The 64,099-nt window shown below is 32.8% G+C and overlaps 1 protein-coding gene across 1 annotated transcript; it reads right to left on the bottom strand.

Moving 5' to 3' along the window:
- Positions 1 to 4,977: 4,977 nt before the first annotated feature.
- Positions 4,978 to 46,740, bottom strand: LOC108367861 (uncharacterized). The gene is made up of 3 exons (XM_017622559.1): positions 46,697 to 46,740; positions 6,986 to 7,453; positions 4,978 to 5,325 (listed from the first exon to the last, which is right to left on the bottom strand). Exons 2-3 carry the CDS (start codon positions 7,178 to 7,180, stop codon positions 5,095 to 5,097), a joined length of 426 nt encoding a protein of 141 aa, XP_017478048.1. The 5' UTR covers positions 7,181 to 7,453; positions 46,697 to 46,740; the 3' UTR covers positions 4,978 to 5,094.
- Positions 46,741 to 64,099: the final 17,359 nt, after the last annotated feature.

The raw sequence follows: 64,099 nt of genomic DNA, 5'->3' as shown, positions 1-64,099 counted from the left end.
CCCTAAAAATAACAAATACAGTTGGAAAATTGTTTCTATCTAAATTGGGCTACGTGGCACTTTAGTTATTCTTAGCTTTACCATTTATGTATTTCAACGGTTGGAAATAAAAATGTATGCAACCGTAAATTCTAACTCCAAATATAAATTTCATCCTAATGTAATCAATTTCTTTGTTTGTTGCTATCTTAATGTGCATCGAATGTCTACTAGCAACTTGTAACGCCATGAAAATGCTAAATCTAATGCTAAGCAGCAACATGTTGCTCGCACACCAAATTATTTATGCAAATGCGAATTCGTGGCAACGGCAAACTAGCTTCGCTAAACCTTATCTACTCCAAACATAGTTTTAGGTATAAAGCAACAAAAAATTACAGCGTACTAAAATAGCACACCGCCCCCACTGGCCCGCAGCAATAACTGCATATGCAGCAGGCTCAGTCAGTGTCGAATTCAGAATGTTTATTTTTTTTTTTTTGCCTTTTTTATCGAAGTAACGATGGTTGGGGGGAGGTAAAGATGCGCTGTCTGTCGCATTGAATTGCGGATTAAGGTTAAGCGTGTTTTATTGCACACTTTGTTTTATTAAATATATATACATATATATTTTTTGTTAAATTTATAAATTTTTTATTGAATTTAGTAACACGACAACTGCCTGCTGCACCTTAAAACAAATCAACGCCAAAACGATTACATCATTTACTCATTTATGGCAATACAAACACATACACACATACATATGTACATGTGTATGTATGTATGTATGTTTGTTTATAAAGAATATATAAAGGTATGTTCTTTTGTGTGGTCCTACCAGTCAGTTGGCTTGTTTTGTTGTCATACCTAGTCGTAGTCGTCGTTGACTTGGCCTGATCTGGTTTGGTTTTATTTGATTTTCTGCTGTCTTCATGTCTGTCTGCTTGTTGGCGTTCGAGTTGACATTTTCAAGATGCCAAATGTGCTGGCGAACTGGTAAGACGCCAACGTAAGCGACATGGATTGAATTTCAAATCGTGAAATATTTTCCTTTAGCATTAAAGAATTTTTGTGCCGAATCAGTGAATTATTTGTGGGTAGTTTTTGCAATAATTTTTACATAAATCTATTTTTCACATAAATTGTAAATATTTAGGAGGTGTGGGAAGAATTTATAGCAATTTTTTTTTTTTAATATACAAACATACATACATATGTATGCATTTACCACCTTTTGAGTGCATAAAAATACATTTTACATATTTTTAATTTTTACTTCTTTTTTTTAGCTGTTTTACAGGGTCTTAAAATAGTACGTGTTTTGTTGGGAAACGATTGTTCTTATGTAAGAAGATGGATAAAGCTAAATGTCTAATAAACCTATATAGCGCATGCTTTCTGATAACTACTACTCGAGGGATTATATCTATGAGTTCGAAGTTAACCCTTCCAATCCCAATTTAAGTTGGTTGGGGCTAAAACTTTTTTGACGGCATAGTATTGTTGGCTAATCCTTAAATATAAGCTGGTATTTTAGTATAAAAAAATTGCGGAGTGTCGAAAATAGATTGCCGAATTCCGTTACGGAAAATTTTATGCCAAAGATGCACATCGCACTGGTAAGCCACTCTCTGGAAAAGTCGATGAAATAATACAAATGGCTGAGCAAGACCGGAGCGGAGGCTACTCAAAGAGATGGTGCTAAGCATTTTCTTCCATACGTATAAAGCATGCAGGAAATGTCAGCAAAAATATAGCAAATCAACCACATGAAACTTGCACTTTATTACACTAAAATTTTGGTGATTTTTTTTATAAATTTTACTTTTGCATTTTTTCATTTTAGTGAAACCCTTTAATTGTTTTCAACTAGTTTTTATTATGTAACATTTATAACCAGCAACAGCGGAATCGATTTTCTTTAAAACGATCATTCACTGCAATTTGCACCAAAAAAATTTGATATAAACAAATACAAATTCAAAGATCGGGCTCAACCACTCTCTTATAACTTTTATAAGCTTTCATTAAAAAAAAAATATTATTCGATTGAAAAATGAAGGCTCTAGACTATAAAAAAAAATGTAAAAACTTTTACAAATCCTTTGGTAATCATTCATATTTTGACTCCCTAAATGAATGCAATTGGTCTCATATTTTATATGGGGCAAACACTTTTTCGCAGTATTCAATGGTATAGAATTCTTGAATATCAATATTTTTCGATCAGGAAACTCTTTTTATTTTCAGGAGACTTCCAGTAATAATAATCAATTGTTTATTTCACCATTGTTTAATACTAAAGATTTTTATGGGGGAACCCATTGCATTTTTTTGTGGATTTTGGAGGACCTATAAATGACAGTTAGTAATAAGAAATTGTTAAATAAACCATCGAGTATTGTTCTTGGAAGTCTTTTATTGATTTTTAAGAATTCGATACCATTTCTACGAAAACGTGTTTCCCCTATATAAAAATACATGGAAAACTTCATGGGCTTTGAGGCAGTTTTAAATATCTTTTTTATACACAAAAAAATACGGGTATTCTTTTTTTCCTTTTGGAAAAATCCTATGAGATGAGAGCTTAACATTTTAAACTTTCCTTTCCGCATGCATTTTTTGAACCAAACCAATGTACGTACATGATTAAAATTGATTTTCCATAAATTTTCTTTTTTTAACAAAATTTACCCAACGATCCGAATGACCTTTCAATAAACGTTTCATTACGTTATCGCTGCATATACGAGTATGTATAAGTTTTTCCAATTTAAGCTTTTAACTTTTTAAAATAATGTAAAATTATACGGAAACCAGAGATGTATTTCCTGAAAACATACTCATCAAAAGTCACTAATTTTTAAACATCTTCCACCAGGTGACGGCCGGCAATTTTAATATTTTCCCCTATCTTAGTGAATTAGTATTGTACATGCATATATGTACATATATATTTCTTGGCAGTCCAAATTCTCTACACATTACCGATTGTTAGCGCATTAATAAGGAATTTCGCACATTTCAAAATCTGCGCTATAGGCTTATATGAAACTTCAAAAGCAAAAAAAGGTTCAATTCCGACGTCGCTAGTGTCAGCTGTTAGTGTGTCAACGGGCGCCAAATTATGTTTGAGTAATTTTATTTTCACCAAAGACAGCATTTGCGCCCACTTAGCAATTGATAGCAGGTAGAAATCAAAGGAGAAAGCGCCGCGCTTCCACATACATTCATAGGCACATAAAGCCAAACTAAAGACTTGAAGACTTGACAGCTGCTAAAGGAAAAATAAGAATACATTTTAGACATGCTTCAACGCGAAATGGGAATTTGACCAGCAGAATAAAAACTATTTATATTCATGTGTATACATGTAAGAAACCACATGCATATATGTATACAGTGGCGGCAGAAATAATAGACTCGCCTTACTTTGAAGAGTTTTGGCTATTATTCCATGGTTTATTTTATGTTTAATATTTTTTTTTATAAAAGCCTGGCGAGCCATACAACAAACACCATATAAATTTCCTTTTCAAATTTTTACAAAATAAAATTACATATAAAAATTCGACAAATCTTTACCAATATTTTAAACTTTTTATTCAGATTTTTTAGACAAATTTGCAGTTTTTTCAGAATTTTTAGAAAAATGTATGCAGCTTTGTAGCCCATTCAATTTTAGCATAATAAAGTGTAAGTTTTAAGTGGCCAGAAAATACCGTTGATTTTTGATTTTTTTTTTTTTTGTATTTTTCTTTAAATTCTGGATAAAAAGTTTGAAAACTTGGTGAAAATTTGTCCAATTTTTATAATTTTTGTAGCTTTTATAAAAAAAATATTAAACATAAAATAAACTAAATAAACATAGCCAAAATTCTGAAAAGTACGACGAGTCCATTATTTCTGCCGCCAGTGTACGTACTACCCAAAAATATTGTGCACAACGTAAAAAAGGCTAGAAAATATTGCACTTGAGTTTGCCATTTTCACCCTGATTAACCATTCAGAGAAAGTCGACAGCTGACAACTGACTTTCGTGCTTCCTATTTCCATTTTGATGGGCTCTGAAATTCCCAAGAAATTTCTGGCAACGGTGCTGGCGGCTACATTTTCATTTTTACAATTATTGCCACAATTAATTAATGACTGTCATATAAGCCCATTATAAACTAATGGAGTAACTGTGCATATTTGCAGCGAAACAAAAATAATAAAAACAAAGCAAAACAAAAAAAACGCACATTGCGCGCGAGACGTGTCACAAAAATCTTTGCCGTTGCCGTTGCCACTGCCAACCTCGCAGCCGCATGTCACATGCAACCAGGCGACAATTGAGGAAGAATCGTAAAAGGAGTTATGTGGTTGCATCACGAGTAGCGGATTTGCCTACTTTGCTGCCGTATAGGCTGGCAAGGCAAGCTGCCAACGTTGTGTTGTGGCACTTAAGTGCAATCAATGCGCATCATTTTAAATTTCATTTTATTTTTTTGAAATAAATTTTTACATACGTAGATATGTCTTGTGTTTTATTTTCCACGTTTCCAAGTTTTTATTATAGCTGCAACTATTTCCGTGTAATGATTATTGCAGCCAGCAAGAAAATCTTCACTTGAAAATTTCTATGCATATCATTAAATGCACGTGTGTGTGTTTTACCGCACCAAAAGTAAAGAAAACAAAACTATTTGTTATTGCGTTTATTGCAATATACATAGTGTGAACTTGCGCGTTTTCTAATAAAAGTAAAAACAAAAAAATGATTTCTTGCTATTGACTTCCTTGCATGCTTCTGTGATGCTGCCGTTCAACAAATTATTTCCTCAATTTTGGAAAACTAATAGCAGACGAAACAATCGCATAAAATGGTGTATGCTAGTCATTTAAATTTTACACCTTTTGATATTCGCCAATCGACGAAAATTTCTGCAAAGATTTCTATTACTTTCACTTGCAACTTATATTTTGATATTACATTTTGCAGACATTTAAAAACGGAAGATTTAAGACACAAACTTGTATATACTTACTTATGTACATACATATGTACTTATATGAATGAAAGTTGAGAGAAACTTACAACGAATAAATTATAAATAAAAATTTGCCTACTCACCGTGTTTCCAATTCCTCAAAGCGTTTTTGATTTTCTGGGCGATTGATTAATATTTGCAGCTGTTGATGCAACGCTTCAGCTGTGGACTCGGAATCGCAACGGTAGGCGTGTACGTGCAATGGACATTTTGTTGCCGGATTATAAAGCAACAAAACGCATGCAACGATGTCATCTGTTTGCACGGAGCTGGTTATGGCACTGTGTGGTATAAAATGTTTCGAAGAGCCCTATGTGGCAGTGGAATCAAATTGAAAATATTGCAAAGATATTAGAAATAAATTAGTGAGGAATTAACTAAAATTAAATTGAAAAACTAATGCCCGGTTGTTTCACCCAATTTTAAATTTATCAGCAACAATATTACCGAACAAAATTGTGTTATTTTAAATTTTAACAGTTGAATAAATTTAAAACTGATTGGTGAAACTGGGGATAGATGAAATAAAAAAATAAAATGCAAGAAATAGAAACGAATAAAATGAAATAAATTGAAATGAGATTAATTGAGGGATTAAGAGACGGTATATAAGAAACGAATAAGCGAAGAAAAAAATTAAACGAAATTAAAAAATAAAATAAAATGAAACAAGTCGAAACGAAATGGATCAAAATGAAATGAAACGCAATGGAATGAAGCAAACAGTAATAAAGCGAAATGTGAAGAAATGAAATTAATTGTGGGTGTCATAACTAGTCATATTATCACAATGTAATAAATTTTATAAAAATTAAAAATATTTTTAAGTGGTTCACAACAACCAAAAACTATTTTAAGCGTTTTGAATTTATGAAAATACGACGCTTATGGCACCTTGTGAATTCGAAATGAGATAATTCATATGTAAATATATTAAAAACTATTGCATAATTTAAAATTCTGTGACCATTTTCTTTTTAAGTAACTACATCTCTAGAAAATATTCAAAAAAGGAGCACTGGTATGCTCGAAGAACGTCACAACTTAACAAATGGAAAATGAGAGAAAAACGAGTTTAGCTAGATTTTTTTTTTGCATTGAGAAAATGAAAATAATTAAACAAATATTGGGTGATTTACAATGGAGTCTCACATTTATGGCATGGCAATTTTTTATGCATGAATGTATATTACAGAGGTACTGTTTTTCCATCGGAATTATGTTATTTTAAAACTTTCGCCAAAATATTACAGACAAATTTTAAGATTTACGTGGGCTAGGCTGATTTGAAAATACCTAAAGAATTTTTTTTTATAAATAAAATTGGGTTTAAAAAATATTTTTCCAAAAAATTATCTCAGATGATAGAACAGTTAAAGCTTAAAGGATATTAACATTTAAATATTGCGCAATACTCAGAGCTACCATTGTGATTTCTTTCAATTTTGTTTTGGCATATTTTCAAAAACTATTTTTTTTTATCAAAAAGTTTGTATGTGAAAAAATTACAAAAAATTTGTATGTGAAAAATTTTTCAAGAACAAAAATGTTTTAAATATCTCGTTTTATAGAGAATTTTGATGTATGTATGTATGACTTTTTTTCAAATTTTTACCTCGTCCCGTTGTAGAGATATTTGGAAAACTATTAAATCGATTTGTTTTTGTTTTTGTGTTGGAAAGTTTTGAAAAATGTATTAATCAAGCTCAAATTTCATGAAGTGTGAACCCCGTCCACATTGGTATGGAATGCCCCATATACATATGTTTGTTCCAACTAAATGCTAACCTTATATACATACATAAACACATACTATATTCAAATTTTTTTAATTTTTCTATTTCAAAAAAAAAAACAAAGTAATAATGATTACCCTCTCTTTTTATTTTCCATCACCAACTCAAACTCATTTATTAATTTCTATAAAAAAAAATCTTCCTTTCATATTATTGTATGCTCCATCGACTCACCTGTAATATCTTAATACCCTTGTGAGAGACCTGCAGCGTCACCTTGAGTGGCTCTTGTCCGCGTGACCGATCAATCAGATACGGCAGCACTGAATTGATGACACGAGTACCGCGCAAACCTTTCGCCTCCTCGGCGCCCAAAAACCAAACATAATACGATGCCTTCTGTACGTCACGTCGCAGGCGTAGTGCCATTTTTTGCGCTTTTTACTGTAATCTTGGGACTTCGCCAAATCTCAACAAGCAACAAATATTAAACTTTACTAACTCCAGGCTGACTTGACTGGCTGGCAGGCTGGTGTGGTTTGTTTTAGAGCGTAGGTTGTTTTAGTTGGCTTGTAGATTACCCGTTACTTTTTTTAAATAAAATTTAAATTTTTTTTTTTATTTTAGTGAGCTTCTGTGTTTATGTGGCAGTAAGTTTTTAGGTTAAATGTAAAAATTTCAATTTACATCAGTTTTAAGTCGCTGAAAATAGAAGAAGGAAATACAAATTAGACTGATTAAATATATCGTAAAAAAAATGTTTAGTTTGTATATATAATTTGTCTGTAATAAGTACTTCATACAATTTCGCCGAAAAGTCAAATTTTATTGCGATGGGTTTCTTTTTATATTTGCAAGTTCATGATTATTTTGTGGTTTTTATTATCAAAAAAATTTAATCCCGAAAATAACGACTTTGTTTTATATTATATTTTTAACTATCCGATATATAATGGTATAAGTAGATACAAAAAGCTGTTATATAATACGAATAAATATAAGACATTGCAACCCAATGAATAAATAAGTAGTTTTTTTTTTTAACCATCCACAAAACAGCGCGTGCAGAAAACAACATTCACACTACCTGGCATCCATTGTACTGTTTTCATGTACTTTGAATCTGTTTTTAATCTGCACGATTTACGAACAAAGCTAAGCAGATTGTTGGGTGTCAAATTAACACCCTCATTGCGAGAGTCGTGTCGAATGCAAGTCGTTTTTCGAGAGTCGAATCGTATGGAAAATTTCACGTCATTGCCTAAAATTTCCACTCGACTAGTGTATTAAAACGGAACAAACTTGGCAGCACTGTATAGTTTTCGACAAATTTCGTCGTTTACTTTTTTCAGCACGACAGTAAACAATGCCAATGTTGTCGAGTCTTACAATTTAGCCTAATTTACGACTTACGCAATGAGGCTGTAAGTCTAATTCTTAGTTCTAATTTTTTTGCCATATCCAGTAAAAATAGAAAGTTTGAAGTGAAACATGCAGCATTCGTAATTTTGAAAGTAATACATATGCACATTAGAGTGGTCTAAAAAAATGTAAAGTCGAAATTTTAAAACAAAAAAACAAAAAAACATTTAGAAGTCGCTCAAAGCACTCAAAGTTTTCCATGTATTTTATATGAAAAAAAACAACTTTTCATAGAAATGGTATAAGTAGACCTCTTGAAAATCAAATGATTATTGCAAACTTAAAATTACTAAAACTACATAACCCAAAGTATAAAGTCATATGTAATTTTTTCTCATAAACATTTAGGTCGTCGTACTTAATTTCATCTATTTATTATCCACTTTATGTTTTGCAATAAGAACTTTGATTTTTATTTAGCCACTTCTAGGGCATTTAAAAATTTATTTGTTCATTTATCTGTGTTTTTATTCACGTTTTCACTGCGCTTTAAGCGTTGCGAAAAAATTATTCACACACACATCGAAAGACTTAAGACACAAACTTCATAGAAGGAAGCCACACAGGAAAATTAAGAGGCACAAATCCAAACGCCTAAACATACATACATACACATGTATGCTTTACACAAATTTTACAACACTGAGAAATCAACATTTCAATCATGTAGATTCGACATTTATTTGTATGCAATTCTTTTCCTGTCATCAACACTTAAATAGTTAAATATTTTATTGGCACACATGCATACATACATACATACTATGTATCTAATAAGCATAAAACAGCACACAACTGCTTCAACGTAAATGTGTATCACTGGAAAAAGCTTCTATGTAAACTTCAATATGTATACAGTTGTGGTGAGCTGATTAAGTCAAGTGACATTTTGACTAGTTTTGGCTATTTTTTTTTTTTTGTTTAAGTAATGTTTATATTTCTTTTTATAAAAGTTTAGCACTTTACCTAACCAGCGCCACATAAATCCACATTTCAAACTTCTTGCAAAACATATGAAAATTCAACAAAACTTTGACATTTGCACACAAAATCTTTAAACCTTTTATTTAGAATTTAAAAAAAAATTTGGGCATGTAGTTCTATAGCTCATTAAATTTTAGTAATTTAAAGTGCAAATTTCAAGACGCTTGAAAATCGCGTTGATTTTTAGTAATTTTTTTTTTGCTGATGGTGCTTGTCCATTTTTTATATTGAGCTATTAGTACAAAATAAAAAAATTGGGATGCCAATTTTACGCAAATGCCCAATCATCTGACACTGCCTTTAGCACGCCTTGTAAATCCCCAATTCGAATCAGCTTCAAGCTATCCACGTAATAATAACCAACAAATTATACGAGTATGATGATTATTCTTTTGGGTTTATCGGCTGCGTACGTACGTACATACAATCGTTTGAATAGGTCACATAATTAAAAAACGCGGACGTAGTACAAATAAATATTAAAAGAACTTAAAACACTGAAAGACTAAAACGTGAATTGGTGTAATTTTTTGTAAACATATTGGCTTTTAACAGTTGGCGCTGCAACGTACCACTGCTACTGGCGCATAAAATTTAAAGAAATTACACCCGAAAGGTAGAACAAATTGATTTATTAGTGGTTTTATAACAAGAACACTAAGACAGAATACAAACACTAGCACAAAGGGTTATAATCGTGCAGTCGAGCTTTGAAAATACATAGTAATCATTTTCGACAGTCACATTATAACTTTTTCTAAAAGTTTATACGCGACTCGAATAAAAGAGTTAAAGAAATTCCATTGGCTATTTAATTATGCGATACATTAAATTTACGATTTCTTTTTCTTTGTTTCAATGCCAAACGCTGACAGTCACACGCGCGCACTTTTACTAGTATTTATTTAGTATGCAACAAACAACACGAAACTTTGTATCGATTTACTAATGTACACGCCGCTGCCGCGCTTGTGTGCATTTCGTTTGACCAGCAAGCAGCTAACAGACGTTGTACAAAGCGAGCACTCGCCAAGCATGTCTCGATCGTAGCACGCCAAGTGATTAACTGTGGTGATTTCGATAGATTTTTGGGTGGTTTACCGCTTTGATGATGGCAGTGGTGCTCAGTAAAAAACAACAAAAACAAATCGTAAGACAGCCAAACAACCAGTATTACCTGCCAATACTGCCCACAAGTGGCAAAGAGTGCGACTATTGCGTATGCGTGAGCGCGTCAGTCGATCTCGACACTCAATTCAATCGTTGGCTGAAGAGGAAAAAATAGTTTTGTTAAATTTGTTTAAGCATCGATCTCACCGCGCCAAAGCGCTAGCGTAGTTGGAAAAAAAAAATAACAAGCAACCAATACTAAACATACAGACACATATGCATATGGCATGCATGTTCATCCATTGGCTCCCGAGTTGCGCTTGGTGGTGAAGAAAGCTGAAAGTGGATTGCTTGTAGATTTTTGTCTTTTTTTGTTGTTGTTTTTGATTGAATTTTGTTGCGGCTCCTCGCCTTTTTCGGTGGAATTTTTGTTGAAACTAAAAGTTGTCGTCGCTTGGTCAGTGGCCACTCAGCACTCAACACTCAACACACTACACAACAACTACAACTTTTTTGGTTGATGCTGTTTTATGATAATTTCTGAACAGCACAACATTTTGCATGCAGTTAGTGGTGCACGAGGGCTGCAGGCAGTGTGTGAAGTTTTGTTCGCCAGCATGTGGTAAATTGCAAATAAAGAGTGCCTTGTACGCCCACCTGCGTGATTATTTGCTGTTTACTTGTGGTCATGACAAATTTTCCACAACAGTTTTTTTTTTGTGGAATTTTTTGTTGTAAATTTTGCAAGTAGTTAAATATTTAACGATCGGAGTAATGAGCTTGCTTGTGTGAAAGTGGCGATTTTTGTAAAATTTCCGGTCCCTTGTTTTAAAGAAGAAATTTATAATTAATTTGAAAACAGAAAGCAATCAAGAGGTTAAAAAAAGGATTTGTGTACCTTTTTAGGTGGAACTATACTAAAATATAGATTTGATAATATAAATAATAAGTACGGCTAACTATTTCTTCTCTCGGAAAATGAGCTAAATATTATCGGAGACAATTATGTAGTCATGCATCAATTTTGATAGTTAAATTATTATTGAAGTGAAACATTGGCAAATTCAACGGAAATTGCACACGGAAATGGTGCAACGGAAATGGTTAGGGCCGAGTGTATGCACATGGTATGGGTAAAGATAAAGGCAGAAAATGAAGATCAAAGTAAATTTAAACACTTTACTTTTAAAAGAGATGAGGATGAGGATACCGATATAAGTAAAGATGAAGATAGAGGAAGAAAGATTAAAATAAAGGTAATTTATAGAGAAAAGGATATAGATGGAGACACAGAGACTCAATCTGTGAAATATTTTGGGATTTTATAGATTTTCGGGATTCTTGGGACTTATCGATATAATAATCTATATTTTTATTACTTTTGTTATCGATATTTTTATCGATTTTGTAATAATTATTTTTAACGATTATGTTATCGATATTGTTATTGGTTTTGTTGTGGATATTGTTATAGATTTTGTTGTCGATATTTTTTTTGTTATTGGTTTTGTTGGGGATATTGTTATAGGTTTTGTTATCGATATTTTTATCGAATTTGTTATCGACATTTTTATCGATACTGTTTCGATTTTTCATCGATTATTTATCGATTTTTTAATCGATATTTTTATCGAATTTGTGATCGATATTATTATCGATATTTTGATCGATTTTCTATTATATTTTGCTACCAATATTCCTATCGATTTTGCTATCGAAATTTTGTTGGATGTTACTATCGATTTTGTTATCGGTAGAGTATAAAGCTAAAAATGAAGATAAAGGAAAACACAATAAGAGAGGTGTAATTAGAACAAACAGGAGTAGATGTGGGGATCTAGATAGAAGAGACAAAAAATATAAACTTAAGCAAGAGCAGATGTATGTATGTACATATGTACATATTTTTTTGTTATGATACAAAATAGATATGTAACGTAAGTTTCACTTCTCCAGTGTGGCCCAGGCGCACTTACTTTTTTTTTAATAAATCTTCAAAGTTTATCTAGGTATGTACATCATTCTAATACAAAAAAATCACTCCACAGTTTGCTTACATTTTTTTCTCACGTTGTTGTGACAATTTTAGTTTTCTTTTGAACGTACAATTTTTGGCTATTTTTATTCTGATTAATTAATGTTTGAGGAAATTATAGCTCACAATCCAGCAAAACGCCTGGAAGTCATAATTTCAAAATTCGACAAAGTGTTATCAAAATTTCAAACTTTTTAATCAGAATTTTTAGAAAAGTTGTTGGTGTGCAGTTTTGTAGCTAGTAAGAGATAAACCGTTGATTTTTGGATTTTTTTTCTTGCTGAAGGTGTCGTTCATTTTGTTGAAATTCGTCGGAGATTTGAAAAAACAAGATTGTCAATTTTTTTTTTTCATCCAGTCTAGGATAAATATTACTTTAAATTGTTTCAAGCTCCGCCGCCTATTCGAAAGATAAATTTATTTGTTTTGTGTCTTCTTCTTAACTGATTTTCATGCAATTAAAAGCTCAAGTCTTATCAAATCATTTCACACTCTCAAAATTTTCTATGCCACTTTGATGATTGCTTTAATTAACGGTTTGGTGTTTAAGTTCGCCTGCCATGCATGAAAATCATTGAAAAATCTTACAAATAAAGTATTGTAAAGAATAGTAAATATATGCGACTTAAAAATTTCACCTGTCGGCATTAATTAGCACAAAAGCAAGCAACTGTCAAACCAAAAACTTAAAAAAAATAATCATGAAACCGATTATTAAACCAAATAAATAGCGAAAAAATGCCACGCAGCGCAGTTTGGAGTGTCTGGCTTTGTGAGCTTAGCGCTAAATTTAACGTCGCTCTATGTATAATCATCTGCCTTAATTTTAACAAAATTTGTTTTTTTTTTTAGCGATTCAACTAAGCCGGATAGCAACTGTGTATTGCTTGCGACAACGAAGATTTCTTTTATGGAAATCAGTGAATGAATGCATTCTGCATTGAAGTGATTGAATGAGTGCATTATTCATCGCCAATATACATATACATACACATATATTTTGCTTTTGTTTCACTACCCACTTTTACTGTGGCGCAGAAAATCAAAATCGGTTAAACGCGTTCGCAAGCAGCTTTCTGCTTTCCGCTGGGTGTTGACTTCTTTAAGTCTTTTTTTCTGTAATCTCTCGCATTTAGCAAACCACGCTTCTGCTAGCCAACCTGTCGTGGTGCCTGAGCGCTGCTATCTCAAATGACGACGAGTTAAGCTTGTAGCCGCTCAACAAACAAGCTGCTGGCGGAGCGTACAAAGCTGCCGCACCCAAAAATCAAATTGTATGCGAAAGAAATTAGGCGCCGAAATGCTGATTAATGTATTTATAGTCGTATGTATGTTTGCGCAGTATGTGTGCTAAAGGAAAGCGGATAAGTGATGGGAAAATGCATTCCTCTTTCATATGCATACATACGTATGTACATATGTATATATGGTTGTAAATTTTGCAAATGCATGCACGCTTTTAGGTCGCAAAAAAGATGCTAAGCCACCTCTGCTGACAGGTTTAAGTTGGTTGCAGCAGCAGCAGCTTAATCTTGCCACCACTGCCAGCCGGTGTCACATCACTTTTTTTGTACTAACAACGCTTGATAACGTTCATTCGAAAGCGCCCGAAGCTTACTTATTTTTTTTTTTAAATTAAAATAACTACAAATAAGTCAGTCAGTAGGAGCTTTGTGCGAAAGTGAACGAACGACTTACAATTTGCTGTTAATCATGTTTCCAAGACGTTTTTTTTTCTTGTTGATTTAGATTTTTTATCGGACACAACTAGTGCATGACTTTCATAAATTAGTAATATTAATAAAAATTAATAATAGTGCGGTGCGTATAAGCAGGACGGGTTTTGTGCGGGGTATGTCTCGATTTCTTCATTATGCTATTTAATGCAGCTAACAGTGGCCGATGAATTGCATGCATAGCAAATGATTGAAACACATAAGCTCACTTCAAAAAGTTCTGTGCTATCATCTGATCTGAAGGAAACGTAGTGACCCTCCGGGGTTGGGGATATTTTGCCCAAGCTCGCCTCAAATCTTCTCAACTAATTAAAAAAAAAAAAAAAAATAAGTGCGCCTGGGCCACACTCGAGACGTGAAAATTACGTTACATATCTAGTTTGTGTCATAACCAATATTTATACATAAATGGACAACAAATTCGATAAAACATCGATATCCAAATCGTTAAAAAATATCGATAACCAAATCGATAAAAAAATATCGATAAGTAAATCGATAAAAATATCGATAACAAAATCAATAAAAATATCGATAACAAAATCGATAAAAAGTATCGATAAATAATATCGGTAAATAATCCGAATAAAAATATAGATAAAAATATCGGTAGCAAAATCGACAACAAAATCGATAAAAAGTAACGATAACAAAATCGATAAAAATATCGATATTCAAATCGATAAAAAATATAGAAAAAAATCTATCAATAATCTGATTAAAAATATCGATACCAAAATCGATAACAAAATCGATAACAAAATCGATAAAAATATCGATTATTATATCGATAAGTCCCGAGAATACTGAAAATCCCGAAACACCTCCCACGTTGCGTATCTGTCTCTATCTGTATCCTTTTCTTTATACATAATTACCTTTATTTTAATCTTACTTCCTCTATCTTTATCTTTACTTTTATCGGTATCCTCATCCTCATCTTTTTCTTAATATTTATCTCTGTTTTTACCTTTATGTTTATATTTTCTTCATCTACATATTCCCTTCGCCTTTGCCCTTTTATGAGTAAACTGTTTAAATTTACCTTCATCTTCATTTTTGCATTTATCTTTACACATCTTTGTTTTTGTTTTTATTTTTACCTTTGCATTTATCCTTTTCTTTATCTATGTACGTAGTCAGCTGTATTTTCATTCTTCTATTGGTCTTTTGCTAAGTCTTATTCTCTAACCGTTTATTAGCACGTTTTTGTTAAACTAATACCATTTGCATACATTTCAGAAGCACTTGATTCCGTCCCAACCGTGGCATTTTCAGAAGAGGCAAATAAGGCCTTTTACATTGAGAACTACGAAACTAAAAACAAACTAAAGAAGTAACTGATTTTACGGACTAAAATCCCCCATACATGGTTTTTGTATAATGAATTAGCCCCAAGGGTTAATTTTAGTAAGACTTATTCAAAAAAAAAATTACGCCCTTACTTGCTTCAGTATTATTTTAAGCAGCATGTACTTATGTATGTAGTATATTTATTGACTCTCAAGGCTTTAAACTCGATGAAGTATTTTTGTATGTACATATATAATAATACAACTAGCAACGGCGGCAGAGACAACAGCAATGGTGAACAAGTGAAGTTAGCCGCTATTGGCCTCTGGCAAACAAGCTTCATTGCTTCTGCCAGGCGTGTAATTCACTTGCGGAGGCTAGCCAAGGAGATGAGTAAGTGCCTGGCAGCACTGGTTTGTGGTTTTTGTCGCTTTGTATATGGAAATCGCTGAATTAGGTGCTGACTTTTCTTTTTTGCTTTTGCCAATGCTATCTACTCATGTTATTTGTTATTGTATTTTGGGTGGACTTTTTTCGTTTATTTTACCGCTGGCGTTTTGCTTATCTCTACTTGCGATCCATGTCAGGTATGTATGTACACACTGTTTGTAATGAAAACTTGCAACATTTTACTGTAAAATTGTTGTGGTCCTACTTACTTTTTTATATATATTTTTTTTGTTGTGCAAGTCTCTGTTGAATGCAAAAATGACAAACACGAAAATTTTTTTTCAACTTATACAAGTTTCTCTCCAGAAGCAAAATATTTGCTATTTATCTTGTACTTTTATTGCGAAAATATCTATGTATTCAAGACGGCTGTATGTATGATATTAAGCTGATGCTGCTTTTAAATGTTTCTTTTTTATATCAGCTAGTAGTTATCGGTAATTAAATTGAAAAATAGCTCTGTCGGTTGGGTAGTGAAATTTTAATACCATGCCATTAGGTCAGCGGGTAAATGGTTTGTGCCTTCAATGAAGGGTTAAATGTGACAAGGTTGGGATGTGCAGTTTCATTGGCAATTATGTTTTGATTGCCAGCTAATCGGTGGGAAAATTTTGAAAATATGAATTTGAATAAAGCAAAGGAAAATATGTCGTTCAAGGGCAAGAGATCATCAGATTGTGGGAAAAACGGTATACAACTTTTTTTTTTGTGAACTTAGCGCATGAATTGATCTTTACCAGATTATGACCTATATACTTCATCGAATATTAGCAAAATTTTTATTTATTTTTAATTCAGATTATGTGACAATGCCGAAATTAACACCATCTGAGTTAAGTGTTGACCAGCAAATTTAACAATCGCGGGAAATTTTCCCATAGTTAAGGTCGCCTTAACCGACTTTAAACTAATTGCAGCAAAAAAGGCGCTATCAAATTTTATATGATTCGTAAAAACAAAAATATTCGAGATATGTTTTTTTTTGGGAATCTAAAAAAAATGTTTTCACGAAAAGTGATTCTGGTAAGAAATGCAATTGAATCTAATTAATTATCGAATATCCAACCCGGACGCAAATTTTTTTCTCGGTGAATAGATGTATTCAAAAAATTTAAACTGAAATAATTTTTCTTATTTTCGATTCCAAGCCATTTTCCCCGCTGCTATTGGTAATTTGACCATTTTTTTTTTTGCAAAAATTAATTATGACCAAACAAGTAGATTAGTTAAAGAAAGATTTTTTTTATAATTTTTTTTTTTAAGATTTTTTTATTGATTGGCATAATTTCCCACATTTCGGCAAAAAAAAAATCTTAACCTTTGAGGATCCATGGGTCTAAAAAAGTCACTTTTTAATTTTTGTTTTTATTGAACGCGTTTGTTTTCTTTAATACAATTATTTGGACAAAAAATGCCACATAGCTATAAAAACTGTATAAACAGTTTCCATTTTCGAAAAATATTGCCAAATTGCACCAATTTCAATTGAAACCCGCAAAGTTTTGAATATCCTAATTTATCTGCTGAAAAGTTAAAAGGGGCAGCCTTTACAGCATAAAAATGTTAAACAGCCTTTTGGTTCCTCTCTTATTGTGTTCTGCCCTCCAAATGGTAAATAGTTCATTAGTGATAGTATCAAGAATGCTTACAAAAAAAGAAATTTTCTCAGCAATTGAAAAAAGCTACATGAAATTTAATAATTTAACTCAAAACTCTTTATTTTTTTATACGTTTTTTAAAAACTAAACACGGCTGAAAAGGGCCAACCTTTTTCTTGAAAGCTTTTTCAATTATCATTTAAATAATAATATTAAAGGTATGTATTTTTCTACCCAAAAAAAAAAAAAAAAAAATACCAGTTATAGTATCTACTTACTTTTTATGCTTTATATTTTCGTTAATTTTTTAGACAATTTTTAACTTGTTATGGTTGTTTGGAAATGGCTAAAAAACACAAAACAAAATCGATTCCAATATTTCACTTACAGATACGGACTTTGACCCCCTGCTAACCAGTTGCCGTTCACTTTTAGCAAAAACAAAAGACACCATTATTTGGTTTGAATTTTTTTTTATCAAACACCAAGGACACAAAAAATGATAAAATTACACTTAGTGCGCTGTGTAATTGTGTAATGGCCTCTAGGAAAACGACTTATACACTGAGAAAAGAGTTTAGTTACGTCAACTAAATATGTTTTTATCAACACATGATTTGGTTATAGTTACATTATTTGTTTATAGTTACCAAATCATGTGTTGAGAGGAATATATTTGGCTGACTTTTTTCTGAGTGTATCACAATTTTGACAAGATATTTTATCTGAATCCTAAATGCCGATATTATAGCAATAGTATTATAACAAGAGAATTTCTTAGGAAGCTCTTAAATTTATTTGAGGAATGGGAAATATTTGTATAGTTATATTTTTTGTGTTTCTTGATGTGAACAACTTCACACACACACACTTAAAGTTCGCTTCTCAAGTCTTTCATTTGTTTAGATCAAATCATACACAACACACTTGCCCAGTATTGGTTTAGATTCCGTTACCAATTTCAACTTTTATATCTACATACATACTTTATATTCCCTCTATACATATATGCAGATGCACATCTGGATACTCTCACAAAAATACATACACAGGAAGCACATCAATAAAAAAATGATTAATTTTCAATTTTCATTGCCTCATAGCAAAATAAATCTACTACAGGTTTCGTGCTGCCAATCAAACCACAAATCGAATATCGAATATGGACTGAAACTGGTGAGCTTACAAAAAAAAAAAGCCGACAGAATGGCACAATAACTAGTAGACTAATCACTGAGAAAACTTCTGATTGTTGCACATACCCCAGACCAACTTGAATGATTAATAATAATACGAATGACTGACAGCTGGTTGGTGAACTGCCAGTCAACCTGACTGCGTATGCTGCAGTAAACCACATTTGGTGTTGATGCTTACGTACTTATGACTGTAAATGCATTGAAAAAGACGAGAGAATACTAAAAATTCAATACACCTGAGAATAGCGAAAGAGAAATGCGAAAGTTGTTGCTGCTGCAGCTGCAAACCGGCAAAAGGTTTGGCGGAATTTCATTGATAAATACACATTGAACAACTAGGCTAAAGACTCGAGTAGTAAGTAGGTATGTATGTATGTATAACTGGCAGCAAAACTTACACATTCATTCATTCGATTCATAATTCATGGCTGCGCAGCAAAATAGATAATAATAATTGAAAATACGTACATATAGAAAAATCACCAGAGAAGTAAGCAACAAGTTCAGTGCATCAAAGGAAAGTCGGCAATTGTGACAGCTCTGTGTTGGTGTTGTCTGGCTGCTTGCCTGGTTGCTTGCCGGTACTCTGCTTGTGGTCTGGAGCAGCTAAGGCATTGTGCAACATTGAACAACACAGCACAGCACCTGCAGAATGGAACAAGTACATGCAAGTAAAGCTGCTGCCATGGGGAAAAGTGAACCAATTGAATTGACTGCAATTCAGTGCAAACTCAGCCAGCCGATATTGTGTCGCCGCAATTTCATGCAATTCTAGGTTGCTCGCATGCCACACTCAACTCTGAGTAGCACTGCTGTTGACGCATTTCACACAATACAAGAAATTTCAATTAGCCAACACAAGATGCAAGACGGTTTTTTTTTTGCTTTTAAGTTTTAATATTTTCTTAGTCTGCTTGTCAACTTTCATTGCAAGCCTAGGTGTGTGTGTGTGTATAAGTACTTGCCATGCGGCTTTGTGGTTTAGAAATTCCACTTTGTGACATCTAAATTTATTAATTTTTTCTTCTGCATGTGCAACCTGTTATTTTTGGAATATTTATAATATCCACTACTGGTGAAAAGATACAATTTGGCAGCGACAAAAAAATATGGAAATGCCACTGTATTAATGCAAATCAAAAAATAATGATAATGTTACGTGCCAGATGCCGACTTTAAGAACAAATATTTATGAGAGTTATGACAACTTTTGAAAGCGGTATTATTAAATAAAATAAATCAATTTATTGAGATGAGCTGTTTTCCTTCACATATGTATCACTTTTTCAACACTGTCAAAGATTTTTGTACTTTAATGTAACTTAACCTTCGCCTAACTTATCGAACCCGAACATGCGAATTTATCATGTCGGCCTTGAATTCTAGGGCGCGCTGTGGGTAAAAAGATAGCACTGCTGCCTCTTTACGCTAAATACTAGTGTCACTCGGCACATTGAGACGATTGGAGACGATCAATATATAAGGACAGCTCTAAAGAAAAGCGAAAAATTCATATAAATTGACGCACATGAAATGGAAAATAAATTTTCTTCAATCAAAATTTCTCAAATCAGCTCTCTAGAAAAAAAAAATGCAAGAATATTTATTTCTTTAAGAAAATTCACAGCAAAAGCAAAGTACTTTTTTAACCAACAGTAATAAGGAAAAGTTTTTCTTGTGATTTTTCTTGAGAGCTGCAAACAGCTCTATAACTCCAGGTCAATGCTATTTGTTTTCGAGCGATATTTTTATAAGGAGGATTTGCAAGGGGATATTTTATATGGACTACATATCATTGCCAGCTAAAACCATAGTCGTAGAAATTTTGAGGTCGTTTTTGAGGGTATTTTTCCCAGGAAAGTGCAGAAATATACCATCGGAACTTAATGGTGTATTGAATTTTAACAGCATCAAAGCTCACGCCCTTAACTCGCGCCTGCTGGTACGGCGCTCTGTGAAAATATGAACGCGGAGCACAAGCAAACTCCTTCTCTTCTACACAGAAAAAAAAAGTTTTCTGAGGGAGATCGCTGGCCAGAGTGTCTGAATTATGAGAGCCCCTGCGCATATTTCCCTCAGAAAACGGTCACCGATGCAGCACATTTCAGTGATACGGAATGGATCGCGGAAGTCGCTGACTTGTATGTCACATTCAATCCGCTCAAAGAATTCAATTGCTCACTTCAAGGGCAAATAACAATTCAATACAAGTTGATCGATAAAGTAGCTGCACTTAGAGCCAAATTGGGTTTGTGGAAACGGCACGTGAAACGGCGTATATTTGACAAGTTTCAAATATTCGCGGAGATTTTGAAAGATTTAGTAGTAGTAGTAAAAGTTTAATCGCTACTTCACAACCATAAAGCCATGTAATGGATATGCGACCCATTTGTTACGGAAAAAGCAATAAGAATTAAGGCGAACTTAGCACAGTGCATAGGCAACGGGCTGAGTCAGATGGGGTCGTTGGATCGAATCCCACTGAAAGAAGTCTGATCAGGAAATGTGGTGATTTCCGAAATAGCTATGACTTCTACCTTTTTTCCAAATTATTGTTGCTTTTCCACAATAGTTTTTCATTAAAAAACGACCTCAAGCTCAATAAAAATTGTTGAATATAATTGTTGTAAGGTCATAAATAAAAAAAAAAAACAAAACAAAAAAAAATTAAAAATATTTAAAAATTTAAGCTTCTTCTGTTTTCGTTTTATGCATTAGCATTAAATTTCTTCGAAGCCATTATAAGTATACATATTAATTTATTTTTATTTTCATTGAAAAAACTAAACAAGGGAAGCCCCTACCAACTTACGGCGCCTCCTATTGGCAAATAGTTTTTTTTATGTAAACCTTTTTAATGGTACAATTACACACGAGTGTTCATCATTGCCTGCCGAGCAGCGACCGCTTTAAAAATATGCTTTTATGTTTTCGGTGCAGATGTGATCAGATATCGAACCTGAATGCTAGTAAAAACTTATCTCTAACTATTTTTGGTATTGATTACTTTCGTTTAATTTGCCACAATTCATTTGCCATAAATGTAGTTTTATTTAAGCGCTAAACATCAAGCAAAACCAAAAAAAAAAAAACTTAAACAACAAACTTGTCAACCAACTAATTAAAATGCCTTAAGCCACAAATTGCATAAAAATCATAATGGAAACTTGCTCGCCCAAAGCATACTCGGCTTTATCAAAATATCTAGCAGCAGCTGCAGCTGTTGCATTATTATTTATTAATTTCTCATAAAAATTTCGATGACCGCATTTTTCAGCAGCATTAAAATTGTTGTGGTTACAGGCATGTTGGTCTTTGTTTTTGTATTTTGCTATAGTTTTATAATATTGATTGAACACCAGCAGTATGTTTTGTGCAATAGAGCAAGCGAGCAAGCAAGTAAGTAAGCTAAGGCTAAAAAGCAATTCATATTTAATAGCGAAGAAATTCATAAGCGGCAATCAAGTGAAAGTGTTTAAACGTGTTTGATATTTTGTCAATTCCATGTGTGTTCGGTTTTGTTTTCATATTTGCTTTTTTTTTGTGTGTTTTGCTTTTCGTTCCTTTGTTCAGTTATTTGTGATTTTTATTTTAGTATTAAAGTACTCAAGTGCACACACACACACACACACAGCAAATTTTGCGGCACCTCTTAGCCAAGTAAAAAGACACTTGACTCTTTGTTTGCTTACGCAAAGCTTTAATGATGATGAGTTTGAGTGGAACAATTATAGGCGTAAATGGTAATTGCTTATTGGAAATTACTTGAGCTGCGTTGTGTTGTTGGCACATACGACAGTGATGTATGGATGTACCTATGAATAACGCACTTGAGTTATTGAGTAATTGTATATGGGCATGATGTTCATTATGGAAAATTTGCAAATAATTATAGCGCTTAACATAACTATACGACACCCACATATTTACGTAGTTTATTCTATAATAAAAATCTTATAAATGAGCGCCGAGGTTTTTACGATTTTATTTATTTATATTTTCCATACTTTTTTTTATAGAAATATAAATAGTCCATTCAACAGCAAAAACCACAAGAATCAATTTTTTTTTTAATTTCATAGAAAACTCGGGAATATGTAAGAAATTTTCATGAAAATTAAAAGTTTTAAGTAAAAGATTGTGTTCATACGTTATTTACATATTTATATGGCAGAATTGAAAAGTTGAAAATTTCTTGCATTTCCCAGAGTTCGGTATGAAATTAAAAAAACTTCGACTTTCGCTCGAAGAACCATTTGGCAACTAAAGTCTGAGAAACTTTCTGACAGAGACCGAAACGGGAACCAATCTTTTCTGAACTATTCGCGAAGAAATTTTTTCTCAGAGCGTTCCAATAGTTTGCAACGTTTGAATACTAAATTAATAAAAAAAAAAATAACTGAAAGATAATTTTGCAAATTAAGTCAACAAAAGACTTAAGACACGAACTTTTCTTGCGCAAAAATCGAAAAATTGTTCCATAAATGGACGATTCGCCGTAATGATAAACGAAGTTGAAATGATCCAGCTTTCTTAATGAAACGATTTTTCATTATCAAAACGTCAGCGTATACTTATTTTTGACCCTCACAGTAAATTAAGTTTCCAAACTCTGTACAAAAATTAAAAAGGATCAACAATGTTTTATTTAGAATTAAATAAAATGTGGTTATGCAGTTACATACATATATGTGAGTGTCGTATAGTTATGATAAGCACTATATGTATGAGTATGAGCATATGGGTTGCGACAGCGTAGCCAACGTGTGGGCGTAGTGATTTTTTTTTAAATTTGATTTCTACTAAATTCATGAAAAAGTCGGCATAATTAAATACAAATCTTCGCACAAAAAAAAAGACATTATAAGTAAGTTTGCGGTAATACGAGTATTTGCAAATGCACTTACCAATTATTTTATTGCGCTAAAATTGCTTCGAGTCAAATACTAATTTTTGGTGCTGCTAATTTGTATTGCATAGCAATAGTGTTCGTAACCTTGTTTGGTAATAAAGCGCTTAAAACGTGCGGTGATTTTGATTTTTTGAACTATCAACCCGTTTGCAATTATTAAATAGTATTGCGAATAAATAAAATATCAAAAAAACATAAACAGTAAATACGGCTGCCTACAGCTAGTGCGAATGGGCCTTTATTATCATAATTATTTCCTGAGCCACTTATAATAACCGTAAACAAATTTTGGTCCACTTTAAATTACTGTCTAATCACGCTCAAGGTTGTTTGCCACACATAAGCTGATTTAATTTGTTTTGTCAACAACCCTGCACTACAGCAAGTTCGTTGCTTAAGTCTTTTGTATATGCCGCCAAGTTCTTCGAAGTGTGTAGATATTAAATTTGATTTTTTTTTCTAAATTTACCAATTAAAATCAGCACCTGAAATAAACTAAAAGTTTTCACACATTTAACAATGGCAAAATGAACAATACGCTTCGCCGCCGTTTTTACAGCTGAACGAGTGCTTGGCTTACTTATTTTCACTGTTACTAGTTACTAGTACTACTGCTGAATTAATTAACTGAAAGAGAATAGAATCTGAATGCCAACGGAAGTCGAATTGTGGCAAGCTCGCATGAGCACTGAAAAGAACCACCTAAACTGCTTGTAATTAATGGGTGGCAGCAGCAACAAAACTAACACTTAGTTAATTGCGTATTAGTGCGCAAACAGACGGAAACGCTGACTTAGCAAAATGCGAATGGAGTAAGAGGCTATTCTAAAATTTTATATATTTTCCTTGTGCGCACGCGTTGTTTGATTTGAAATTTAGGCAGCTGCGCTGATTTTTAAAAAGCGTTTGTGTTAAGTATTTATTGCTGAGGTAAGCATACGTATTTTTTATATGTTAGCATACATATGCACCTATGCATGTACTTAAGTATGCACATAAAAATGTATCTTATTTGTTTCTTTGCTTAAGAATTAAATTAAAATGGTTGAATGTGTTTAGTGGCACACCTGTTCAGCGCATACTGAGCATTATTATATGTTCCATTTGTTATTCTTTGCTTCATTCTTTACGATCGTACACACAGTACATACTCGTAAGTACATATGTACATTGTTTCATTGCTAGTTGTACTCACATAAAATTCTTAAACAAGATTTTGGCATTCGCCGCTCTACTTTAGACATTAATCATCCTGTGGCTGGCATATGTGCACCGTAAGACACTAGGGGTATTCTCGAAATCTTGCAAAGTCGTTGCACGCAGTGTTGCCGTTGAGAATTTTCAGAAAGTCGCAAAAAAGGGGTAATTGACGAAGAAAAGGGTCACCATATTATTATTGCTCTTCTTTACTAGTAAAATAATAAATCTGTTGAATTTAAAAAGAAAATAGCGGGACAAGCTATGCACAAAACAGGGTTGCAAGCATACACATAAATCTAGTTGCCGCAAGGAGAAGAGTTGCATTTCCTTTGAAAGTTTTAAATGACGCATTTTTTCGTACAAATAGGAGGAAATATTTTTAATAGCATTGTTCTCATAACAATTCGTAAAAAAAAATCTCACAAAAGGGGCTAAAGTCGCACATAATTTTGGAAAAGGGTCAAAAAATCAAAATTTTCAAAAAGTCGGGTCAAAGAGAATTGGTGCTTAAAAAGGGTCAAATTACCACTTTAGTCGCACAACGGCAACACTAGTTGCACGTAGCATGGATTGCATAACTTGGAAACATCTAACAACAAAATACATGGGCAGCAGCATTTCCTGGACCGATGCACATATTTTGCAAAAAAGCATAGCAAGATAAATGCGACTCTGTGCTAGCCAGGGCTGCCAACTTGGCTCAAACCGTGCTATTTTTGGCCCTATTTTACTTCAAAACGCACTTAATTTTTCAATTTGACACAAAGTGCCAAAATGGCACTTTTGAAAAATAGTAGTATTCAAAACATTTTTGTGAAATCCTTTCCATGTATGTACTTCATTTTGTCAACTAAAATTTTATAATTTCTATAATGTATAGAACTGGTTTATCTTATTTTGGTATTGGACTTTTTTGTTTTAGGAATGTGTTTCTAATTTGAATGCTAAATGGGGGGAATTAAAAATAATGGCACCTTTTTTGGCATTTTTATTTTTCTATTTGGCACATTTTAGCACTTTTTTATCCTCAATATGGCACTTCATAGCTATGTAAGGTTGACAGCCCTGGTGCTAGCTGTTTTGTTCTTGGAATTGCTACATTGCTTTTTCGCATTCCAGTCATCTCGCTCACCTCACTTTTTTGTTGTATCTTGTTATTGTATTTGAAACAGAATTTCGCTGCTTGCTACCTATGCATGCAGCATGCTGCCACTTTGCAATGGGGTGCTCTCGTACTCTTCCAAAATTGGAATAGTATTTTTTGCATTTCGTGCAAGACTTCGAGAATACCCTTACTGTTTTTGTTGCATGCCAGTATGTTTATATGTAAATAGTACGTTTATGTTTTTGTGCAGCTGGTTATGCACAAATGTAAGTTTGTAAATGATCTTAACTTCTCGACTCGTTGTCTGACCGACAACAATTACTTCAGTTCATTACAAATTTTACAGTTCGTCGGTCGCGTGTTTGTTGAAAGAAATTTAATTTGCATGCTTTGGTAAAGTTTAGCCTAGTCAAGTAATTAAATTTTGTTTGAAATTCTCTAAAAAGCTTTGAAATTAAAATTTAATCGTTTAAGAAAAAAAAACAAATTTCGCATGAATCCGTGCACTTATCAATTTTTAATTCGGTTGTTTGATAAGCGGCGCAGTAACCGGAGGCAATACCAAAATTCTATACGTCCATTTTTTTTTTGAGATTTACATTATTTTGGACAAATCCTTGTTATGAATTTCAAAATAGTTTAGCCTGTGTCGGTCTTATTTGAATACTTATGTCGAGAAAAATTTTTGGATGTAAACATTTTTTTATTCACTTTCTAAAAACCGCTATAAAAACATAACATAAAAATTAAAAAAATCTAATATAAAATAAGAAAGTTATAGCAAAAAATGCGATTTAGCGGGTGCCTAAAAAAATTTTTTACACCCAACATTTTCTCTCGACATAAGTGTTTAAATAAAACTGACAAACGCTAAACTTTTGTTATTTCATACATATGTCGTGATACGGCTTAATGTATACATATATCCACCTTATGTTTTTTCACATCGACGTTTTATCGCTTGTTATAGTTGAACTGCATTGGCCGACCTAAATTGTGCTCATGCACGCCACAAGTTATGTGACTTAAATTCATTAGCTTGAAGTTATTTAGTTTGCTTTGTTTGTGATTGTAATTACATATTTGCTTTATTGCTACTAGTAAGCTATACATACAGTATCGGTCATATCTATAGCACGCCATTTCAAAGTGATATTGTGTGCAACTTATGTTTATTTATTTATTTTTGAGAATTTTCAATTAAAATATAGTTCTTTCTGTAACAAACCCCATATAAAAACAAGTTTAACAATTTGTAGAAAACTTCAAAAAAGTGTTTGAATTTTTCTGAATACACAGTTTTATAGCCCAACCAATTTTAGTCTGATAATGTGCAAGTTTCAAGTTGCTAAAAGTTACCGTTGATTTTTTAGAATTTTTTTCGCCAAAGGTGTTGCGGATTTCTTCCNAGTAGCCACTTGACATTTGCACATTATTAGACTAAAATTACAGTGGCTAAAAAACTGTGTACTCGAAAAAATTCTAACACTTCCGAGAAAAAAGTTTGAAACTTAGGTGAAAATTTGTTCCACTTTTTTCAAGTTTTCTACAAATTGTTAAACTTGAGTTTATATGGGGTTTGTTAGAGAAAGAACTGTATTTTAATTGAAAAATCTTAAAAATAAATAAATAAACATAAGTGGCACACAATATCACTTTGAAATGGCGTGCTATAGATATGACCGATACTGTACATATTTACAAAATTGTTGTTGACAGCTATTACAGCAACACTTTTGACGCTTGTTGTCTCATTTATGTATTCAGCTGGCACAGCTGATTATTGACGCTTTTGAGGGTAGAGAATAAAGTGCAAGAATAATAAGTGAGAATGTGAAAAAAAGATAAACAAAAAAAGGAACAGTCCAGCGCCTTCGTCTTGGTCTGCAGGCTGTATCGGAGATACAGCCGCTATATTTAAACGTAGAATACGTGGTATGGTTAAGAGCATATCCAAGTCAAAAACGAAATCACACACTAAGAAAAAAAGGGTTTTTCCAAAATTTTACAAATTTACATACTTCTAAGTGAAAAGAACTCAATGAGAATATAAGCGAAAGCCCTATTTTTATTTTTATTTTATACCATTGTTTTTTTCTACAGCTTCTGAGATTTAAAGATTTGAAATTTTGAACAGAAAAGATATTTATTGAAAAAAAATATCGATATCAAAATCGATAAAAATATCGATAACAAAATCGATAAATAATCTATAATAAAATCGATAACAAAATCGATTAAAGTGTCGATAACAAAATCGATAAAAATATCGATCATTATATCGATAAGTTCCGAAAATATCGATAGAAAAATAAATAACAAAATCGATCATTATATCGATAAGTTCCGAAAGTATCGATAACAAAATCGATAAAAATATCGATAACAAAACCGATGACAAAATCGATTAAAATGTCGATAACAAAATCGATAAAAATATCGATCATTATATCGATAAGTGAAAATATCGATAGCGAAATAAATAACAAAATCGATCATTATATCGATAAGTTCTGAAAATATCGATAACAAAATCTATAAAAATATCGATAACAAAATCGTTAGCAAAATCGATAACAAAATCGATAAAAATATCGATAACAAAACCAATAAAAATATCGATAACAAAATCGATAAAAATATCGATAACAAAATCGATAATAAAATCGATAACAAAATCGATAATAAAGAGATAACAAAATCGATAAAATTATCGATCATTATATCGATAAGTTCCAAAAATATTGATAGCAAAATCAATAACAATATCGATAAAAATTTCGATAACAAAATCGATAAAAAAACCAACAAAATATCGATTATATCGATAAGTCCCGAGAATCCCTAAAATCCCGATATAGTTCCGAGATTGAGTCTCTGTGCCTTTATCTATATCCTTTTCTCTACAACTACCTTTATTTTAATCTTTCTTCCTCTATCTTCATCTATACTTTTATCGGTATCCTCATCCGCATCTTTTTCTTTATACTTATCTTTGTTTTTATTTTTATGTTTATCATATTCTTCATATACATATTCCCCTTCACCTTTGCACTTATACATATAAGTAAAGTGTTTAAATTTACGTTGGTCTTCATGTTTGCCTTTATCTTTACTCAACTTTGTTTTTGTGTTTATTTTTACCTTGGCCTTTATCCTTTTCTTTATCTATGTACGTCCTCACCTTTACTTTTATTCTTGGATTGGACTTTTTCTAAATGTTGTTTCACTTCGAAAAGTCTTCGCGTATTATGCATACATGTGTTCATATATGTATGTACATATATAATATGTATGTACATATGTATGTATAGACATACATAGATTACTAAAAATAGAAACAGATCCACATTAACTGCAATCAACATATATACGTATGTATGTAACTATTTACATATGTACACACACGCGATTAGGTTATATGTAAATATTGCTCCATCTGTTTATCAAAAGCCGAAATACTTATGTACTCACGTACACATACATACTTTTTGCCTCCTTTCCTCACTTCCAACGCATGCACGTGTTTGCAAAACGATGACGAAGTGTTTTTGTACGGGAAATCATTTATGCCCATATATTTGAAACAAATAAACATACTTAGAAGATATCAACCAATACTTCCCATATACCAAACGAAAGGAAAACTCTTGAGTTGTTGATTAAAGAAAACAAAAACAAAATCATTCGAGCGGTTTTCGAGCATTTTGGTAATGAAAAAAATTTGCAAATTTTTTCAACAATTTTTTGCCTTAAAATGCTCAATATTTGTTAAATGTATATAAAATTTGTACCCGATAATATTTCTACTGCTCCAAAGAACCTACATCCCGAAAATGAAAGTTATATATGCCAATAATAAGTTGCTAGAGCACTTTAAAGGCTCAAAATTGACCCCAAAATAAGGCAATGTTTACCGTTGTTTTAACGACAGAAACCGAATTGGTTATTTACAAAAATGAATCTGTCGACAGGTTTGGAATTTTATCTTTGAAACGCCACACTTTTCTTTGAAATCGCTTTATTAGTTCTCGTGCAATAAGCGTTTTTGTGAAGCTCTAAAAATTACAACTACAACATTTGAACATAGCCCCCATACCTTAAGGTAAGACGTATTCTACGTCAAAACAACAAGCCGACTGTTAGTTAACTAAGTGTCAATGTTCTAAATTTTTAAAGTCATATGGTATGCGGTGTAGGCGTATAGGTAAATAAACTCTTGAAAAGGTCTGATGAGCTATAGAAGCCTTTACCTAGTAGGAAAAATGTGAGCATCGATGTTATTGTCGATTTGTAGTTATGCAACTATGTACTAGTTGCAAAATGATACCCAGAGGAAGCTTTAAAATTCAAGATATTTTTGTGAAAATATTACAACATTATGCCTATATTGAGTTGGAATGTTTTGGGTAAGAATAAATACGTATGTAATTTAAAAACACAAACAATATTTTTAGCCGCCTTCAGTTTTATAATAAGGATTTTTGTGGATCCCTTAAAAATAATTTTTTATTTTTAAAAAATATATGAAAATACGACATTTATGACCCGGGTCCTAAAATAAACTTTAAATATTCAAATTTTTATTTGTTCATCATTGTAAAATTCCTATTTTTCGATTTTTATTTTGTCGATCGAGAATAATCGTTAAATTTGGATTTTTATTTTTTCGATAATTTTTAATCGCTGTATTGGAGATTGCGGTTTTGTGATCTAAAAAATAAAATTTGAGAGTAACGGTTGTAATAAGAATCGAAAATAACGATGATAAAAAATAAAACTCATAAAATAACCATTAACTAAATTTGATCCGCAAAATAGAAATCCAATTTTAGCGGTCGTACAGTATTATAATAACTTGGAAAATCTCTAAAAAAAGCGGAAGCAGACCAAAAAACGACGAAGAAACGATATGTGTGCCATCGGCATTGTTATAAATACTGAAAACCCCGATAATAACTACTAATTACTAACTATGTCGATGCACATAACAATTAATCTGTCGATAAACACATCGATTGTGGATTGAAATACAAAACGTGTCGATAAAAAAAATATTTCCGTCGATATTTATGTTGATAAATATGCATATCGATATAAGTCGAAAGGCTGCTATCGCTATAAAGGCGATTAAACCCTGTTTGCATATTTGTATACTTCGTACATATGAATTACAAAACACACATTTAAAGGAAAAAATACCTTTTTTTATAAAAAAAATATTTCAGACAAAATAATACTAGTCGATTTTTAAAAAAATGGTACCGCTGTAAAGGGAGACCCTTTCTTCTGAAATGCATATTTGTATACTTCGTATATAAAAATTTGAGAAAAACACTTAAAAGGAAAAAATGCCATTTTTTTCTTATAAAAAATATTTAAAACAAAAAAAATTACTAATTGGTATTACTTTTTTTACTTATGACTCAGTCTCTTAAAAAAAGTTGGTTTGGTACAATATCCAGCCGAGTGCTGTACAGTGTTATTATAAGTTTTGTTAAAAGATTGCAAATTGGATTCATATGTTTTTGAATATGCTATAATTTACCCATTAATGAATATTAAATAATGGGAGGGCAAACCGTCGATACTGACGATCAAAAGCGGGCGCTATTCAAGTGGCCGGCACTGTAGACCAGTTCGTACCAAATCGAATTCCCTGCAGGGAATTTGTTCATACATATGCTATTTAGATATGCACGTCTGTGCCTGCTGTGATCAAACATTTGTAATTTTATCAATTCGCGCGCCTGATTACTAACGATGACGCCGCAATTCAATTAAACGGCACATCAATAGTTAACACAATTTTCCAAACGTTAGAGTGGGCGAACGCCAAATAGGCCAGGGAGCAAAAATAAAAAGAGCAGCAGCTGAGGCTTTTTGTAATGAATTAAAGTGTGTTACCTAACCGTTGTTACGGTCATTGACTCTGGGGGAAAAAAATCCAATTACTATTTAGTTTTGCTCAGCTGCGGTAGTTTTTAATTTAAGATACACAGAGGGGCATAGCAACAATTTAGGTGGTTATTTCATAACTTAATTTATGAATTTAAAAAATACAACAAAGTGATATAAAAGAAAATTAATATGCATGCTTTTTAAGTTGCAGCGCAATTTTATGTTTCAAAAATTTAACGAAAAGATAAAAAAATGCTGCAAGTAATAAATAATTTTCGCTGTTTGCCGTGGCCATCAGCTACCAGCGGTCATCAACAAAAGAAGCGAGATTTGTTAAACCGCGATGCTTACAAGCGACGCCTATTTCGAATTAAATACCTTTTTTTTTTGTAAAAAAGTATCTATGCTTTCGGTGTTTTTCAAGCTACCGCGCGCTGTCGCTTCTTTTGGCACCTATTTTCGCTAGTCATTGAACTTGATTGGATGCGCAGTTTTTAGTAGCGTTGTGCTTAGTTTTTGTTTTTTTTTTGTAGTTTCTTAACATTATATAGATACATGCAGTGTATGTATGTATATTTTATAATGTTTTTGCGCTTTCATCGAAAATATTTTATCAGTTTGCTATTTAGTTTTCGCATCCAAATTAATTAACACCGTTGGGCATACGCAGGTTTGTGCCTTAAGTCTTTTGTTATTACAACATAAACAAGCTTACCATTTAGTTTTTAATTCAATATATATTTTGTCTAGCGTTTAAAAAAAAAAAAAAATAAAAAATAAAAATTGCAAAATTACTTTTCTTCATGAACAGAAATTTGCATAACGAAATAGTTCAACATCAACACAATATTTCCAGCAATACATTGCCGCTATCAAGCGTGAAGTGATGGCCAACATTAGCCGCGATGATGTTGCACGTCAACATACATGCAACACTGCAGCGGCAACAGGGCGATTTGTGTTGTGCAGGAAGCGGCAACGTAATCGCTGGCTAAAGTATGCGCCACATTTGCATCATAAATAACTGGCCGCATGACGAAATCAGCAATTTGAGAAATTGTAATTCATACGTGTATACTACATATTTATATGCATACGTATGTACGTAAAAACGCTAACAGAAGTGCAACAATTAGCTATACAAAGTGTGTGCGCAATTTTTCTATTTTGTTTTCCTTTTGTACTAAAAATTACAGAGCAAATTTCAGAAGCGCTTGAAAGCTTAATAAATTTTGCAATTCAAATACTTGATTGACAGCGCACATTTCACAAATTGTCCACTCAGCGCAAATCGCTAGCCACTTCAATGGTGCTGCACGTAGTGGTGTGCCCATCGCTTCTGTGGAGAGTATCTCTTACTTAAGTAAAAAAAAACCGCTAGAGCGCACTAAGGCAGTTGCCTGCGAAAAGTAGCATAGCTGATCTGAGACTGCCATGTTTGCACGCAATTAAAGACACCTGAGCAGCTAAAGTATTTCGTTCTAGACATGCACATTCACTTGAACATACATACATACATACACACATATGTATGTATATATGTAAATATGTGTATACCTTGTTGCGAGCTCATTTATTTACCTCTATGCCTAGTTGTTCGTGACAAGATGCAGTGCACCGTTAACTGCATTTTTTGAATCTAATTACCCCTGTGCGGTGTCGCCGCCGTGTGATGGCAGCCACAGCCGTCGTAGTTGCTGGAAAATTAGTTTGAAAAATGTCTGCCTCATTCCTGTTACTAAGTATTTACAGCGGCGCATTCCCGTCTGTCAAGAATGGAACTGATGATGATGTAATGGAGCGCAAGCATGCAAAATGAGTTTTTTTTTGTGCAAAAGTGCAAATTAATTTGATGTAGGTTTATTTGTTTCAAGAAATGGCAGTGACAAGAATTTAGACACAATGTAAATTTGTTTAAAGGGAATAACGCTAGTAAAGATGGAAAATCTCTTACAAACCGTTTACGATACATTATTTCGATATACTGATCTCGAGGTGAAAGAAAAACTATACATACACTGGCGGTTTTTAGAGTGGACTCGCCTTACTTTGAATAGTTTTGGCTATATTTCCATGGTTTATTTTATGTTTAATATTATTTTATAAAAGCCTGGTTAGCTATACAACAAACACTATATAAATTCCCCTTTTCAAACTTAATACAAAAATTATAAAAATTCGACAATTTGCTTTGCTAACGGTGTCACGAATTTTCCCCATAAAAAGTGTGCTCGACAATTTTTTTATATGGAAAGAATGCCTTGCATCGTCAACCAAAAAAATTGTCAAAAATCTACGGTATTTTCTAGCCACTTGAAACTTGCTTTTTAAAATTTAATGCGTACCATATTTTTTTTAAATTCTGAATAAAAAAAAATAAAAAATTTGGTGAAAATTTGTCGAATTTTTATAATTTTTGTACAAAGTTTGAAAAGGGCAATTATATGGTGTTTGTTGTATAGCTAGCCAGGCTTTTAAAAAAAAATATTAAACCTAAAATAAACCAAGGAAATATAGCCAAAACTTTTCAAAGTAAGGCGAGTCTATTCTAATGACCGCCAGTGTACATCCATATTTAAGTTTTGCGGGTATGAATATGGGTTTCGTTAGAGAATGAATTGTATTTTAATTGAAAACTCCAAAAAATAAATAACTAAACATGAGTGGCCAATACTGTATATCGATGGCTGAGTGGAAGATCGACCTATCTCGAAAGCCAGTTCAAAAACTCCCTATCTCAGAAAATTTTTCAAGAACGCCCTACTTCAAAGTTTGATTGAAAAGCGCCCTATTTCAGAATTTGGTTGAATAACGTCCTATATCAGAACTCGTTTCGTGAAAAGTTTTCTAATAAAGAGCGTTGTTAAAAAATTTTCTGAGATAGGGCGTTTTCGAACTGGTTGCCGAGATAGGTCGATCACTCAGCCATCGATATGTGGGGAATCCTTAAATCGGATTTTGTGAACGTGTTGAAGCTCAAACCTATGTGGAATTCCCGTATGTTCCGACTGTTCCAATGAATGTTGATTTACCAATATTACTATGCGTAGAAGCTTCATTCGGAGACTCCAGGATTGAGTTGTCCAGAGGTCAATCTTAAATGTCCTCCGATAAATCAACCACCAGAACGATTGCGCTACTTAATAAGACATTTAAGGTATTTCGTATGAAATAAGTCTATATATATTGCAGGGCTTCAGGGCGGTGCTGAGCAAAGAGCTAAAAAAAAAAATCCGCTCCTTAGCTCCTTAAAGAATATTAAATTTACTTTTTTTTTGTGCCATTGCAAACAATCGCGTTAAATAAACTGTCATTCAATTTTTACTTGGCAATGCGCAGCCGTCAGGAATAATTCCCACGTCAATGTGAACGGCGATAAAAAAAAGAATAGGGATGCTCGGGATATTGTGGAAATGGTCTTGGATTTGCATTTTATTGTTGTGAATTTACAAATGCACCAAAATATGCAAATGCAAGCTGTAATGCACAAGATCCTGAACAGCCTCAATGACTTCCCAGCCAGCAGAGAAACGTAATTTTTTTTTTTAAATAAACATCGATATATAATAAGATTAAGGTAAAAACACTATGCAAATCTTTGATTGCATATCAAAAAAGTCGAACATAGGAAATTGCGAAAACGCAAATAATTTGGTATGCAGTTTAGAAACTCTCATAAATTTATTGATGTAACATCAAATGCATTTTCAATCAAAATTTACCAACAAACAACGCACGTATGTATGTATGTATGTATGTATGTATCCCACACTATTTGGTTGCGCTTTTCGTTTTCAGACAACGTAGCAGCAAAGCAAGGCCAAATGCTATGCCGAATGAATTTTCTAATTTCCTGGCATGTTTTCAATTTAACCAAAAGCAATAAATGATTTATGAAATGTTTTGTGGATTTTACAAGTACTACAACAAATTGATTAAGTAAATAGTTGATATGAGTGAACGAATGTGCATTTGAAGTACAACAAACACTGCAAAAGTTGAGGTTTGGCAGCTACTGCGGTGTGGCTGAAATAATATCAAGGCCAAGGGTGGTCAATGGTTGCAACAAAAAGTAATCAAAATGGAAAAAATAAGTAATTGAGGTGTTAGGAAAAATATAGTTAAGTTAATAAAATTTACATGAAATAGCCTGTGAAATTAATTATATGCACTCTTATCACAATTTTATACACATTTTTAAAGTCATCATTTTACAATATTATAAAAAGTCATTAAAGTTACTTTATAGCTAATTTCTATTATTCTTATCAATTTTTTCACATAATAGTGCACATAAATTTCATAGCTCTTTACAATATAATATGGCGACAATTATTTTTGATTTTACGCACTTTTCAAACCATTCGCTTTCAAACTATTAAAACGCTTATCAGATCGCATTTATTTTGCCGCTTTTGTTTATATTTATATTGAATTATTAATATTTATTTATGTACGCAATTTTTGTACATCTAAATAGCATTTTACCTTCAAACCCTGCGTGTGATTGCATATTTGATTCGGCTTAGTTGAGTATACTCTCATAAAAGAGCTCAAGGGCCGAATAACAAACATTGATCGAATTGAATTAATTGTAGGTAAATAAACACAAATGATAATAATTAAGTATGCTGAATTCAAACTCGCATAAAGTTTTGAAGGTTAAAATCAAAAAAATGGTTTAATAGTTTTTTGTATGTGATTGAATGTTTGACTAAACGCAAGTTGATATGTATTCCTATTTTTTTGCATAAATGCGCTTTATTAAGTTTTAATTTGTGAAGCATTATTGTATTTAAATGAGATTATTGATAATAATGATACATATCGCACAGGTTCTTCAAAAGCGTAATAAAATCAAAAGGGGTGAATAATTTCAGAACTTTTTTTTTTAAACCGGAGAGCACTTGGGCACATGGGTATATTAACTTTGTTAACATAACGGTGGTTTGTAGCAGCTAAAATGGATGATGTAGATACAAATATTATTTAAAAAAACGTAAATAGGCACCGAAAACAAAAAACAGAAAAAATAAAAATTTAAAAATGTTTTTTCTTTTTAAAATAATAAAATTTTAAAGTGGAATAAAAAAGTAAATTGAAAAAAGTTACATTGAAAATAAGTTATTTAAAAGAAGAAATATTCTTAAAACAAGCTTTCTATGCACAATGATATGCTAACTTTGTTAACATAACGGTCGTTTGTAGCAGCCTAAATGGATGATGTGGATATAGATATGATTTGAAAAAACGTAAATAAGTACCGAAAACAAAAAAAAAAATCAGTAAAAATTTAAAATTTTCTTTTTTAAGATAATAAAATTTAAAAATTAGAATAAAGTAAATTAAAAAAAAAAACAATACATTGAAAATAAGTCAAAGGAAAAAAATATTTTTAAAACAAGATTTCTTTATAAACACGTATAAACCAAATCGAGCCATAAATATGAGCTTTCCAAATATCTCGACTCCTGTGCCACCTACTGGCAGATTTTTTTGTGGAGTTATTCCTTTGCATGTAGGTAGGTATATATTTCAAATATGAACTATAAATACGGCTTTTTCAAATACTTTGACAACTGCGCCACCTAGCGGATTAATTCATCATATTGAAATTTCAAGCTTCTAGCTCATAAAGAAGTTGGTTAAAAATTTATTGCAAGATTTCACCCATACAAACACACATACACGCATACGAAGCAAGTTAAATAAAAGCTTGTAAAAATGTCTGCCGCTCGAGGATTGCAAAATGCCTTGTTCCTTTAACGAGTGATGAATCATCGGCAGACTCGCCCGCCCACTGGTAGGTGCTGATGCATAGCCGGACAATTAACATTCCGTAGGCTATCGCCATGTTAAAAAAAAAACAGGTACTAGCATGGAAAAAGGATGGAAGGAACGAAGACGAACTATGTAGTTGAGCTGAAAAGCTAACTGACACAGCTAGTAGCTTTCTCTGCAGGCTACTTACTTAGTGCATATGTACACTTGTATAAGGATAATGCTTTTTCGCTTTTTGTTCTAGGTTATATTCTTTTTATTTGTTTTGCGTTAATATTCAAGAATTCTCTAACAAAAACATTAAAAACGCAAGTTTTAAATTTTGTATAATAATGAAAAAACATAAAATTTTCACAAAAATTTCAAACTTTTTTCTAAGAGTTTTTACAAATTTTTGTTTAATGATGCTCTTAAGCAATTTTTTCCGTGTAATGCGAGCACACATTTTCTTATATGGAAAATATTGCGGAAGAGCGTCAGCAAACAATTTTTCAAAAATCAACGGAAATTTTGATGAAATTCGGCAATTTTTTTTTTTAATTTTCCACAAAGTTTCAAACTTGCGTTTTTGTTCGAGTATAAACTGGAACTATAATTGAAAAATAATGGAAATTAAATAAAAGAAAAATAATACAGAAAAAAAAGCGAAAAAGCATTGTCCCTATTCAAGTGCATGGGAGTGTATATTTAGATATGTATACTATTTGTATGGTGGTTTGATATCTAACTCGGCGTGTGAGTAATATCAAAGCTCCCACGATTGTTTCAATACACAAGAAATAAAGCAGTTTGTGAAGTTTGTATATATGTACATAAGTATATACTTATACATATGTAACTGCCCTTTGACTTGCGCTGAGCTTAATTAAAGTGTCATTGCAGTAAATGGGATTTGTCTTACTAATTCTGTTTATTGTTATGAGTTCATTAGATACCGTTATTTTATTTCTTTCTGTGAAGTTGCTCAAATTTTCTATATAATTTAGGTACTCACAAATGAATGTGCGTTTGAAGCTGATCATTAGCTGCCTAGCTTATACGCATATGAAATCGCAAATTATGGGATAGTAATGATTAAGTATGTGGCATTTATTTATTATTTGTACAAAAAAAAGCGAATATGTCCACGTATGTACATATGTAACTGCCCTGCAGGAAAGTCCCACATATTCAGTAAGAAATAAACTACAAAGAAGTGCTACTATTTAAGCAAATAAAAAGTTTTTTAGATTCAAAAGAATTTAATATTTTGTAGTCAAAAAGAGACTCAAATACATATGTACCTTTAGCCAGTTTCACGAGTGAAATTTATAGGATAAAAGTGTCCCTTCAAGTTTCTACTTTCGATTTAATTTTGGCTTAAATGCCTACGAAAAAAAAAATTTAAGGTGGAACTAGTTATGACAAATTTTATAGTTAATTTTGATAACTGATTTGGATTAGTTTAAAATTTTTTTTAATGAATATATCATCACCTGGAATGCAAAAACACGTTACAAACATCATCGCTGAAATGCAAAAAGTCATAATTACTTTTGATTTATATGATGGATTTCGTCGAACTACAACTCCTCATATCATTTTATGAATAAAAAAAATAGGTGACGATATACAACAGATATGTATGTTCAACAAAAACTGAGAGACTTTCAAAAATTAAAAATATCCTTAAATTCCCAATTTTAATTTCAAAAATCAATTTCTTAAACGAATTCTTTCCTAAAAAATTAAAAGTAGACTTTGGTAATAGTTAAGACGTGAGCATTATCATATTCTCGTGCATTTTCTCAAGGCAGAGAAAGGCACAAATAAAGAGGAATAATTAGTTGAGCTAACCTTAGGACATAGGGTGACACAAAGAAGGTATCAGCACGAAACAAGTGGATTTCCCTAGAGAGAATGCCTGTAAATACTTACATATATAGTCAATTACAACCAATATTTATAGATACATTCATATATACTCCAATTTATGAAGAAGTATGTATGTACTTCTTATTTGCTTTAGATTTCCCTAGTCATATAAGTAAATATTACAATATTATCAACAATTTTTTTTTTTTTTTTTTTGTAGCAACATGTTGCGTATTTCACTTTCAACTGAAAAAAGAGAAACAACTCGACTGGTAGAAAAAGTGTAATTTTTTGCGTTATTTTTTGTGATCTTAAGATTCCAGCATTAATAAATTCACCGCGCAATTGCACGAACAATGCAATCACTTGTTAGTGGCAGCACATATTCATACACACTTATGCATACATACATACATACACGTATGTTTGGGCAATAAATTGCGACCGAAAAGAAACAAGTACCCAATGTTAATATAAATAAGCCTGATTGACTTGATTTGCGCTTGACATGAAGGTGAAAGTGCTTTTCAGCGTTGACTTTGACTTATTTTGTTGGCAATTTTTCGGTAGGTTGTTAGTTGTTTTGGCTACGTGGATGGTGCTTGTTGTTGCTGTTTGTGTGATTGGTGTGTCACCAAGCGTACAAGACAACCAAGTAACTACAATTTATCAGCGCCATTCACTCTCGTTCACTCATTTGTTCACTTCATCAACTGATCGTTTGATTTTGGTAGGCGAGTGCCACCTGCGTTTCATTTCATGCAAGGCATTGTTTATTTGTTTAGGCGGCATTTTTTGGTAAAAGAAAGGTGGTTTGTTTGCTTGCGGTAAGAAATTAATTTTAACAACTCATTGAATATGTAAACTGCGAAAAGTTTGAAAGTGAACAGAGTAGCAATATTGTATGAGAGAGTGCACTTGCCTTGTGGGCGTTTGAGGTATTTGTTTATGAATAAACGCTCCGTAGTTTTTTGGATATAATTCAAAATTACCAATCAACTAGCAATAGCAATACATACTTATGTATTTACTATGGAGATATTTTTTTTACATTACTTAATATTTAAATAGATCGTTTTGGAGTACCTAAGAACACTGAATGTATCTGAGACATTTGAAATCAAATAGATAAATTTAGGTTAGACTTCGTTGGATGACTTAACCTACAGACATATACAATCTCTGCAAATACACAATTCGACTGGCATCCTACGGCATTCTACGGACATTTAAAGGATAAAAAACGCAATCTAATCACATTCAGGAATATACAGCTGGTGACCTGCGATGCACAGTGTACGATTTGGGAGTGCTGAGGGACAAAATCGTAAATCTCTTGATAGGGATAAGATAAAAATATGGAAAAATGTGGGTTCGATAGCTGACGTAATGGTCTACAAGGGAACAATAGTGCCATTATAAATAGGCATCTGAAAGATTTTTAAGTAAAATTTTAACACAAATTAGAATTCGACGGTTGGAAATCTACAAGTCCATAAAAGCAAAAGCCAAAATTTTTTTGACGAAGCTAGCCAGTAAAGTATAAAATTCTTTTTGAAAGTTCATTTCGCAACGAAATTTTTTTGGGGGTTGAGTATAATGTATTATATAGTTGCCGTATTTTTCCTTTGCAGGCCATTATATCTGCTGTCGAAACCATATTTTTATCTTATTCCTATTGAGAGATTTACGAGTTTGTCCATTGACACTACTAAATCGTACACTGTGCGATGCACTGATAAAGCCGTCATTTTCACGATATCGAGTGAAATCTATCCTATCTATTGAAGACGTTGCAAGTGCGCTACCCTGTTCCTATACTGTGGTTAGGGGCGCGTACTATCACTCCCTTAGATCTGTTAACTATTCCCGTAAATTGTTGGTTTGGCCATCGAACAAAGTCTTTTTAGCGATTGTTTCCTAGTTTCTTCAAATTTATTGCCTTTAGGATGCCCCTTGTTTAGGAAAAATTTCCTTGTAGCTTTTACATTGATTTGAAACATTCTTAAGTTTATTTCTGAGCGCAATTTTGCGAAGCATTAAAAAGCTTAATTACCTATAGGTTAACTAATATGAAGCTCGTTGTATAAATTTTCATAACAAATAATATAAATGGAAATTTTGCATAATAAATGTTTGCACATGCGAACGAACGAAATGCAAAATTATGAAACAAAAAATAAAATGTTGCAAACTTTAGTCGCGCGAGAAAATTCATGAAAAAATAAAAAAAAATTGCGCATTTGTACTAATGGTTTCGTAAGAGATTTCAGACATTTAATTGTACCGCCACATTCGTACTGACCACTCACTGGACTTGTGCGGAATTGCGCTACCTTAACTGCAGTTCACACCGTTAGCTGTGCCTATGTAAGTGTGTATATACAGCTAGCTTTACTCGATTTACTTTATTTTCATTTTCCTTTTCAAAAGCAACGGTTAGAGACGCGTACTTATGTATGCAACATCAACATCAAATCGCCTGCCAGGCACGTCGGTAGGTGCGCACGCACAATGTGCAGCTATGACTGAAAGTTGCACAAATGAATCACAAAGAAATGCAACCACAACGGCAACAGCTAAATATTGCAACAACCGATAGCTGGGCAAAACAATGCAGCAGGTGTAGCAGTAAGCTGCATATGCGGATTTGTTGTTGTTGTTGTTGTTGTTGTTATGTTGCACAAGCGGGCGATTGCACCCAAGTTTGCCGTTATATAAAGAATTTCACCATGTGTACAGTTGTACAGTTAAAAAAAGAAGAAATAAAAAACAATAACAACAAACGAGCAGCATGCAACAAATCCCGATTGCCATCTACGTGAAAGTCCAAAGAATCGCTACCAAAATGCAATGCCATCGATAATGCATAGCAAACAAGCGTACAAACATACAAACACACAAATATGAATTTATGTAAGTTTACATATGGGTTTGTGTGAGTGTGCCTGCACATTTGTGGCGCGCACCGAAATGGTGAAGGTGCTACACGGTACCACGTACCAGCAACAGTAAAAAAGCGCGCACAATGCAACACAGGTGATTGCGTTGCAATGATGTTGAGGAATGGGGAGTAGATGGAGGAATTTGCAAGTGGAAATATGCACTGCTTTGGTGCCGTTTTAAGTAAAAGTGAAATATAAAGTGAATTTAAGCGGAAACAAGTTTAAAGGAATTAAAAAAGTATGCAAAAGAGCTGATTTTGGAGTGAATTAAAAAAATAAATAGCATGAAAATAAGTGAAAAAAAAACTTAATATTTTAGCAGCAGGTACTGCAGTCTTCAACAGTCCAAAGTTGTGATGAAGTAGACTGAAACTTATGTATTATGCGGCTTAAAACCTGATAAAAAATACTTGCAGATTATTATTTTTTTATTAATGCAATAAATGAAACCCTCCGAAATACTTTCGAATGTTTCGCAAGTAATCAAACCACAACAAAATATTTGCTTTGTTTGGAGAAGGTGTAAGAAGAGAAACAAAAGCTTTTTCATGGCACAGTCGCACTTGGATCCTTCTGAGTGGGTAAAAGGTATGTACATTAGGGTGGTTACATCGAAGTTTTTTTTTTTGTTGAGGATGTCAGTCATTTTCTTCCACACAAAGTAAGGTAGACGATTTTTTATATGGAGAAAATAAACAACACCTTCAACAAAAAAAATTCAAAAATTAACGGTATTTTGCAGCCACTTGAAACTTGCACTTTATCAACTAAAATTGAATGGGCTACAAAATTGCATACTCAAAATAATATTTCAAAAAAATCGAATTAAAAGCTCGAAATTTTTACGAAAGTTTGCTGATTTTTTTAAATGCTGCACAAAGATTGAGATACTATATTTTTATAAAAATAAAATAATTATAAATAAAAAATATTAAGATAAATAATCAAAACTTGTCAATATGTGAGTGTGGTAAAGTTATGATAAGCACTATATGTTTCCTTATAAATTACTAGATTTTTTTTTTAATTTCTTATGTAGTTGCCAAAAATACCTTTCATGTGCATCATGGCATTAAAATCGCCAAGCAAGTTTTAAATAATAACGTAATCGCCCTCATAAAAGAGATCTTTGGACGACTCGTCCTTCTCTTCGCTTCCGTTAGGGCGTGCGCTTAAATGAGCGCGATGTTGAATAACCTCACTTTGATGCTGATTATGGCGAGGTACTCGTTTGCTGTGGTGAACGACTGCAGTAAATTTATATACTTATTTCAAATTTGACCCAACTAACTTTGAGTATAGTCACTATAAAACTAAACATTTTAGTAAGTAATGATTTTTTAATGATCTAAAATGTTCAATGATATATTTAGGCATTAGCTTCTCGCCGAATATGATCTCTCGATTTTGTTTGATTTACAAACTACAGAAGAAAACGATTAATTTACTTCAAGGCTACTTATATAACAATCTTCTAAAAAATCTGATATTATTTCTTAACTTCCATTGCGCACACAAAACTTAAAGCTAAATAAATATAAGGACCAATAAAAGTGTGCATAACGCCACTTTGTGAAAATGTCTTACAACACTTGCACGATTAAGCGAAAAAAGGCACGACGTTAAAGGTGCATACATAAATACATCGCATTCCTTTGCGAAAATGTAGCACAAAAACAACAGCCATCACAGTCATCACGATGTCAATATGTCAAAATATTCATTGAAAAAACTCAATCAAACTTCATCAAGTCACAATATGCACAAAGTACACAAAACGTCCTTCACTGCGAAAAAAAATAACCAATGTAGATAGTCGTGTTTAAGAAAAAAAAAAGGAAAAAGGAAGAGAAATCCAAAATAAAAATGAACACTAAAAATGCGAAACCTGTATGCCTTAAAAATTAAAGTGCATTATGCAGAAATGGACTGAGGCACGCTCGTTAATATGTGTGTATGTGTATGTATGTACATATTTAAGAGCACAAAATGAAAAAAAAAATGTCTGGAAAGGTGCTGCCGCCGTAAAGCTGCTAAAAAGCACTTCTTGCATCGTTTTTATTGAATGCCTTATTTTAGCATAAGCATGTGCTTGTACATTTACTTATATGAGCTGCTGCTTTTATGGTGGAAAGAGACTTAATCTGCTCAACCAAATCGGCAATCACATTGAAAAGCGGCGAGTATTGAGTCTCCTTTAACACAATAGTGAGTGGCTGCTATTAGTGCTATAAATTCGTTTGTTTCTTTTTAAGTGAGCCTGTATTTTCAAAACAAATAAAGAGAAAACGATAAAAAAAAATTTACTTCAAATTAAAAATTTACATTGAGGCTGTAAGTTGGCTTATTTACACACAAAGTAATGCGGAAACAAGCAGTATTTTTAAGTGTGTAAAAGAAACGGTAGAATAAACACAAAAATCAGTTGAACATTATAAATAAATCTGAAAGATTATTGCAGATTTTTTAAGGGAATTTCGCGATTGTACGGTATATGTGAATATTAAAAAAACCACAGAGTACAACCAACATCTTCGCCTTCCAACACTAATACTCTTCAACAAACTAATTTACAAATACAAGCAGGGGGCTACATTTCCCGCTCACTACATACCGCCGCCAAACAAAAATTGGGGGATTTCAGCGTGCCTGAAGGAGCAATTAGTTAGACAATGTCATGAAGCTGCAGAAAAAAAGATATCTCTACAGGGCCACGCTGCCATTAGGGCGTAAGTGCTCTGTCTGGGAATAGAGAAAAATTACCAACGATTTTTGTCCGAATGTTAGGATCTTCCATAGATCCGATGTCCAAAAAATGCTAAAATTAGGGAAGGTACACTTCTCCACCCTGCTGAATGGCACTGAGGCTAGTAGAGAAGATGAACTCGGGCTCCGTAGAACCATGTGCAATGACAACAACCGATGAGGCGGCCCACAGTGGGTGGAGCGTTTGATAGACGATGGCCATACTATTACATAAAATAGACTTCACGAGGTCATTTTAGGCACATTTCAAGCCGTAGTTACTTGTATAGAGGAACAGAAATTATTTTTTTTTGAAACTGATTTTTTTTGCAGAAGTTTGTTTTATCGATGCAAAAAGTGAGAACATAAAATTTAACGAACGAAAAAATGACGGAATCTTATAATATGAAAGAAAGTTTGCTTTGAAATTAAACTAACCTTATTATATCAATATACAGTGACTCAAACAATGACCACGTGTTGATCTTCTTGAAATATTCGTAATGTTTTTCGAGCTAATTTTTTGTTTGTTTTTTTTTTTACCATAAAAATATCTAAGCTTTAACCAAGACCGTTTAAATCACAGTTACAAACTTTATACAAAATTTAGGAAAATTAAACAAATTTTTATCACTATTTCAATTTGAGATTTTTTTTTGGTGACGGATTTTTGCACTTTTTCATATAAGTATGAATTTTTTATGAAATAAAACGCGGGCGTCCTTCAGCAAAAAAAAATTTCAAAATATCAACGCAACCTTGTGTAAATTACGCTTGTTATATTAAAAAACCCGAAAAAATAGCCTCCAAATCAAAAAAAAAAACTTTTGAAACTTGCACATCATTAGACTAAAATTGTATGGGCAATAAAACGCATACCCAAAAATTTTCTAAAAATTCAGAATAAAAAGTTGAAATTTTGATGAAAATTTGTTGAATTTTCCTAAATTTTGTATAAAGTTTGAAACTGTGATTTACACGGTTTTGGTAAAAAAAAATTTTGCTGGAAAAATATTACGAATATTTAAAAAAACAACAACACGTGGTCACTTGTTTGAGTCACTGTATGTATTGTATATGAACATTAGGGTGGTCTTTAAAAATACCAACATCTAAATTTTGTATGGTGCACCCTTTTATTCTACGTACAAAATCAAAGCATCCACGAAATTAAAAAAAAGGGATCGTTGAAAAAATTTAATTTTTTTTAAATCGTAAATGGCATTGAGTTTAAATCTGATAAATTTGACGTACTATTGGGGTTATAGCCGGTCAAAGTGAACATTTGGTAGGATTTTTGCGAATTAAAACAAAATTTTAACCTTGGAAGCGACCCCTAATATTTTTTTGTCTATTTTGAAATCTTTGTTTAGCCACAGTTTTATTGAGCTCTTGACTACAATTATTAGCTCCGAGTCAAGCATTTTATTTACTTAAGGTAAGGCCTACGGTTTCGATTTGGATATGAGAGCCTTTTTGAATTGTTCTACGTTGCCCAATAGCAGTTTGGTTCCAAGATTTTCGGTCTTAGCAGCATAAATAAAACTTTTAAATTTCTGAATATTTTCAGGTTCGCTGCTTAAGTCTTTTGTTATTGTTGTACAGTCGTACTTAAAGAGTCTGACTAATTGTAGTTGTCTCACTAATTGTGATTAAAAATAGTACAAATACTTACATGCAATGTGATGATACCGTTGAGCACAAGTAATTTGTCAACAAAACTGCAAGAAAAATAAAAAACAAAACAAAACAAATTAATTAGCAAAATATCTAATTAGAAGCTGTATTTCAATTTAATTTTTTTGTAAGAGAAATTAAAATTACCCAGTCTTGTATTTTAATGCGCGTGCAAAGCACAAATATTTCAAACAAACATAATTGTACATTAAATAATTTAGTGCAATACATACATACATACATATCGGTATTGCGGTGCCTACAGATGCAGCGAAAACAAAAACCGCTTCCAACACTCCTAATGAGTTATGTCAGTTGCTGGGTGGTTAGACCAGCATACAAAGAGGTAAGAAAAATAGTATAGCGGAAGGCTTTTGATGTATACTAGATATTTTTTTAGTCGCAATGGTACTAGTTGTGTGCGCTGCCTCCTCGAATGCCAGTGGATGGAGTGTGCAGCCGATTTCAAGTTGATGATGATGATGGTAAGCAATTGACCTACATTCTCGCAGCGTATGAAAATGCCGAATGCAATGCAAAATCGAGCGAGCAGGCAGTTGGCTGGCCAAGCAGGCAGGCAGGTATGCAATTGCTGCTTGAAAGTTTCAATGAGAAACTGAACTAAAGCAAGCAACAAGTTTAAAAAATCTTAAAAAAAATTAAAATAAAAGCAAAACGCTGCGGTGGGAAAAAATTGCAAAAAAATCCAACAAAATAATTATGGGTCTTGACGAAAATCGCGGTGGGGGCGGTTCGTCCACGGTTTGACTACATTTTGTTTTTACTGTCCAAATACATTCGCGGCGCTAGTCCGACTGCTTGCTGTTGCAGCTTCTTCCGCCCGCTTCTTTTTTTCCTGTTTTGAATTTTTCTACGCTGCACTTTAGCGTTTTTGCTGCTATGATTTGCGCTTTTTCCAAGTACGAACTTTGAGTATTGTTTTGGCTTTTACGTTTTTTTTCCGCTATTGCTGCTCCGCGATTATGCAACAGCGCGCGGCTAAAAACTACAAAAACACTAACTTTAGGCACTGTTATCTGCGGAATTGCATCGGCGAACGTGATGCACGTTACCCAGCGAACGACCGCAAAAATACTAAGTATACGTCAAAACTAATTCGAAAAACAGAAACAAAAACAGCAACGGCGTCGACGTCGGTGTCGGCGTTTCGGCAAGCAAATAACTGCACCAAAGCAGCATTGTTACAACAAATAACAAATCTGCAATTACAATGGTAACTAAAGTAAGGAGGAAAAAACAATAGCGTGGAATCGAAAAATTTACAGCTACACACAAGTCTTCAGCGACAAAATGTAAAGGAAAAGCACCCAGTCGGTAAATGGGGAGCGCTTCTAAATAAATGCTTAAAGGTAGTGCATTTTCAATAATAGAAGATCTTCCTATCGCCCTGATATTCGAAGGCAGAAAAGAAGTTGTTCATCAAAGCAACCAGAATTAAAGAAAGACAATAATCGCAGTAGGCATTGGTGCTCGTTTGGACCAAGGCCTCTTTTTTTCTAATCTTGCTGACTGGGTACTTTTTAACATAAGTTTGTGTGTATTAAGCACTGTCTAGGCAAGCAATTTGACTACATATAGAAAATATGCTGCAGCAAGTTTCCGCGAGACGACCTTATATGTATTTTGGTGGATTTTTGTAAATTTGGTGAAACGGAAAAAAATTTTATAAAAAGTAATTGAATTGGTGTTGGCAGCATTTGTCCAGTTTCTCACTTAAAATAATTTTTGGAAACGAAAATGACTTCTGGTTTCACTTATTTTTAGTCAGATTCTAAAAGAAGAAAATTTATCAAATGCTTAATTTTAAATAGCCAGACAATTTTTTTTTAATAATTTTGGAATTGTATCTACTGTTGATATCCAAATAAACTTCCGATGATAAAATGCTTTCATAATTACCAAAATGATCTTTTTTTTCAGTTTCCCGTTTAGGCTTCGAAACGTACCACTTACTATTTTGGCGATTCTTGTAGTACTTAGCATCTAGTTTTTTAATGCAATAAACCGCAGTTTTCTAGCTGAATTCGTTTCCTTTTTTTAACTACAAATTCACTTTAAAGATGCAGCATTAACAAATCAAAGTCACTTGTTTAAAGTCACTTTTATCGAAAACTTAGTATTTCCGAACCGTAGGTGCCTCTTAAATTAACCTGTCACATATGACAAGATGAAAAACGTGCTTTCTTCTAAGCCTGAATGAAGCTTAGAAAGCTTGAATTGTGAACACATGAGCTGATTAAAGCTCCCATCTGCTCACGGTACTAACTTCACAGGAGGGTGGAATATAATTACTTTTTTTTACAATAATTTTTACAAATTTTACAGGAGGGAAAAAAATTTTATAACAGTTCTATTAAAGTATTTTGCAAGATTTTGATTAAAACGTTTTGCGTATTTAAAGCAAAGCAAAACTCCATACGAATCATAAGTTTTCGGTCTTAATTAAAAGATTTCGTATTATTTCGGATTTATCGAACTCTCAGTGCCTCTTTTTTACCTAGCAAATTTGCCTTTTACTGAATATAAAGGGGAAGAAATGAAATGAGCAGCTTAATACTTTTAGAAATGATACATTTTAATTCATGATTTTTCCGAAAAAAGGAACGTAGCAACTTTTAATTCTAAATTAGCGATATGTGCCTTGAAGCACGAAATATGTTTATGCACTTTTTTAACATTAAATATTTGTTCAAATATTCTGCGGTAGGTGGTGAGGTATTTATCGTAATTCCACAAAAAAGCTCACTACAACTTGGCTATCTTTATCAACTGATAAATTTTCACTGCAGGGAGACCTGTCAGGTCATTACTATTGCTATTGATTGAATTTTTCGAAACTTCAAATTCAAGGCTGATCTATTACATGCCACAATGGCGGCCAATACTTTTGGAATGCTATGAAGTATTTCATCACTAGTCTAGAAAAAAACAGGCATTTTGAGGACCTTAATAAAGTTTAGCCATGCCACTACTTTCATGCTGAAGAAACGTTTTGGAGTAGGTTCTCACAATTTCCAATAAGGAAAGAGCCAATGAGCTTGTATGTTAAGTTTAACTTAGGAGATGTTCCAAAAGTTTTGTAGAACAAAACACGTTCTCGATTATGGCATACGGATACAAAGTTTCTCAAATATTCTCTACAAAGTATGGCTTCAGCTTCCACTATTTCAATTTGACTCTAAAAGACCGAACCTTCAAAAGTAGTAGCAAAAACTTGATAATACAACTTCACTCGCCGCATTTCAGTTAAAGTTTTCTACCTATCACAGCATTTTTTCTCTCAAATACGTTAGTAAATAATAGCACTAGCCCTATTTCTAGGTCACACCAATCACAACTCAACCTTTCAGTTACATACATACGTACATATGCCCACATATACCTACATATATGCACCTTCAGGCAGCACAAAATTCGCAGCAAGTTTGCAAAAATATGCGAAGATCAACGGCAGTGCTACAACTAATAAGCACGAATGGTTAATGACAAAGCAAATCATTTTGTAATCTAATTGTACTTCGATGCTAAGCAACAATGTTATGTATATCTACACTTGAGTGCCTACATATATACATACATACATACATACATAAGTGTGTAAATAGGAAAGACAACCACAACTCCCACAGCACCTTTGTGCCATGCATAGATTGATGTAAATTACAGGGGCGATCACAAGGTGTCACACCTCCATGCCAACCCATTTGATCACCAGTGTACACTTGATGGTAAGCCTCAATTAACAACCGCTGCATGAAAGCGGAATCCAAGTAAAAGAGAACAATGCTGGCTCATACCTCAACAATAGGGCAATGCTGCAACAATGGGCAGCGCATGCGACAACACCAAACGATCAGAGCAGCTCGGCTTGCCTTAACTTGAGTGACTTAAAAACATATAAAAGTATTCACCTACAAATACTCGCTCAAGTGTCTAATGAGCAGTCAGTGTCTGTTGAATGCCGTTGGCCATATTATGGTCTTAGTGATTTGCAACTAGAGGCGTATATGTTAAGGGAAAACCGCTACGGCGACACTCATAAATATACAAACATAAAAAAAAAAATACTTTTATGTAGATAATTGGAGCAATTTGCATGTCGCCGATGCCATTGAATCGTGACGTTGGTTGCTTCTTTTCGTTAAGTATTTATACTACGTTGTTATGTGTAGCTATAGGCTAGCGGTTAAATTTTTTCCTTCAGAGCAAACAATTTTTGCTTCGTTTTACACCGATTTTCGTCTTTTGTTATTGTCGTTCACTTTGATTTTAGTTTGATCTAATTTTGCTGCAGTGATTTTGCTTTCGCAATCACAGTGTCAATGTTGTCTGGCCACAACGCTGATCGGTGAGACTGTGTCACTAGTGCGAGACTATTGCCAATATTTGATGATCACGTGTAATAAGTTTGAGATACAGCTGGCGAGCTTAGCTCATATTTCCCACAGTCATAGAGGGTTTAGAGTAATTTGGGCCTTTTCAACGCAATTATCAAAAAATCAATGCATAGACTTTGTTAATTATTTTTATGCATAGTCCCATGAAAAGCAAAACTTGATTGATCGTTCACAAAAGAAATTTCAAAAAACCAACGCCAGATTTTACAAATTGCACTTCTTATATATAGAAAAAAAAACTACAAAAGGCCACAGAAATAATATTAAAACTCAATGCGTATTCTTGGCTGTTTCAAACATGCACTTTCTCTGCTAAAACTTCATGGGAAATAAAACTGAAGACCCAAAAATTTTCTAAAATTCAAATTAATAAGTACGAAATTTTGATGAAAATTTGTTTAATTCTTTTTATATGTTGTATAATGTTTAAGACCTTTTTTATTCACATTGTTATGGTTATAGCCTAAATAATATTTTTATAAAAAATAAACAAAAAAAATTTAACTTGACAAATATGAATATTTAAAAAAGTCACGGAATAAATATAAAAAAATAATTAAGAAAAACGCTCTGGGGATTTCTCTGCCAGTCAACAAAAACTCCACTGTTTTTCCTTGAGCTGCGAGCTAGGACACCTTAGCTAGTCAGTTATCTAGCGGTAGTTCAGAAACCCAATGGGTGAGAGTTATACCTGGGATGGATCGCAGAAAGGCTGAGAGCCATAAAGGCGCCTGCGACCATCTAACTTCGCAAGAGTCCAGCCCTATCGTTGCCTTGCTATTGATTCCTGGTTTGTCGAGTACACTTTTGAAGCTAACTGATAGTCTTGACCGCGTTTTGCGTGCGTGGCTCTACCACAACACGTAACATTTCATTTGACAAAAAATGCACCCATACCAAATTAATAACAAAAACATAAAAAAAAGAATGGAAACACAGAAAAAAAAATTGTAATTATCTCACAAAGAAAAATAAACAAATTATAATTATGCTTATTGCTTCAGAAGTAACTAAGTATGTATGTATTCATAGGCAACTTGCGTCGTAGATTTGATGATTTTTGCAAATTTTTCATTCTTCTTTGAAGACACTTTTGTTAATTTGTTTAAGCACACAAATAAAAATGTTAATTAATTTTTGCGAAAGATCGGCAGAGTGAGCTGAGGTAAGGTAGGTAAAAGAAATCACATTTTAAATAAGTCTTCGACTTGCGAAAAGATGACTTGATAGTATACCAATGCATACCTTCGACTCGGCCAAAATCGCTTAGCGGTTACAGCGCCCAATAAGAAGAAGAAGAATGCATACCTTCGAATATATAAGTGTGTATGTACATTAGAGTGGCTCAGAAAATGCTTTATTTTGCGCTACCTCAATTTATTGTTATTTATGAAAAAAAGAGAAATGAATTTTTTATTTTGAAAAAAGTTTTTTTTGTTCTAATTTTTTTTTCATTTTCGTGGCATGTCAATGTGCAGCTAAAAATGTTGTCACCATATGGGATCCGCCATTTTGAATTTTAAAAAATTTACTTCAGACTTGTAATCAGCGACCCCAAAAATTCCCGAGTGCCGAGTTTCGAACAAATCCAATAATTTTTTTTTATTGGTCGCCATATTGGTACTGCCATTTTGAATTTTGACATCAGGATCGTAATCAGTAACCCCAGAAAACCCCTGGTAGCGAGTTTCAACCCATGGCAATGCCTAAAACGTTCAGTATCAGAATAAAATTTTATAATTAAATCCATAGTTATAAAAAAAATTATATTCCTTGCTTTAACAAAAACAGAGAATCTATATGCTTATTTGCATAACGAAAAACAAACTTATAGGGCGCCTAACTACATTAAAATCATTGCGCAACCCGAGACTTGTACAAGTCAATATTGTGGAAATTTCTAAACAATAAAATTGCGCAAAACGCAAAAAAATAATAAAAAAATAAATTCTACGCAATTTTGACCCCATAATCAAAACTAGACTAAAAATTGCCTTACGCAACACAAATTATTTTACAACAACACAAGATGAGCAAAATATCAAAATGATTTCGATTTTAGCTCAATAACTATGAATTTAGTACAAACACCCCCATACACCACCCAATCGACCGACGCAAACCCGGTATTGCATAATGTTTTTGTGTGGTAAAAACAATTATGTTTTTGTGTGGTCAAACTTATAAATTTCTACATATACAATTTTCAGACTATAACAGCCAATTTCACGAAAGCCGGCTGTTACAGCCGATTACACCAGCAATTTAAATGGAAAATGATTTTTTATTTTCTGTCAATTTCCATATAAAATTAAAAAAATTCAAATTAAGTTGCTTTCGTGAAATTGGCTGTAAACACATACAAGAAACAAATTATTTGCCTTTAAAATAGTAATATTATTCATAGTTTTCAAAAATTCATTTCCGCCAACCAAATGTATCAAAATGGGGCATTTGTGAATAAAAAAGGAAGAAATCTTAAAATTAAAAAAAAAGTATCAAAAATTATACAAACATGTATCAAAACTGCAACGCTGATTATACCTGTCCAAGACAGGTATGTAGTTATGGGAATATTCCCCAATAATACCAGAGTAAATACATGTGAAAACAAAATTTGAGAATATCAGTGTTTTTATAAAAAACCTCTAAAAAAAGGAACAGTCCAGCGCCTTCGTCTTGGTCTGCAGGCTGTATCGGAGATACAGCCGCTATATTTAAACGTAGAATACGTGGTATGGTTAAGAGCATATCCAAGTCAAAAACGAAATCACACACTAAGAAAAAAAGGATCGATATCAAAATCGATAAAAATATCGATAACAAAATCGATAAATAATCTATAATAAAATCGATAACAAAATCGATTAAAGTGTCGATAACAAAATCGATAAAAATATCGATCATTATATCGATAAGTTCCGAAAATATCGATAGAAAAATAAATAACAAAATCGATCATTATATCGATAAGTTCCGAAAGTATCGATAACAAAATCGATAAAAATATCGATAACAAAACCGATGACAAAATCGATTAAAATGTCGATAACAAAATCGATAAAAATATCGATCATTATATCGATAAGTGAAAATATCGATAGCAAAATAAATAACAAAATCGATCATTATATCGATAAGTTCTGAAAATATCGATAACAAAATCTATAAAAATATCGATAACAAAATCGTTAGCAAAATCGATAACAAAATCGATAAAAATATCGATAACAAAACCAATAAAAATATCGATAACAAAATCGATAAAAATATCGATAACAAAATCGATAATAAAATCGATAACAAAATCGATAATAAAGAGATAACAAAATCGATAAAAATATCGATCATTATATCGATAAGTTCCAAAAATATCGATAGCAAAATCAATAACAATATCGATAAAAATTTCGATAACAAAATCGATAAAAAAACCAACAAAATATCGATTATATCGATAAGTCCCGAGAATCCCTAAAATCCCGAAATAGTTCCGAGATTGAGTCTCTGTGCCTTTATCTATATCCTTTTCTCTACAACTACCTTTATTTTAATCTTTCTTCCTCTATCTTCATCTATACTTTTATCGGTATCCTCATCCGCATCTTTTTCTTTATATTTATCTTTGTTTTTATTTTTATGTTTATCATATTCTTCATATACATATTCCCCTTCACCTTTGCACTTATACATATAAGTAAAGTGTTTAAATTTACCTTGGTCTTCATGTTTGCCTTTATCTTTACTCAACTTTGTTTTTGTGTTTATTTTTACCTTGGCCTTTATCCTTTTCTTTATCTATGTACGTCCTCACCTTTACTTTTATTCTTGGATTGGACTTTTTCTAAATGTTGTTTCACTTCGAAAAGTCTTCGCGTATTATGCATACATGTGTTCATATATGTATGTACATATATAATATGTATGTACATATGTATGTATAGACATACATAGATTACTAAAAATAGAAACAGATCCACATTAACTGCAATCAACATATGTACGTATGTATGTATTTACATATGTACACACGCTGCGATTAGGTTATAAATAGCGCGCCTCTGTTTATCAAAAGCCGCATTACATACGCATACATACTTTTTGTCTCCTTCCCACACTTCCAACATATGCACGTGTTTGCAAAATGATGACGAGGTGATTTTGTATGGAAAATCATTTATGCCCATATATTTGAATAAAATAAACATATATAGAAGATATCAACCAATACTTCCCATATACCAAACGAAAGGAAAACTCTTGAATTTTTGATTAAAGAAAACAAAAACAAAATCATTCGAGCGGTTTTCGAGCATTTTGGTAATGAAAAAAATTTGCAAATTTTTTCAACAATTTTTTGCCTTAAAATGCTCAATATTTGTTAAATTTATATAAAATTTGTACCCGATAATATTTCTACTGCTCCAAAGAACCTATATCCCGAAAATGAAAGTTATATATGCCAACAATAAGTTGCTAGAGCACTTTAAAGGCTCAAAATTGACCCCAAAATAAGGCAATGTTTACCGTTGTTTTTACGACAGAAACCGAATTGGTTATTTACAAAAATGAATCTGTCGACAGGTTTGGAATTTTATCTTTGAAACGCCACACTTTTCTTTGAAATCGCTTTATTAGTTCTCGTGCAATAAGCGTTTTTGTGAAGCTCTAAAAATTACAACTACAACATTTGAACATAGCCCCCATACCTTAAGGTAAGACGTATTCTACGTCAAAACTTTTTCAAAATAAAGAAATACATGTCTCTTTTTGATCACAAATAACAATATTTTGATGTAGCGTTTATGAATTTCCAAATCGAGTGTTTTGTTTGAACCACTATAACATGTACAGTTTATATATATGTAAATGTGTACAAAGTAAATTATGATGGAGAACTTTGAAGATAGTTATTGTATGAGTGATTGAAGTCGACTAAAATTATTTGACTTTTTTCTCAGATTTGCATTTTTGAATATTTTAATGCCAATAATCAATTACTTCAAATGTATATTAAATAAAGGTAAAGTGAGCCCGAATTAATCTTTTCCCACTTTTTGGTTTTTATTTACCTTCCGCAATATAATTTATTTGTATAACTTGCGAAACCACATAATTACAGCAAGAAAAATGAGAAAATGTATTAATTACGCAAAACGTTGGTCAGCTGGAAGCTTTACAATTTAGTGAGTAAGAGCATCTAAGACATCGTAGCAAGCAACAAAACAAATCATTATGCCAGACTTACCGCTAAATGAATTCAGTAAGTACACAGTTACCACAATTTTGAATAATGAACAGTGAAGGCTAGCTGTAGCTAATGTGCAGCCTAGCAATAAATAATGACAATATTTCATATTTTCATTTCATCATCGTTGCAAAATTAACGGTATGGCATGCATCACACATACGCCGTGGGTCCCCAGAGCGCATTTGACAGTAATTATGACTCGGACAACACGCCAGCGCGCTAATGAAGTCTTTTTTGGAAAACATGCATTTACTTAAGTAAATAATTAGTGTTGACATTAGCTTTTCGGCTGCCGAGTGTATCATTTTGGTCCAGGAAATATTAAAAGCGGCGAAAACTCGTAAACTATGCACTGTTGTGGCGGTTCGCAGCCCACTAAGTAAATAAATAAAATTTTATTTGCAGGCTGGCGGACGTTTATATACGCCGTGTTTCTACTTGTAACTCGTTAACACTTTTCATTTAAGTGCTGGGGGTGTTTCCCAAATATGGTAGACTCTAATTGAGTTTCTCTTCTTTGCCTATGCCTACTATAAATTATATGTAAAACAATAACTTTTACTAATAAATAAATGAAAAATGTATTGTAAAATAGAAATTTGTTGAAAATGAAAATTTTGCAGGAAATATGAAACGATGGCAGTAAAATGTTATGTTATATAACAGCATTTTTACGCTTACACATTTTGCTAAGCGTTTGGCCAAGCTTCTCCTCCAGTTGGTACGGAGAAGCCTACAGTTTTTCAACGCAGAAATACAGTCGGAGGTTTGCCATTTCCTGCCAAGGGGCGACCGCTGTTAAGAAAAAACCTTTCTCAATAATTTTTTTTTTTATGTTGCTTTAACAACATCTGTCTTGACCTGTAACCACTTGACAATAGGGGCAGCCAAATGGTTATGGTCGACTATTATATACAAGTAGCACACAGTGCACTTTAAAAAACAAATCCCTTGTCCAAATGTAGCGGATCATGGAGTATAGACCGTCAAAACATTATAACTGAAGTCAGGGTTTCATATCAAAGCAAAGGGGTTTGCCAGCTTAAGTACTTGAATTTGAAATTGTTTTCATATTCTACTGTATTCTTCTAGTCAACAACTTTCATTTGATACCCATATTGAGAGGCATGTAAAAAAAATATGTAGTCCGCCATTTTGAAATTAAAATTTGTTCATTGTGAACTGTATTCTCCTAGGCAATCCCTTTCATTTGATATCCATATTGGGAGGGTTGTAGATATGTAGTCCGCCATCTTGTGGTGACGACTATCTTGAATTTACAATGATCCCGAATATTCGTAATGCTATTTTGATTAGAATTAAAGCTAAGTCCCAAATAGATCAATAGGTCAACAGGAAACTTCAATTACTAGATTTGACCCACACAAGAGTTAAAACGACCCTCACGGACCGTAACAGATACAAAATAGTGGGTTAAAATTTTCCACAAAAATATGCGCCATTAAATTTTACTGGCCCCTTAAAGGCAGGATTAACGAGATTTTCCTAATAATTAACATCAACTTGGGACCAAATTAGAAAAACTTCAATACACTGTAAAAAATGCGTATATATATATCAATTTGTCTAATTTTTTTGCACAGTGTCCAAAGTAGCACTGGTTATTAAGGGTGATTCTCCGAAAATTCTCTACTCTTTCGAAATAATTATTGCTTGGAAGAGGCAGAACAAACGGTGCGGTTTTTCATATCAAAGAAGTCGCATGATAGAGAATCGCCCTGCGTGAAACGTCGTTTGGTTATCAAATGGCTCGGAAAGGTCTGTTCCAAATCTGATGGAGCTGGTGGTATTACTCAAAGTAATTTTACACTGCCGTAAAAGATTCCGCTTGAAGATCCTCTTCCCGCAGGCCTTTTACAAGATTTGCCGTATAGGGAATACCTTATTAACTCCTCGGCTCCACACTCGAATAGCTCAGCTAGCAGGCCAGGCCGGCGGCTCTGGACTTCTTGTTGTTTATCAGCCACGAATTTGCTACTCGTATCTCGCGGAAGTCGGGGGATGGGACATCGATTCTGCCGTCATTGACTGGGGTCTCGGTTTTATATTCTCCTTATGCTTTTAGTGCTCTCATCATTCTGCAGGATGGAAAAGTGTTCCCGCCATAATTTCAGAATGTTGTAGACATACTTCACTAGGTCGTTGTATTTGCTTTTACGGGAATTCGGCCTCGTCTGGTCTGTAAATCACCGAGCTTTCTGCTAAAATTTTCGCGCGTTCATCCTATATCGCACATCTTTTCAAGCTTTTCGAACACAATAATCTTATCTTTATATTTTTATTACGACGACTACATCGCCTCCCTCTTCAGCTCCCAATATCAACCCCACACAGCTCGCGTTTCGACCGATCGCACTGAAATCCGACTAACTACTTCCTTGGTGGCGTTACGGAATATGCGGAAATTTAGCGTGCATATGTTGGTGCTTGAAAATGGATAGACGTTTTCTGTTAGTTATGCCTATAGGCTTGTCCTAAGAGCTTGCTTTATAGATAATAAAAAATCTATTATACCGTAAAAGCTGCTACTAAGGACGAATAACTTAAGGTTAATACAAAACACAAAGCCAAGTATGTAAAATTGCCATCAGCATTAAATAAAAGAAAATAAAAACAAAGCAAAACGTAACCGAAAAGAGGTTGTAAACACCATAAATGGTCAAGTGCAACGCTGCAGGGTAGCCAATAAAAATACACACATATGTGAAATATATATTTGGTGCACACATAAGCAAAAAAATTAAACGAAATACGTCTTCATTGTCTATAATGAAGTAAAAAACGAAGAAGTAGTACAGCAGCTGCATAAGTGTTTTAAGCCGGACAAAAACGCAGTAGATATATCACATTCTTCGGTGAACCCAGCGGCTGTTCATGCCGTAATTATTGACAATAAAGTGAGCCAGCATTGAAATACGAGTATGTATGTATGTAACTATATGCAGATCTCTGCATGCATATGTTTTACTTCTTTGTGTTTACCGTCTAGCCATGTCACGCTGCAGGTGTAATGACCTTGAACGTTTATGGAGCAACTGACATTTTAATAAGCAAAGCAATGAGTGCTTAAGCCATGTCAGCGGGCTATGGTATAACAGCAGCAGACATTCATATGTATGTATTACAGCTACAAGTACATTAAGAGCGGCTGCGTTGACAGCAATGGTTATTATTGTAATTTTCTGAATTTTTGTAAAATGCATTGTATAATTTTTGATTTAAAAATCACAAATGAAATAAGAATAACCTTCATTTCGAGTACATACTTAGTAGATATGTATTAAGAAAAAATATAAACGTTCACAAGTGTTTTAGTGTAAAAGAAGTGATTTCTCTATTCATTGTATACCCTTCACTGGTCAAGCATCAAGCGTTAATGCTTTTCAATGCATTTATGTTGTTATGCTTATGTGTGTGTACTACAGCTTTTCAAATGCAATCAATAGGTATTTAGCGAATGTCATAGAAAGTGAAGATGTAATGAGTTTTGGTATTAGACAATAAAACCTTGAAGCAAAATTTTTTTAGTTTGAAAATTGAAAGTGTAGATAATTAGTAAAATTTTATTTTTGCGAGCTTTATTTAACTTCACTTCAGTATTTAAATACCCAAACTTTTCTTAAAAAAAAAAATTATTTTGTTACAAATTTTTTATAACATCTACAATCCTTTTTTTATTTTTTTTTCGTTTTGAGGGAACCCTACAATCGTTTTCCACTAGTTGTTATTATGTAACATTTATTAACTAGAACAGGAGAATCGATTTTCTTCAAAATTGCCACTTTTTCTGCACCTTGCACTAAAAAATTTAATACAATCAAATAATAATTTAAAAATCAGGCTCAACAGGACTCTTGAAAATTTTACAAGCTTTCATTCAAAAAAATATATATATAAAATTGAGTGAAAAATGAAGGCTACAGTGAATTATAAACACTAAATGCCAGTTTTGAACCACTGTGCGCTGTTTCGAATCCCAGTGAGCACGAAGAAGAAGTCTAATGAGGAGATGTGGTGGTCTCCGAAATACCAGCTGTAACTTCTACCAAAATGTAAATTATTGTAGTTTCTCCAGAAAATTGATTTACCTGAATTATATCTACCAGTGAATTTAGTACTCGTAGCTTTCAGTAAAATTGTATTTGAAATCATAATTGCCTTAACTAAGATTTCTACAAAATATCAAACGAAAAAACGGTATTTAAAAGTGCTATTTTCTCTATTCGAAGGACCTGCAGCTAAGGCAACCATATCGACTGCCTGAGGACTGCAATGACTTTCAGACAGACAGCGTTGCAGCAGAAAAGGCTGCTTGTCTCACACAAAACAGTAAGTCTCTGCTAAGGGACGTCACTATGTTCGTGGACCTCCAAGTGACATTGACAGCATTGGTATCTAAGGTAGCATTATTGAGTCACGCCAGCGCTGCTCTCTGCTATACTTCTGGGCATAAAAATATCGAGGGAAACGAAATAGTCGGTTCGGAAAAGTAATCTAGGCCAAAAATTCCTTATTCTTACCGATTTCTGATCTACTGAAAAATAGCCGTAGTCAGCATAAGCCAATGCCAATGCCCAGCTCTCTAGACAAGACGACTCAAACATTTGGGATAACACTTGTTTACCAGCCTGGTAGAGATAATGGAAGTGCAACTATCGGACCAATTTCATCCGATATAGTATATGGTTTAACAGACACAATATGTAACAAAACTCTGAAAGTATGATACATTCGTACATGCCTTCCTGACCTAACCGAATCCAATACAACAATTTATTTTGATTATATCACCCTTTTGACTGGGAACGACCGAGTTGAAATGAAGGACAAAATAAGCACTACTCTGCAGCTAATCCTATGTAACTTTGAAACGTATTTAAAAAGAATGCGTTAGAGAAATTGTTAAAAAGTTTCAACAGAAAACGTCAGGCCATAATTCTACTGACTGGTGGTATGCACTGGGTAAGTTGGCAAAATGTATTTAATTTTAAAAATTTGTTTGGCTAGTGATATCTAATATGGCGACGAGCTTATTCTTAGAAAGATTTCAAATTTGGAACTCTACATAGGTGTTGCTTTTTTAAACCTGCGTCTGCGAGACGTATGCTTTTAAAAAATTTTCGCTCTCCCATTTGCAAAATGAAGAATGAATGATATCGGGTTTTCCTCTTTTTAGCTAAGGAAAATTTCTGAATAAAATACGTTTAAATACTAAATGAAATTAAGGCAACTAAGTGTCAGTGATACGTATCACAGAAGTTTGTGTATGGATATCAAAGCAGAGTTAATATCTCAGGTAATCCGAATCAAAGGCACATCTATTATTTGCAAATTTTTAGTTTTACAAAATAATTGTTTTTTAGAAATTTCACATTTGCGTGGTGAAATGTTGAAATCAGATAACTAACTTCTATATACATATTTATACTTAGTAGTGTAGTAGTGTATGTATAAAAGCGTAACTTAAAATTAAATTTTTTAACTCATCATTCATCTGCTAAATGCCGACAAGCAATCAATCATTAAAAACAGCAAGGAAATACATTGATATTTTTTATAAATACGAGTACATACATATATAATGACTTCATAGCCTTCGCCGATTATTAAGTAGTTACGCATACGCCGTAGTGTGTGTTTAAACAAAGGCGTGTTACTGGCATTGGTGTATGTAAATACGTATAGAATTTATTTATATGGGCATATTTATCCCACCCATACATATGCAAATATTTTATAGGCTCCCTCATGTTTTATAACTTCGCATATGTTTGCAGATTCATCATACAACATGTATCATTAACATCAGTAAAGCAGTGATGGCCCAAAAACAATAAAATCATTGTCAGCTGCTGCCGTCAAAATAGCAAAACACTCCTATGAATCGCATCTCCGTAGCTAGCAGCATGACAAGAGAAACAGGATGGTGATTTTTATGGGAAAAAAATAATTTTGAAGTTCATAAAAGATGAACGAAGTGGTACTTAATTACGAATTCTTGCAAAAATTTATGAAATGGCTCGCATGATATCAATCGTAATTAATAAGTTTTTCTTTTTTATCTTGAAAAATGTATTTTTGTTTTTAATAAAATTATTTCGTTAATGCAAAAGTAATGCTAAAAGATGTTTTCAACCACACTTATTTTGTTATTTTACATCTATGTAATTGCCACCGATTGCAAACATTTACTATGTTTTGGCACATCGAATTGTGATTACTAATAAGTGCATAATTGTTGCAAAATTAAAAAAAAATAAAATAAAATAATACGAAAATAATTACCCCTTAATACTATCGTTGAGAAGCATAATTTGAAAACAAGGATGCCCAGCTATTTAGTAGCTCATTGCCAGCTCATGAGATCTTTCATACAAATTTGTAGCTCATAATACCAGCAACTTTTCTAGATTCGAGCCGCATAATTCGAGCCAGCAAACTTGAGCCCGCTTTGTTCTAAATTTCAATGTTGCTCATTAATTAAGCCTTCAGCTGCGATGAAAACTATTTTTCAATTTCATGCTAAGCCCTTTCAATTTATGACTTCAATTGTAATTATTTATCAACAATATCAGATCACTTTTTGAGCTAGCGTGTCCAGCTGTAATAGGACAGTTCACTGCATATAATACATACATACATACATAGATATATGGGGCAAAATTCGCCAGGAGTACCAGGAAAAATTTTATGTCAGCATTTTGTTCAAACTCAACCACATTGTTGTTATGGTTATTGGTAAACAAAGTTTAAACATGCAAATTTCAGCCCTTTTTCTTAGACTCACAAAGTTTTCTTAAAATTATTATCTCATGGCACACTTATGTTGGAGAATCAAAAATTGCTGACCTATTAGAAATTTTTTCGTGCATTTTGGTGGATATTAAAATTTTATAATTAGGAATTTGGAAAAGTTTATTTGCGTTGATTAATATAGATAACAAAGAGCAACATATTAAATAAATTCATTTTTTGTTATCAGTATTTATTCTTACCTACAAATTTATTCAAATAAAACAATTTTTTCTTGTCCCGAAATATTTTATAGTAATTTACGGGGGGACATTCAAATACAATAGCAAAGTAATTAATGCCGATAAACCCCTTAAATTTTAAGGGCCGGTTGTTCAATGTCTGGTTATCACTACCACTACACTATCGACGATTTCGACATCATGCATGTAACATGTGATCGATAAAGCAGTAGTTGTGCTTAACCGGAGCTTCTACCTCCGATTTGTGCTAATCAGACATTGAACAACCGGCCCTAAAAGTTCAATGACATATCTCGACTTAATTGTTCCTCAACTAAATATGTATGTATGTATTTGATTAGAACCGCAATTATTCATACAAATTTACGAAATACACGAAACTACATAAATTCCGAATGTTTAATAATGATTGCTTTTCTCACGGAAGTATGTAAACATAAAATTTAATACAAAAATTAAAAGATTTTTGGCGGAAGGAAAGAGGCAATCGACATTGAGATAAAGCATCTACATTAACTCATTTTAATAAAGTCATGCCAACTACATTAAATGCTGTAGGTCATTGCCACCAGCCACCAACAATTATGTACTTATTTCACTAGTCGATTATTTACATATGGCTTAGAATTCCTGAAACTGACTACTTTTTTCCGCGAAATATAGTGTAAATGGTATTTTTTAGTTTAATATTTATTCGCATTTAAAAAATTTGGTTT

The sequence above is a fragment of the Rhagoletis zephyria genome, unplaced genomic scaffold (assembly GCF_001687245.7).
Source record: "Rhagoletis zephyria isolate East Lansing unplaced genomic scaffold, Rhagoletis_zephyria_1.1 Rzeph_scaffold_02835, whole genome shotgun sequence".
NCBI lineage: Eukaryota > Metazoa > Arthropoda > Insecta > Diptera > Tephritidae > Rhagoletis > Rhagoletis zephyria.
The sequence above is the reverse complement of the archived record's forward strand: the minus strand, read 5'-3'. Positions and strand labels throughout refer to the sequence as shown.

Coding starts and splice junctions, on each gene's coding strand:
- LOC108367861 (XM_017622559.1), bottom strand. CDS start 7,180: ATGGCACTACGCCTGCGACGTGACGTACAGAAGGCATCGTATTATGTT. Junction 5,326..6,985: donor AGGGTATTAAGATATTACAG/GTGAGTCGATGG, acceptor ACTGCCACATAG/GGCTCTTCGAAACATTTTAT.